This window comes from Odontomachus brunneus, unplaced genomic scaffold, assembly GCF_010583005.1.
Source record: "Odontomachus brunneus isolate Ranch 3 - 2012 unplaced genomic scaffold, Obru_v1 Obru_scaffold_005, whole genome shotgun sequence".
Taxonomy (NCBI): Eukaryota; Metazoa; Arthropoda; class Insecta; order Hymenoptera; family Formicidae; genus Odontomachus; species Odontomachus brunneus.
In genome coordinates, this window is record NW_022639455.1 from 11649 (window position 1) to 83737 (window position 72089).

The following is a 72089-nucleotide window of genomic DNA, read 5'->3' on the forward strand; positions in this document are numbered from 1 at the left end:
ACGCGCGTCCGTGTTCCATTATCGCCTAATTGGATGAAGATGCACATCCCTTTGTCCCTGCCGGACAAGCCACAAGTCCCGAATCCCGGGTCCGCTTATGCGGCGGCGGGCATTAGCGGCGCGATCCCGGGAGGCAACCGCAGGTCGCGTTTAATTGTTTTGCCCCGAGATAATCAGTGTGGCCCGCTGATTGGCCGTTACGATGACTTAAGCTTTCGCGGCGTTTAAGTGCCCCATTGTTGCACGACATCCCCGGTGATGACGCCGGCCGCGAGAGCAAGAGCCGAAGGTGCACCTTAAGTAAGAGTTAATCGCTACCAATCCGTCCGGATGCCAAAGTCTGGTACCCCCGCTTCGACTTTGGGATCGTCGCCGTCATCGCGTCACCTCCTCTGCTCGGATCATCGATACGCGCCTGACAACGTGGCGCTCCTCTGTGTAGAGTCGCGGCGATTTCTCACGATCTAGCCGCGACGAAGAAAGAATTCAAAACTACCAGCACGAATAACGACGGCGGCGACAATGAGCGACAGGTCGGTTCTCCAAAGACATCCGCCGATATCGATACAATGATTCCATTTTCTGGAGATCTAATCGCCCGTAAAATTCGCCCTCGCACAATGGAACGTCGTATTAGACGCGATGGCACGTGTTGTCCGTCCCACAATGAAAATTGATACCAATCGAAATATTAGCGTTCTAGCCTTTTAGTCTTCACTCTTGAGCGCTCCTTGATCCCGTTCCTCATGTGGAAGAAAAACACCGACGTCGAATTCGTGAAAGGATTGCGTCGTTAACGTAGTCGTTGTAATAGGATTGAGAGGATTCCAATAACAAGCGGAGAGGTATATAGACGCGCACGTGAAGGATCGCGCTCGGCCGAAGAAAGGGTGCGCGTTTGGGAATACAGGTTCGTACAGGTATATCGGAAAAGCATCGACGTGAGCATCGTCGGGGCGAGTGGCCTCCTCGAGTCCGCTCTCGAGGGTTCGCACAACTCGCTCAAGGGGGCTTGAGCCGCGGCTTACGTCCAGGCCGAGTTGTTTAAGCGGTTGTACAAATAGAATACAAAGCGCCGTGCAAACAGCCGGCTAAAAGGTTTGAGTTGTAACGCGCTCGAACGCACTTCATGCAGGCAAACAGATATCAGGACTGTCGCCGATCCGCAGGCGTCCGGGACCTCCGTCGCTCTGAGACCGCCATTTTTGGTTGTACCTGCTACCATGAAGCTGCCCTACTCCCACGTCAAGCATGCACCTGCGATAAGGTGCGCGCCCGCGAAGAAGTTCCCCGCCGCGACGTGGTCCCAACGTCGACGACGTCGGCGAGTCCACAATGAGATTTCTTCAGATATTTTCTCTCAGCTTCTGCGACACAAAGTGCAGTTGAATTTTTGCGCATTGAATTCATTTATCGCTACACACACGTGTCACGCACCAGTCTCTCACTTCAAGTTCGTCTTTACTCCAAATTTTATTTAACATGTTTGCGCTACATTTTTTTCATATATCCGCGTATGAACAAACCATTTTACACAACTACATGAAAGCAGATGTAATGTGATCTATGAAGAGAATTCGCCAAATAAACTATGGTGGCGAACATGTCAAGCTAGAAACACAGGATGCACGATTTTATGCTTTTTGATATGCATACTGACTGGTACAGCTCAGATCACTGCATGGATCTTCGATACGTACCATAGCAATTCACGCGATAAACTGAACTGCCGATCAGCATGCATGTAGGAAGGCATGAAATCGTGCATCGTGTGATTCTAGCTAGCTAACGACCGGTTCTGGGCGATCGGACGACACTTGTAATCTGTCATTTCCTAACATTCTTCTATACGCCACGCAGTGTATCTTTTCTTCGCGGGAACCCTCTTAAAAGGCCAGATTCTTAATCTTAAAAGGTTTCCCGAGGGCGGAACATTCTGCAAATGTAGAATAGATACCGTCCAATTTATTTCGTATTTTCTCCGGCTCGTCGGTGGAATTGTCGCGTGACCGGTCATGAGTAACTCCTAGATTCTCAACTAGATAGAGAGCAATCCTCCGGAACGCGCGCTATTGTAACCGCGGTTACTTGAAAAATAACACGGCCACGTCGACGACGGAGAGCGGATCGAAGACAAATCGCTTACGTGGCTGAGGAGTCGAGGATTCCTCGAGTGTTTTTCAATTAATATAAAAGCCCGAAGGGTTCGAACGATCACGCCCAAGGAGGAGGACGAGGAGGAGGAGGGAAAGAGGGTCGAAGGGGAGAAGGAGGCGGAGAGGGCGGTGGAGGGCGAAAGCTGTGATGGGATGAGATTTACCTGCGCGCTTGAGGTGAGCCGAACCGGGCTCTCTTTCTCTCTCGACCGGGGCAGACAGGTAGGTGGATACGGGAACGACGGCACGATCACTAAATTAAGCTGGATTAGCCTAATCTGGCCCCGCGGATCGTTAATTAATGAGGCTATTAGTCAGCGGCGTTGACTATTAATTCCGGCGATAGTCATGCCCCGGCGATACGTTATGGCAATATCGTGTATTTGTCACTATCGTCCGGCTCACAAATTGGTTACAGCGCACCTGGAATGTCGTGCTCCTCTTCGTGTTTGTCCTCTTCTCGTTTTCTCTCTGCCCCCCCCCGCCTCTCTTTCTCTCTCTTTTTTTCTATCAAACCTTCTCTCTCCGGTTTTGCTCGTCTCTCTTTTCCTCTGTTTCTCTTCCTTCTCTCTCTTTCTCTCTCTCTCTCTCTCTCTCTCTCTTCTCTTCCTTCCTCTCACCTCCTCTCGTTTACTATTCGTTCAGACGCTCGCTCTTTGTCTCGCTTTTCTTTTCTTTTTTCTCTTATTCCTCTCTTTTTTTTACATCCTACCAAGTACCTGCCACCGAGTCGTTTGCATAGTGGTGGCGAAGCGTCGATCGTTATCGTCCCTCATCAACGTCGATCCGCTATTAATTTATCGCCGTGTCGCGCTGAAAGTGAACGATGCTCTCTCTCTCTCCCTCTCTCTCTCTCTCTTCCCCTCTCTTTCTCTCTCTCTCTCTCTCTCTCTCTCTCTGAGCGGACCACACTCGGAATACCGGTCGCGCGATAAATTTATGTTCACCGACAATCGTTTAACGGATTATTGATTTCTCGAACGGTATATCCGGAGGCGCTTTCAGTGTCCAACGCCTCCGGACTGCGTGGTGCAACAGAGACAGTGGAAACAGTGGGTACTTTGCACCGCGGCTGTATTGAGCGATTAGAAATTTAAATAAGGATTACCACCGTCCGCTCCGGGTCTCCTTTTATCCATTCATTTATGCAGGCAAGTGTCAACAAAGGAATTCATAAATTTCACTTTGTTCCTTTCGTGTCACGTTGAGTCCCGCGATATGACGTTCGCGAGTGTCCGCAATTAATAGCGCGACGCGTTGCGGAAAAACGCGGAAAAACAGGTCGTTTACCCGGCTCGGCGAATCGCATCAGTTCGTATCGATTGTGCCGTTTATCGCTGCGATCGCGCCGTAGGAAACAGCCGCTGCGGAAAAAGACACATTCCTCCACAAAGCGAGATCGGGGACGATACACTTTGGACCGGGCATTATACCGTGGAAACCGTTTCATTTCCACCTTGTCCGCGCGGGCTCCGGACGAAAAGAATACGATCGAGAGGTCGAAGATCATCCTACGGCTACTTGGAGATCGTCAATGCCCGGATCTCTATAAACGGCTCGAGACGATCGCGCAGCCGACAGCATGACAACATCATATGCCCATTCATGGCCAGGTAGACCCCACAGGGGTTCGACGATGGCCGGCTGTCGTCGGTTTGAAAGTTCAAGAAGAAGGGGAGTCTCCCCTTTGATCCGGATCTTAACTAGCGTGCATCCGGAGCGACGAATATGTGTGGTAAGCGGGGAACGCGCGTATCCCGATACTCGTTCGCTCGCTCTCACCTGTCTATGACAAATTCGGGAGAACGTCGCGGTCGAAAAAAATAGCTCGCCGAGAACGGCGAAAGTAATTGTGGCGGTAACCGCAACGGAAAAGCCACGGAGGATGGCTAATTCGGAATTTCGGCCCGGGATCCTCCTCCATGTCTGTCGGTATGCCGATAGAGACAAGTTTGCGCGAAAACTGCACAGTCATTCCGTAGATTTTTTTCCAGCTCTCACACGGTGACAACTCCGTTTCATTTGTGCAACATACATCCGTGTAACATAGCTGCCTTCATGGGCGGAGATGGGACATTAAGGTGTGTCTTTGTGTCTCACAGTTTTCTTCTTTTTTCTTTTTTAACCAACAATGAACTTAAGCATAGTCGTTTTGCTGGACGCATAATCAGTTATTCTTCGGCAACATTATTTGGATGTCCGGTAGTCTTCTCCGGTAGTTTCTTCTCAGGTGGTTGTTCGGGTGTTCAAAAGCACACGTTGTTATTCTTTTCCCTTTTTATAAGCTTACCGCACGATCTTGTTGCGCGATTAGGCCGATACGCCGGTCACGTTTGGCAGGATTTGACGAATTATTCGCCATTTCTCACCTCACCCTAGACCCTCGGCCGTAGGAAAACCGTCCGCGAGATTTTGTACGTTTGTTCGCGCCCGAAATTACGAGGCGGGAATTATCTTTTGGGAAAGAACGACTACACCTGGGTGGTATTAGCATTACCTTGCATCTTACCTACCGCAATGTCTGCAGATTCGCCACGGTCAGGCACACTCGCAGCGATCATCGAGAATCATTTTTTGTAAACGTCAGTAGCTCCGTTCTGACGTTACATTCCTAAGCATGAACACGAATTCTTTACCGATTTCTTTATAATTAATAGCTTTATTATAGCTTAATTATTAGTCTTGCTTTGACGGTGGCTCCATCCTTTCGCCGCAAAAGACATATTGGGAATAATAGCCCGAAGGAAAAAAACCATTAACTAAAAATTTATAGATGATTTAATAAGTTGGATTTCGGTGTAAGGCATAGTTAGAAAAATCCAGATTTCTCTTCAGTATCCACAACTTTTGAGAAAATCCATTTCTTTAAAAATTACAATGTGTTTTCAGAAAAGCATTCTCTCGTTTCTGTAAAATATACTCAGTAGCATCTTTCATGAGACTGCTGTATATTAAATATAGTATACTTGTAAAATATTACCATGTTTATTGACTTATATTTTGTCTGATGATTAATGCTTAACTGGTCACTTTCGTGCTACTTTAACGCATATCATGCGTTGATATTTATGTTTTTTTTGTTTGTTTTACATGAAATACTATATTGAGGGAAAAATTATCTTAAAATCAACAAATATTTCTTTGATGGATGCCATTAACATATTTATTTAAATCTAAATTCTCTTTATTTAAACCAAATATTGTTTACTTAAATCAGGTAAACAATATTTGATTTAAATAAAGAGAATTTAGATTTATAAATAAATATGTTAAAATGACATCCATCAAAAAAATATTTGTTGATTTTAAGATAAATTTTCCCTCAGTGTACCTATGCGATTTTGATTTTGATTGCGCGCCTCATCGATCGACAATAGCATGCAAGCGTCGTGACGCATAGAGACGCTATAGAGCGGTTTTCTAGAATGCACTGCAGTTAAAAAGTGTCCAATAACTTGGCACACATGTATCTTCAGCGAGATGTTTTACACGACGAAACGATGCTATTGATTTGTGAATTGACGCGCTGAAAAGCCAAAGATTTATGTCGTTTCATCGTGAAGACGTTCTATTCTGCGACTGCTCTGCTTTCTTTATTTTCCTCGCGGGTGGTCAAGTTGGTCACACGGTCAGGAAGGCAAACCGTTGCCTGTGGTATCCGGACGATACCTAATACCGCAGTTACACCTATTTGTTCTTCCAGCCCCACGTAGGTAAGGTATTTCTGATTTGCCACGCGTCTCATCGCAGGTATGTGTGGTCGACGAGCAGATGGCCGCCAACGTGCTCGTTCTTTGCGACTTAGCAGCATTGCGGAATTTTCGTTGTCATTATTATTTTCTTTTTTTTTTTTTGGTTTGTTATTTACCTCACTTTGTGCGTGTCTTCATGACTCGATATTATTTCAGCGGTAGAAAGGTTGCAATTCTTTGTCTCTTTAACGAATTTCATAACGAAAACGTATCCAATAAAGAAATTTAATTTTTATGAACGTAACTAAGTACCAATGCCTGCATATGCACCTAATCCTGGACATTCTTACTTCGTGTCGGAATAATCAAAAAATATAGTTTAGACCTAATTTGATCTTAACCATACTTTTTGATTGTTTTAAACAAAGATAGTAGTACTAACGTGCATATAACATTATCACTGATAATTATGGTAGAATTGACTAAAAAATAGTAATCTTGACCATAATACACATAGTAACTATTTCCTTATATGATTATAATTACAAATACCAAACATTTTTCTCTCAGTAAAAATAGAAATTGGATACCAGATGTGTTCGGAGAATCATTGAGGGAAAAATTTTACAATTTGTTAGTTTATGTCTCTACCTGACTACAAGCGCTCGTCGATTTCAGTAGCGACGTTAACTGAATGAGTCAATTTCGTTTGAATATCCTCCGGAAATGACGTACGAGCCGCAGTGACTCACCGGTTTGACCAAAAATTGCCGAAAAATGAATCAGCCTGTCGTAGAACCGAAACTCGTTCTTATCTCGTCATCGATTCTCGAGCAAGCAGCTTTCCGTCAATCTTAGCGTCATTGCACTCCGCATTTTGATTTATTGACGTGTAGACAGGTCGGGCGATACTGTTGCCATGAAGAGCGCTCACGAGAACTTTTCATCTGTAAATTCAACATCTACGATCACACATTGTGATCGCGTAGATTTGAACCACCCAGGAACAATCCATTAGCGCTCGGCGGGACGCGCTCTTACGCCATCATCAATATTAGGAATTCCCGCCGTGGGTCTTCAACCCCTCGGGAATCCTCCCGATTTCGTGGGGTGAAATCGGGACCCCCGCTATCATTCAAGTCTAAAACGCATATTTCCATTTTACAATCCATACGTTATATTTTTCAGAAAATTACCGACGTGTCAATTTTATTCTAATATGTTTCTTTACGCGGTCAGTAGTCTGTAAACGGCAAGATCTTTCTTTTTTCAAGAGAGATCCATTTCTAGAGTACTTGTAAACAGAAATGAAGGGATAGTCGATAAGTAGCCTGAGGTTAAAATTAACTGACATTAGTGGAACCGGTCGTCGGTCGCACCGGATATAGAAGAACCAAAAGGAGAAAGCAAGGAAGAAGAACGAGAGGAAGAAGAAGAAACAAACTTCGGGAGTGTACGACGCAGGCCATTCTTTCGTAATCCGCCACCCATAGGGGAATCGTAAGCCACTGGTGGCTCACGTAGACCGATTCATCCTCGAATGATCGGAGCTACTAATTAACCGTCAGGATCCGGTTCCTCGCAGCTGGCAGCGGTGGCAGCTCTCCCGTGCGCGACTTCACGTTCGTCCGGAAGAAACTTCGGCGGGAGGTAGGAGACAGACTCCCGCGGGCGGTGAGGACGAAGGAGTAGCGAGGAAGGAGGAGAAAGAGAACAGGAGGGAGAGCAAAAGGACGAAGAAACCCTCTACTCCTCTCGGGGGAAGAAAAGCGAGTAACGTTCGCGATCGGCCAAGAAACCGTGATGCGACACGTAAGTGCGCTCCTCTTGCTAGGGGCAGAAGTGGAGGAACGGGGTGAACAACGACGGGATGGCAAGAGGAGACACAATTCGATGGTCGATTAAGAGATAAAACTGAATCGTCCGAATTTTCTGGTTCTCTTAACCTCATTATTCCTTCCTTCCTTTCTCCTCGCTCTTTTCTCCGGCGCTCCGCTCCGAAGAATCTTCACCCGCCATAAAAACTTGCGCAAATTAACCTTCTAATCGTGTTCGTTTCGGGTATACTTTGACCATATTCAGGATCTAAATAGACCCAATGGTCAGAACTCACTATTTAATTGACATATATATATTTTTTTATATCTTTTATTTTAGCATTATATAAAGTAATTTAGTACAATATATACTGACTTTTTCTAAAATAACTCGAAAAGTCGCGAAATATCACATTTGGATTTAAAATATTACAAAAACTCAGCGAACTTTGAAACTGCTCTGGGTCAAAAAAGCCCCAGAGCACGGCTAGAAGGTTAAAGAGTCGACGCGAGAAGAAAGGAAGAAGAAGTGAAGATAACAGTGTGAGATACACACCGGTTGTTTTCTCCTCTTCTTCCCTACGCGGTTAATTCGGCGAGAGGAATTCTAAAGAGACGCGGGAGGAAAAAAAGGCGAAACGGGGGTAATGGTATTTTTGCATAAAATACGTTACGAATGTGCCGCGCAAGTCTTCGGCGGATAACGAGGATCGATTTCACAAGACGCGCGGATTTCGATTTTCGTCCCGTCGGGAGGGATTCGCGTGTTGTACGTTTGTCACGATTCAATCCTCTAAGATAATCGATTGAGACGTTAGATTATCGGATCCATCGCTCACATCCGTACAAAGGGACGAGGCAAAATTGGATGATCCGAAGGAGCCGGGGACGTCGAAAAGTCGCGTCTCGCGATCGCGCTCTCGACAATCACCGTCTCTCCTGCCGCGCTTCTACGTGGGCGGCGTTGTCCCCGGTCCGTTCGTGAAACGAGAGCTGGCGCGTAGCCGCAAACGCGGGGCCTCTCTCGAGGTCCACGTCCCGATTTGCCTCGCGTGTCGCGTGATTAACGGAACGTTATTAAAACGTATATATCCGCGTGTCCGCGGGGCCACGGGGAAACGTACGGCCGCCCATTAGCCATAGCGAAACCGTGGTGGCTAATTAATCGGAGCAATTAAGACGAGGAGATTCTCCCTCGGTAACCCTTTCGCGCTGTGTCTTCGTCCTCCCTTCCGCCTCTTTCTTCACCCTGGATCTTCTTTCTCTCTCTCTTTCTCTCTCTTTCTCTCTCTCTCTCTCTTTCTTTGTCTCTCTCTTTTCTCTTTCTTCCTTCTCGCACGAACTCGAACATCGTATGGATCCCCGCATGGATCGTGGGTCCGCGACACGATGATCTACGCGCCGTGCATCCATGCCGATTTATTAATGCGAGCCCACGGCATTCGTTACCTTTTCCTTCTTTTTTATCTTCATTTAGACCACCTCGGGGAGGAGAGGGAGGGGCCTGGCTCGATCGGTTCTGTATCGGTCTCGAGTCACGCGGGTCGAACGCTACGTGGTGGTCCGAAAGTATGGATCGGCGGTTATAAATGGAAACACGTTGGTAATTTGCCTCGTAGCCACAAAGAACAGACGCGAGCTGATCTCCGTTGATCGATGATCGGTCGTGGAAATTGTCATCGGTGTCAATCGCTCGATTGAACCCTGATTTCTTCTGCGGTTCGAATAGGATTCGATATTCAACAATAAATTGTGTATTATTTTATAAATATATTTATTATTATATATATATTATATCGCGCTTATGAAAGACGGAGCAAAGAGATCGGAACGCCTTGCTGTCAGTCCATTGAATACGTCGAAATCAATCACGGGGCAGATCGCGTGTCGCGCAGTGACTCGAGTATCTTTAACAAGGTACGGGCAAGAAGCGCGTTACATCGGATCAGCTGCGGGGCATCACCTCGTAAAAGTTTTTTCGCCTGCGAATCGATCGGCGTACGCGACGATACGTCATTTCTTGGCGGATCGGTTCGACGGATCGATCGCACGAATATGCACGTATTAACGCGTCCTGTCACGCGAAGAATGCGTCGAGGTATCTCTGTTCCTTTTTGTCCCGGCCGGCTGTCCCGATCGTCGTCGATCCGAGAGAGGATTCTCTTCGGATTTAACGACCGGTCCCGGAGATTCCTTATTGTTTCATATCGCGCCAGTTTCGTCCCGGACCTCGCGCAGCGGACCTCGGTCACGCGAGGTCGCATAATCGCTGTGAGTCAGGAAGAATAATTATCGAGCACGCCTCGTCACGTTGCACCGTCGACGAGAAATTTCAGGGCTATGGTCGGGTGTAATGATTCCCCGGTAAAACGATACACATCAGGAAAAGAAAACAGAAAAGGAAATTATCCTATGACGTACACCACAAGATTTTCGAGTAACGCGATTGTAGACCGACGCGCGGCTAGTTTCTATTTGAGAGACTTGAGATATCAACCACTTACATATACAATCCGTTTCAAAGAATTGATTATCAGGCCGCGCCATATCTCTATATCTGTATTTGTCGTACGTGCTGTATACTCGTTGCACGTCGTCTTATGCGTCCACTCACGCGGAAGATCCAAACAAACAAATCGTTGATTTATTCGATCAATTAAATATTAAACACAGATAACTCAAGGCAAATCCGTGTCTCATATTACTTCAATTAATTCACTACATCACCTAAATAAATGTAACCTTATCTTTATATGTTGGCCTCTCTCAAGAGGGTTCTTTTAAAATTAAAAGAAAAAATATTACAACACCCAAAAGGAAACTCTAACTGCAAAGTGCTACTTTTTGTAATTCTATATTCTAAATAAGAACTTTTGCCCAAAGAGTATCCTTCTTCTAACAAAAGAAAAAACAGTCGCGGAAATTTCATCAGATATTTTATTTCTAACTTCTTTCTCTTTAAATCATTTCTGCAACTTCGAAAATATTATATAATAATATGCTTGGAATATTTTCTTCTCGATTTTAAAAGAATCCTCTTGAAGCTCTCTAGAGAATTCCGCTGAACATGAGATTATATTTTCTTTGGAGTGATGTATGATATATACTACATCTGTATAAGATAAAACAATTTCTCGATCATCTTTATTCGATAGCCATTCAGTTTCACTACGCTACTGACAATTCTCGTCTGAAGCGACCTGTCTCTCTTCCTCTCCTTTGATCGCGCGTATCGATCACAAACACACACACACACACACGCGCGCGACTCAGCATGCGAATCGGCCGGATATAATAATTAATGATCCGAGTGTGTGAGAAGCAGCGCCGCGGACGATTCCCCGAACAGGTGGCTCGCGATCCTCAACGATTTCGTCTACGCGATGATCCGCACGCATCAGCCGGCGCGCGGGGTCACGCTCGCTGCGTGGGTCCGATCGACCGGGCCCCGGGGACGCATGGGATTAATTAATATTAGTAACACTGGGGGAGGCCGTAATTAATTACCGGGCCGCCGCGGCCATTCGTCTTAATACGTGTGCGCTATGCGGCCCGTGGCATTCGCTCGTTTGTTCAGTTGGGCCAGATAATGATCGCGACCTAATGAAAACATTATGTTCCTCCCGGGCCTCCCCCTCTCCGGCCTCCTCTTGCTCCTCCTGCTGCCTTTCCTCCTCCGCGACCAATCGACCTTCTTTATGCTTCGGGTATACGGCGCGATGAAAGATAAAACGTGCAGATAAGGCGAATCCCCGATATTTCGCTGCGTTAATAACGCTCCGCTTCAAGAGGCTTCAGAGAATCACGTGATCTGAATTATCATAACGCAAACGCAGAATCTCGACCGAGCTGTCGTGACTTAGAGTTTAATGGAAGATCCTTCTAGGATCGATTTGGGTGGTTTCCTAGATTAGAACGTCGAGGCAGTGATGGTTTTGCGATTTTTAATTTGATTTTTTTTATTGAAAATCGAGAGTTCGTCAAACGGTCCATTTTAAATTCTTTCCTTGATATTTCGCCGGAATTGAATATTGAATTAGTCCCTTCCAATAATGAATGACGTTGCATATCGGTTTAACGTAACGCTCAAGCTATTTCATTTTAGTCGCTTCTAATAAGTATAACTTTGGAGCTGTATATTTAAGTTAGATAAAAATCCTATTTTACAGCGCGAGTCCTCTGAAAGTCTTTTCTAAGGCAAAAGTACCAATGCCTGGACACTTTCTGTAATGAGAAATAACTGATTTATTATTCAAACGGTCGACAATGGCCGCATAATTGAGATTAATAGTACGCATTATTACCAGCTTAAAAGCACGGCCCTAATCCAGGAAAGAAAGCAGGATGGAGAAAGAACGAGGGAGGTCTTTAATTGTATTCCTTGCAAGTATCATTCCTCGCAAAATATTTGTTCGATCTTGAGAATAGGAAAACTAGTCGAGACGTGTCGAGCAACACAACATGGCAGGCCTTCGCCGGCGCTTCCCGCGCGATTTTCCTGTTCTCGCTCTTTCTTCTCCGTCCAAAAGTCGCCGTAACGAATCACTTCATGCGCGAACGCCACGAAGTCCGGCGTGCCAGAGAATGAAAGTCCGCCAAAACAACGTTTCGTTGCTCCTTCGCCGTGAAAAGATCGCCAGTCCGGCGCCCGTGATCGTGCCGGTTTTTGCGACATTAGCGCACGCGAGTCGCAGCGCGACAAGCGTGCCGGCCTTGCGTAAAAATAGCCGCGTGTTCGTTATCCACGATCGAAAGGAAATGTCGCATTGAGCGGTCGCGCTTGGACCGACGAGTCGTCGCGCGATGGTCTTCTCGTGTTTGAAAGCTATTTTTTAAAGTTATTTTTTAAACTGCGATGGAATTTTGGATTAGTCGTAAATCACTGCACAGTGTCGGGCGAAATAAATTCACGGCTTCGATCGCGGGTGATTTTTTAATTCCGCGCATCTGCATAGGATGGTGAAAGAGAGTCCTCAGCGATATGGCCGCTAAGAAATGGTGTGCTGTCGCCAACGCCGTCCTTAAGAATCAATCTTAATAGTCACGGCTAGAGATTGCGGTGCGTAGAATCTTAGGAATTACGGAGAATCCTTGAACCAAGAATACACTTAACCTAAATTCGCCTTCAAATGGTCAACACGCCAAAGAGTTTTCTGAAATGTAAGTCGCAACAATCACTTATATCACGTTATATTGATACAATAAGTCATATCCATTTTACAACGGGGAGAATGCTGAAGATAATTTAGGTCTGTCTTAATTAAGTTAGAGCAATTGGCGAAGGATAAGCGAATTCCCGTCAGTATGCGATCGCAAGACTCACGTTTTGCGATCTCGTCTCTCAGGGCCGTATTAACAGTCGTTATTTGAAACTTAGAAATGTTTCATGTGGAAATCTCACTCATATTTTTATTCCAAGTTGGATACTATTTTTTTAGTTGAATTACAACATATATGCGACATTAATACTTGTAATTCGCGATTCAGCTGGGAAACTCTTGTCTAACTCTGAATTCAAATCTGAGTATCTCACTTGAGACGAGTTTCAAAAGTAATAACTATTAATACGAGCCTGAATCTCCCGTTTACATATTATCTTGATCGCCTGGGCAAATCGGCATCCGAATGAGAGCGGCTTACAATGACGCTGCCAAGAGAGAGAGAGAGAGAGAGAGAGAGAGAGAGAGAGAGAGAGAGAGAGAGATCTCGCCTAGTCATCGGCGTCGTCCTTGAGAGCCGATGGTGGAATCGTCAAGTCGACCTTGCGGCGCGTAGAATCTTGGAATGCGGGACCGCGAGAAATCGGTCGTGGGCCGAATGGCGTTCTCTTAATTAAGGGTGTCCCGGAGGAGTGCCCGGGGGTCGTCGCGTCCCTCTCCTTCTTCTCTTTCTCGCTCCCTGCTTCCCTCACACGCCTGTCTCCTTCCTCAATAAGAAATGAGCCTTCTCGGTGGCGGCGGGGTGGGTAGGAGGGTGGGAGCGGGGTGAGAACGGCAGCGCCTATCGTGCAGGCGCCACCGTGCTCACGGTTCCGCTCTCGGCCCCGGCATCGGGAAACAATAATTACCTCTCACGGGTCCTTTGATGTCCCCCGACGTGTTCGCACCCCGCCCTACAGACGTTCTACATGTAGGTGTCCCGGGTGGCCGCAGAAAGTCACGCACACGCGCACGGGAGTGCCGTGGGACAGGTACACCCGGCCCGCCGGTCGATTTCGTGAATGGAAAAATCGGGAATATAACCGCACGGAGACAATAAAATCCCAGGACTGATGGGGCGCGCGACGTGCCGCGCTCAGCCCCTTAACTAACCCGCCCGTGGAATGAGAGATATCGCGTTATCTCACCGGGCGCGTACGCAACGCCGGATAATGAACGGGGGGAGCTTAATGTCGCCACTTTCGGTGGAATTTAATCGCGTCTCACGGATTCGATCTCCGGCGCCGGATGCGCCGACGTGTCGCCTGTAAATCCCGGATAAACGAATTCTCCCCCCTTTACTTATAATTCACTATTGGAAGGATCTGGCTGGAATTTTACGAAAGTGATTCACGCTGATTGAGATCGCTGAGCCTGGATTATCCGAGGACGTAATTTTATGAACTCCTCGGTGCAATCGAATGCCGTATTCTTGATGCGTTTTTGTTCGAAAAATACGCTTTTCTGCGACTCTCAAAAGATTCTGCACACGACGTTCGTATAAGAAAAAACGGAATGAGAAGGACGTACTTCGAATTGAAGCTCCCGCGATCTGTTTTTCAAATATGCGTTTAATAATGTATAGCCGTCTAGAAAGGTCTGATAGAAACTGTTTCGATATAACTAAACGTTTACTAGTTCGAGTCAAAGTCCTAGACATAAAAATGTGCAATACCAAACGCATCTGGTTGTTGGTCGTCGAATATCCTGGGCAAAGTGCGAGAATCGAAAAGTCGAGTAGCAAAGTAATCAGCTTTACCGCGATCTCACGACGTTCTCTGGATTATGGGATCTTTCGCAAAGCTTCCTTCCAAGTAGCGAACGAACGGGCATATTTGGCAGATTATTTTTAGCTGTTTATCTCAACCGAAAATCTTCGATGAACAACGTCCCGGCGGACAATCGGAAAGTCCTTCAAGAATTCAAAGTATAAATATAATGCCACACGAGCCGATTCCCAAGGGATGATTCCTTCAGGGATTATAGGGTTTACATTGATCCTTGTTAACTAACCGAATGTAAATTGACAGCGAAAAGAGGTAAAGGACCGCGGTAAAGCGGGTTTCTCGCTTGTTTCCATAAACTCTCATTCCTAATTCTCATTGTAACGGAAGCTCCCAAATTCTATTTTTTGAAATTCCGCCATTGTGCCGCCGGCACTCAGCAACACTTAGCGCCGGGAACTTTGTGTCAGAATAGTGGCAGGAAACGCTGGCGTGCGCTGAACAATAGGTGGGAAAAATCCCGACAAACTTTCAGCGACGGCGGAAAGGATAATTGTGCTCCTCTCCTTGCTCGACCTGTCGATTATCGTCGTTTTATCATGCGGCAATAATCTCTCCCTTTTCTCTCTATTTTAAGACTTCTGGTCTTAGTGCGCTGCGGAACCCTAAACCGATCACGTCGGGAGCAAGAGAACGCATGCCAAAAATTCTTGCGCGTCGTTTTCAATTAAACAGATGTTTATATGAAAGAACACTTGTGTGTGAAGTACTTGTAAAATGCCTCGGAACTTACATTTTCTTATAATGTTGCCACGTTAATTTTAAAATTATTTATTGACTATTAAAGAAAAGGATTTTCGGGGCATTTTACAAGTAAAACTCCAAGCGTTCTTCATACAAATATCTCTTCATTTAAGAATTGCACGCAAGAATTTCTGGCATGCGTTTTCTCGCTTCTGACGTCACCAATCCAGGGTTCCGTAGCAGTGGAAGTCTTAATAATCACTCGCCAGGAATGCTATTGCACCCCAGGCTGTATTTAATATATTGCCTGTTCATTCGACGTCGATACTTATTGAACGGGTGGGATTGTTTTGAACGGATTGTAACTTAGATGCGAGAAACTGTCTCTCCGCGGGCTGATGAAAGAAGTCCTGCTATCGATATACTTGAGATTTTTGTCTTGGCGCACGAAAGCGCATCTAGGATCCATTCCTGTCCCCCTCGTGGTAGGCGTGGCGCGAGGGTGTCGGCAGATCAGAAAGGAAGAAGTCGGGGGTCGACATTGTTATCAGGCCAGTAGGTAGGCCCACCTATGCGCGCGGCACTATTTATTTGCCGAGATGGAAGAGGCTGGCCAGGCGGAGCGGCGAGTCCACAGCGTGTACAGGAGACAAAATATACGGGGTGGTCCGGCCGAGTTTGCGGCAGGCCGCAACTTCATTTACACCTATTCAGCCTCCCCGGACCCTCCGAGCGCTGCCTTTAGATTTACGAGCAATCTCTCTTTCACTCTTTGCCTTTCTCTCTCTCTCTCTCTTTCTCTCTCTCTCTTTTTCTTCTCTCGCCATTCTCCTCTCGTTCGCTCACGTCCGATCAACGTCCAAAAGTGAGCACGATGGAGGTCGCCTCGCCACATGGCGATATGTGCACGTTTTCCTTTAATTGACCGTTGGTTGCTGTTAGTAGCCGTTAACACTTGGTCAAACCGCGACTTTTGCGCAATGGAAACACTTCGATCCCGTGTTGTTTGCCACAAAACGACCATTCGGACACGGCCTCAGTCCATGGAATCGTGCGGAACGAGCTTTCCGCCGAGGACAATTGCGGTAAAGAACGTAAACTCTCAGTAACCGCGTGACATGATCGGAGGTCAGAGAAATCGGTTGAGGATACTGATGGGTTCATCTCGAGACACTGGAAACCGCAGCCTCGCTCTTGGGTGAGCCTGATCGCTATTATCGCTTTTGCGCCCGCAGTGGTTGCCAGGTGATCATGGTGGCCCCACAACCGGGTTCACCGTAAAATTCGTTACGCTATCCGGGAAGTCGTACGCAACCTTTTAGACGATTTCTGTGAGGGGACGTGAGAGGAATAGGTCGAGAAATGAGAGAAGGAACAGGGGAGCTTCGTAGGAGGGAAAACGCCCGGCACCGCCATTACTGTTTCACAACAGGCCGCGTGGACCTCATCACCTTCGCCGAGGGTCGCCGGGAGGAAGAGAAATTATATCGCTTCTGGATCTTTCTTCTTCTTTATACCTTCGTTAAATCGCCGTGGACTCGCCGGCCGTTGTATATCCTCGTGGCACACATTTTCGCCTAACACGGGTTTCCGAGAAAGAATGATTCCCATTACGACCTTTCATCCGTGATAGGCGAGTTACACATACATACACACGTACCCGTGTGGGTCACGACGAACGCGTATTAATCGTCAAGCGGTCTATTTCAGAAGATAAGACCATTCCGTGCAAATTCATACGACTACACTGAGAGAAAAGTTCACGATCCGATTTAAAATTAACAAGAGGATAATACTTTCCAATCAACTTGGTCGGAAACTTGTTCGACTCCAGAGACGGTCGGATATATTGCTCGAACGGAATATCCGTTTGTTAAGACTTGGACTTCTTTCTTTCAGTGTAGCTATTGCATATTCAATCCTGATTGTGAGTTATATCTGGTGCAACTCAACGTGCAATTGAAACCTTAGATCGAGTCGTGGAATGGGGGTTGCGCGCACAGAATGTTCCAGCACCGTCGTATCCTTCGCTATCGCTCCGAGCTACTGTTTCGATACTTTAGATAGATACCGCGGCTCGGCCACTTGGTCCAGATGCAGTGATAACTCCGAGATTTATCGCCGGTCGTCCGCGAAGTTATCTGCATTAAAAGGAGCCATGTGCTGTTCATGCGGTAGCGAAGCTTGGTTTATCGTCGACAACGCTTTGTTGAGTGCATCTCGTTACAGAGATTATTTTTATATTTCGGCCAATCCAAGAGCGTTGCGCTCGAATGATTGATGACGGAATTAGAAGCGAGACGCGTTTATTGACGATAACAGGTGAAAGTTTATTTCAATTTGATTTATTTTACCAAAGAATTTAATCATTCAACTACAGAATCAGCAATTGCAAATCAGATTTTTCTCTTTGCTCGTATGTGCTAAATATTTAATTCGTGCGTTTGATAGGCGATTTTATTTTGAGTCGTCGTCGCAGTCATCAGAGTTGAACGTAAATAACGTAAACTATATGTGAGATATCATGCATATAGACAATCAATAATCTATAGATGTCGTTTCAATTAATTATAGGAAGTTTACACCTTTATTCAATTTTAGAGTCCTGATGTAAATGTGAACGTTGTTTTCTAAACAAATCCATACACTTCTTTGGTTGTATACTCACTTTTACTCTGAGAAAATAATGTTTGGTATTTGTAACTGATCGCACAGGGAAATAATTACTGTTAATTATATTATTAAGGAAAGCATTTTTTTTATTAAATTCTACCATAATGTAAAGTGTTCTATTATTTTTGTGTTAGAACAACCAAAAAATATGGTTGAGATCACAGACAACTATAATTTTAGTTAGATCAATCATTTTTGCTCTCAGTGATACAGACTTAAATTTTCCGATCTATCATAATGTTACAAAATTTCGTGCAATTTATTATCTTTTTTAATCACTATATTTATAATTTACATTCAGACAATTCAATCATCCTGTCTGTATATTTTAATATAATTTACGATATTCTACACAGTTTACATTATCTACATGAAGGAAGACCGTGTATACATGAGATAGACAATACATAAACAGCCCGCGTAGACGTAATCTTGAAATCTACGGCGCGCCTGGTCGTCGTCGTCGCAGACGAGTAGAGGGATACACCTTCGCGGAGTAAGTGTGGCACTAATATCAGACAGGCAGCGTGCGTTTATCCGGACGCTTCGTTTACCCGACGAGTAAAAGTGGTGCCGTGCGGATTCGTAGAAGCCGCGCGGCGCATAAGCGCGGATTTATGCGTGCGTGCAACATAGAGAGCGGCATTAAGTAATTATCATAAGCGTCGGCTTAAGTACGGTACAGACAGGCTGTCCATCACGCGAGTCCACGTCCTCGCTCTCGGCGATCATACATAGTAACGACTCATTCGTCCGTGACTTACAGGCGAGAACGATTATTTCTGCTTACGCTCGCGCTCGCGCGCTCGCGCGCGGAGGCGTGAAGAAATGCACGACGTCGGACAGACATCGGGGCAACAACATGATCATCATGCGTGTTGTTCGCGGCGATTAGGGTTGCGGACTGGACTCTGAGTGTCTTTTATTTTTGTGTGTATTTCCTGTTTTTTTCTCTCCGTCGCGAGACGTTGATTTCGCAACGAACGCGCGCGCTTTTACGTTTCTCGCCCTCAGCGAGAGAAAGACAGGAGACGGAATAGACTCGTTAACGAGCGTTTATTAGAGGTAATCAACGAGCGAGCGGCAAGTGTGAATTGTGCACGTGATTTGTAAACGCGAAAGTTGCGAAAAAGGAGGAAACACGTCTCGCTCAATGACAATAGTGCAGAATGAGAGGCGGGTAATATGCAGTCGCGCGCGCGCTACGAGCTTCGGGCGAAACGTGCAATCGCGTCTTCCCGGCGATGCTGAGCATTCTGCGCGTAATTGCCTCGGATTTCGCCGGCTAACGATAAACCGCCTCGCCTTCTCCGCGGTAAATAATGCCGCTCCTTTCCTCGTTACGGCGGAAACGTGGAGGAGAAGCGGATTAACATCGGCTGTCTTTAGATCGGTGCGATACTCGCCTTTCAAGCGCGAACATGGAGATCTCCCCGCACATCACGCGTCGCACACAGGCACATAGTTTTAACAGAGAGAGACGAGCGATACGAATTACATAATATATATTATTTTATAAGAGAATTATATAATATTTTATTATATAATACACACAATATTAGATACGGTATATAATATTACAGAATTATATAATGTTTTATTGTATAATATGGGTTAGGTGTCCTCCTGACGCTTTTCCCTCTTTTCTATTTTGAGAGCGTGCAACGCGAGTTTCGCCATCGCTCTCATTTGACGCAACTTCGGCGTAAATCACCGGCAAATATCACGAACGCGATTATCACGTAATCCCCCCGAGCCCCTAAAAAGTTCCCCCGAAAGCACTTTCAGACATACTGCCGAATCGCAAAGTTTCACGAAGTGACAGTTAGGTTGCACAAGAAACGATCTGGTTGCGTCACTTAGCTCCCCCTTTTTTGCCATTCTCGCCTCTTTGCAATCTACTTTTTCAGCGTCGCGCGGCGACACGCAAATCCGGGCTTTCGCGCTTCTTTTTTCTCCGTCAGATCGAATTGGGAAATGTCGGTCTACATCCCGGTTTCTCTCGTGCGTGCCCAAGTTTCGGCGCTCGTTACGGCTAAAGCGAGATCGTCGCGGAAAGTGGTACATACGTCGGAGTAATCACCTCGGACGGCCTCGTCGCCTCGCTGATGATGAACCACCTCAGTGCGCGAATACTCGAGTCTCTCTTTCTCTCTCCTCCCGACACGGCAACGACACGGCAAATATATGGGCTCCGCGCGCCGGTAAAAACGTAATTGAAGTCATTGCGCGAAATTAGTTGTAAGGCGTGCGCGCGCGTCGTTTCGGCTCGATCAATCTCGCCGCTGGCCGCTCTGGCCTCCAGTTTATTTACCGTCTCTCGCTACCAGCCACTCCGCCGCGGAATCTGCCTCATAAGCGACCGCCAAATTACACGTTATTCGGTAAAAGGGGCAGTCGTGTCTGCTACCGGTGATTTACGGCGCGTCTCCGTCGCGTAAATTCATTATTACGAGTGGGAATGCGTGCTCTCGCCGTGCTCACGTCCTCCCCCTCCGCCTCCTCATTCTCTTCCTCTTCCTCTGTCCCTTCTCCTCACAGTCTCGTCGCTTTTATTCTTATCGTTAGTATGTGCGAAAGCGACACGTCCGACAGCGGTCGCCTTCTTTCCCTTTCGAGTTATCGCGCGCAGGTAAATAAATTTGTTGACGCGGATTGATGTGCAAACGTTTAACATTTCTTGTACTCTGTCAACATTTACGGAGGCTTTGAGATGATGTTAGCAGCGATGACGATGATTATTTCTCATGGGGAATTTGTAAAGTCAATTTTACGTTGTGTCGCGCGATAGCTTCAATCAATACTGATAATTGTAATGTTTCCCAACTGACATTTTGGAGGTTCGGCCAGCCGTGGGACTCGACCCATTTCGCATTCATATATATCTGATAGTTTTAAAAACTATATTAAATTCCGGATATTGTTCTCTGCTGCTTTTGTTAAAAAACCAGTGTTAAGGAAACTGCTTGAATTTAGAATTGGAGCTTAAAGTCACGTAGGAGAGCGTACGATTCAAACGTAATTTTCGACAAGAGAAGCATTCTTTATGCAGCGAAAATAATATAGACAAGGGAGAAATTCCCGGCGCGGGGATCCGTCTAGCGGAGTCCTGCAGGACTCGAGGCGAAGGGAAAAAGCCCCGCTGGTGGTTCCATAGCTACGCTGTCCCGCATTCCGCGATGCGTTCCCACACGCACGCGTGTGCACCTCCACCTTTCGATTCACGCACGCATTCCCGACGTAAGAGAGGGCGAGCGACGAGGCGCGCGAGAAAAGGAGGCAACTAAACTCGGAGGTGAGGGAAGAGCTGAATGAAAAAAAAGGGAAGGAAAAGGGAAGAGGGACTGGGCGAACGCGGTGGACAAAGAGGGTGGAAGGGAGATAAAACGGAAGAGAACGGAGAGGAGGAGATGAAGAGTGGGAGACCACGGCAGAGGCTCCTTGCGCGTGAAACGTCGGGGACCCTAGTGGGGGCCTATCGGGCGTAGCCTTGGTAGGATCTGCCCACCGTTTCCCCTTGAGAGCCACGTGCTCGTTTGGCTCTGTCAGAAACTGCCAGGCTTACTTCACGGAGAGACAAGGATGTGCAAACGGGAATGTGATGAAATAGACACAAGTCTTGCTGCGCTAATATAGCCACTGACTGAAGAGACTCTTGTCAGGACGAGCCCTTGGCAAAAACAGATACCTTGTCGATCCCTTGAAATTACATCGGTTAGACAGATTTCGAGATACAGTGCAATCAATAATAATGTCTCGTTAAGCGTTGCAAGGAATTACGCTCATCCTTCTCCCTCTGTTGATCAGTCAACACCTGTCATCAAAAATAATTCGTACTGACAAATTAATATTGCTTCAAAGGCATAAATTTCCCTTCGGCACTTTCAATTTCTTCTTCTCATTAATCTCGTACAACTGTTATTCGGTCGAGAGAAGTTGCTTCGACTTGAAGACGCCTTCTGTGTAGACTTTACAAAAAATAAATAAAAGAAAAGAACAAAGTAAGAAAAGAAAATGGTGAAGATAAGGAAGAAGAAGAGAACGAGGAAGTAGAGAAAGGAGAACCGAAATGAGAGAGAATCATCAACGAACGCCAACGCCGAGCGATGGAAGAGAGCGACGATGACGACGGCGAGGAAGAGAAAGAAGCGGATGACGGGAAAACATCGGGAGGGAAGCGAGCTGAAGAGATGGTACCGCACGTCAGTGGAGGAAGGGCAGGGGCAGAGAGGCTGGGGCCAAGCCGTGAGAGGCGGGGCGAGATTTAATCGGTCTTGGGGGGGTCCACTGGTCCCCACCGCGACAGGGGGGAGGGGAGAACGTTCCGTTCTCTCTCTGAAGAAAGATCGGCTCTTCCGCGGAGGAGCGCGTGCAGTCGCTAGCCGAGGCCTATACTTGCCCGTCGAAGGGTATTGGTGGTTCTCCAGCTCGTTGCACCATACCCCCCAAGCAGCGTGAGGGCAGCGCGAAACGCAACGTACGAACGGAGGAGAGAGCGAAAGAGACAGAGAGAAACTGCCAGAGATCAAAAGAGAGAGAGAGAGAGAGAGAGAGAGAGGGACTGGCGGTTAGGGGGAGAGGGAAAGAAAGAGAGAGAGAACGCGAGTGAAAGAAAGAAACGAGCAGAAGAAAGAGAGGGCGAGAAACAGAAAAGAGTGGATAGAATTTCTCTCCCCTACGTTGCCTTACGTCGTCGTACCCCGACACGAGCACGCGTGCACGCACGCCCGCGGCAGGCACGCATGCACGCGCGCGCGCCACCGTCGTCGTCGCTGCCGCCGCCGCCGCCGCCGCCACCGCCGCCGCCGCAGACGTCCACCATCGAGGACCTCCCTGTCGAGGAAGCAGAGAGTTGGAAAGGACGGTCGACGGACGAACGAAACGGAAGGTGCGGAGCGTGGCGCGCGTACAAGCCACCCTTGATACAGCTTACAGACGAGAAAGCCTGGCAGCTTCGGTGACGTTGCCGAGTGTGCGTGCCTCGGCTTACCCGGTTTTAAACCGTACGACCACACAGCTGGAATATAACGTCCACTTGGAAGAGGTAGCTGGCAGGTATAAAACGCTCTTAAACTCCAGCTTCTGTGAGTGTGGACGGTTGTGTCTATTTCCCACCATTAATCGCTTGCTGACTCGCTAGTCTTCAAAGGGTGACACCCACCCCTCGAGGGTAGTTTGTTGGGGGGGTGAGTTTTCATGGCGGGGATGGATCAGTTTCTCGGCCACAGTCGACGACGGAAGCCTTAAGCGTCGTGGAGTCCTGTCTTGTCGGATCGGCCGATACGTCGACAAGTCGTGCTTTGACGTGCTGCACTCGTCACTCGTTCACGAAGTAGACAGCCGGATCTGCAGGACAGTGCGTGCACAAGTGTTCCGCTGAAGGACGATATACGCCTCTCCCTCTCTTTTTCTTTCTCTATCTATTTCTCTTTCTCCACGCACGATAACGTCTGTCGGCTCCCGACACGCTCCGCCGAACTCCGTGGACTACGGGGTGACGCCGCGGTGATCAGTGACCGTTATCGAAGCACCCCGGAAGGATCGCGCTTAATCCCAGGACGATCTTATCGGGCGATTAGCGCCGGGGTCATGCGCACGACCTCGTGAGTGCGATTCGAAGGATCGAGTTCGCGTCGACGACATCGAGGGATACAGATAGAAAGAGAGAGAAGGAGAGACGGAAAGAAAGAAAGAAAAGACAGGCGCGGGGTACCGCGCGAGATGTTCGGTCAGTGATAGTTGGTGCGCACGGTGCTCCCGATCGGGGATAAAGGACGAGAGAGAAAGGATCTAAGCGGAGGAGGAGGAGGAGGAGGTGGTGGTGGTGGTGGTGGTGGTGGAGGTGGTGGAGGACACTACCGGGATCGAGACACGCGAGACACACGCCGCAGAAGATGAGGCTCTTGGTCGTATTCGCCGCGCTCTCGGTGACGGTGTACGCGCCGCAGGCGGAGATCACCAGGAACAAGAATCGCGGCAGGGGATCCATGTGGTGGTGAGTACCGTGGCGACGACGCCCGGGGAGAGTTTCGCTTTTAATACGAGACGAGGAGAGAGAAGTCGGATATCCGCCCCATCGCAAATGCTTGTAAACACGCCGCGTCGTAAAGCTTTTTTGCATCGCGGATATTACCGCGCGGAGATTCTCGAAATAAATTATGCTTACACCGAGCGTCTTGGTAGACTTGTTGATGAAAAAAATGTTATCGACTAGAGTTGCATAATGCAAGGAAGAGGTCGCAGGGGACCGCGGCAGGCAGGAGGGGTAGACTCTGAGAGAAACGTATTTCTTGTTTGAACATTTTGAACTCTCCCGTGATCCGTTTGATGCGACGTGCAGAGTTGACGTTTCTTGTCCATTACGCGTCTTGAAATAATTTCTTGAAAATTTCTTGAAATAGATGAAATGAAATTGAAATAGATAAAATAGACTTTTCCGCGAAAAGAAGATATGTATCTGTGTCTACGCAACAAGTAGCTTGGTTTATCGCCTTCTCTCTTTTTTTTAGAGGAGACAATCCTTTTATTAACTGGTTGTTTTTTTGTAACTGTCAGTGATCACTACGCTTCCGTCGAAAGTGCGCGCGTCATGTGTACCTAGAAATAGCCTTTGGCAGTCTCGAGACATTTGTCTGACGACAACAAAAAATTTTCGCGCGCGTTCCCCGCTATTAGCGATTCTGAGGAGTTCTTTTCCAGTGACATCATAGCGTTGAATGAACCGAGCGTTAATTAAGATCGCGATTGCGATCGCTGAATCATCGGGAGTAAAAATCACGCCGCAGGGCCCACCCATCAACTCCACGTGGGCCTGCCTCTGTTCCGCGGCGAGTTTACATCGATGTGAAAGCCAAGAGCTTGAACGTTTTTTCGTGTTCTTCATCAATCATGTACTCGGTGATTCTCAAAGAAAGCACATCCACGAAAATTCTTTGTTCAATTGCCCGAGAGAGAAAAATGTCAGGTCGCATCCTCGGGATCTGAGCGATTTACATAGCTGTCAAGTTACTTCACGCAGGTGTGTGACAAAAACGAGGGGGTGGACATTTATCGTGAGGTATTTATCGTCACACCTTCTTTCAAAATAAATTCGACGCTTGAACCAAACATGGACGAACAAGTATCGTGTGGGCTACGATGTGTCTTGAATTTCGTCGCCGCGGAAGTTTTCGTCAGAGCTCATCGCGTATTCATGACTTCCACAGTTTCCTGAAGAGCAAAAGGGAAACGATGGAAATTACACCTCCCCGGCCACTCGTTTTCCATTCCATCTTATAATGACACTTTTCCTCGTCACGTGTTTCCCACGTAACACGTTTCTCCGAGGAGCTTTCACGTTTCACATAAACGCGCGCTATATTCGCGAACGTGTCGCGAGAAGGAGGAAGAGAGGAGGAGAAGAAGGAGAAGGAGAGAAGGAGGACGTCTCGCGGCACTTCTCCCTCCTTCTCGTCTCGACGTCGCGCGTTCGGCGCGGTTTCGGCCCTAATTAAACTGTTACCCACCGCTGAATCGAGTTGACCTTCGCGCGTTAATTAGCCCGCCTCGCACGCATTAACACCTGTCTCGCCCCGGCGTTTATCGCGCTAATCGCGGTAGCGCGCGCGCCGCGCGTGTCGTTATTAATTCATTAATCATAATTCTAACTCCACTCGTTCCGATTCGCGAACGCTCTCTCGCGAATGAGCACGCGCCCGTGCGCGATGCGTGTTAGATAATGACTAACTTCATTAAACCGACGATAAATAACGCGCGATCGAGCGCCCGCGCTCGTATACTATCCTGGCAGATAAGTCTCTCACGGCGAATATCCAGCCGTAACGATAAACCGCCGGCGATAAATCAGCCTGGCTCGCCCGGTTTCCCGAGGACTCGCGAGCGACGCTTCGCCCGGCGATTGTTATTGCAGCTAAATTAATTGAATCGCGACACGACACGACAATTCGCGCGCGTGCCCCGACAATTCCCGAGTCAGCTCGGGCCGCTCAAGCGGTTCGCATTTTCACGATCGTGGAGAGGAAAAGGAGATCGACTCGATTGTCCTCGATCTTGTCCACGATAGTGTGTCGCGCGGGGATGTATCTATCGCTTAAGTGCGTGTGTAGAATCGTTGATGAGTGACACGACCGAAGTAGAGCACGGCGGCGCGTCGCTAAAAATCCACGGGTACCACTGAGCAATCACTCGAAACAACAGTTCAAGAGAGACTCTCCGAGATTCTCGAGAACCCTTTTGAGATAGCCTTTCGGCATCCTCGTAATGGCGTACCGGACATTGGTGCCGTCTGGGTAAATGCAAATAAAAATCTCCTTTGAACTAAAGGAAAGTGAGGAAACAAAAAGTCTCTGAACCGTAAAAAAAAAAAACGTAGAATTCCTTCGCAGAAAAATTCCTCAAAATTGTTTTAATGTAAGTAAAAAAAAGATAACTCTATGATAATATTCTTATTCTTTATTTTAACACGAAGAGAATATCATAGTTTTTTTTAATAATTTTTTTTAGTCTTACTAATGTAGGAATAGACTGTCAATAAGATCTATTTCACTAAATAACATAGTAACTTTCGAGAAATACAGCAAATTTTTTTAACATTTCATAAAATATGAATAGCACATATGAAATAAAAAGATAGCCAATTATTGCAAAATGTCGATGTGTTCCTTGATTATAAAATTTTATAATAATTTTTGCTATGTGAAATTCTCTTTACACTGATAGAAAAAAAATTGTTGAGTCAACTAAAATTATTTTCTGCCTGTATCTTTTGGTTGTCGTAGCAAAAAAATGGTAGTAAGAACATGCATTTGAGGTTATTATCACTAATATTAGTAGAATTTAATAAAAAATTTTTTCTAGGTCATAATTTGTAGTAATTCTATATGCGATTATAGTTGCAAGTAGCAAACACTTTTTTCCCAATGCATGTATAATAATATAAAAATAAATGTGTCCGAACAGCTGTGATCGGAATGCGAGGGGCAGACGAGTCGGTCGCAGAAAAGCGCGGGGAGAGTCGTGCTAGCTGTTATCCGCATCAGATTTGCCGGGGATCGACGGAATCGATCGATCGGTCGACAAGTACAATCGCGACGATCGATAGACTGGCGAGCGCACTCGAACTCTCGAGGACCGACGTGGCGACGGTCTCGACGTGCGTTATCGAGCGCCGTGGGTGGCCACATCTGGCGCTAATGGTGACGATTAATTGCCGGCGAGAGCAATAATTACACCTCGCGGCGACATAAAGCGCGCGGGCTCGCACGAGGACTTCTCGGATTTTTAAGGAGGCGCACGAGCACGGCGAATTATTACTTGTGCCGCGCGAACGCGCGATCGTTAATTAAGCCTCGCGCGTTTTTCCGTCTTCGCGCGAAGGCGCACGCTCGCACTTTGCCTTATAAAATGATATCCGTGCGATTTTATCGGACGCCATTACTTTGCCGTCATGCCGCAGAGTAAGCAATGAGAGAAGGAGAGAGATTTGCATTACAATATTAAGAAAAGTAAGAAGTAAACAAGACATGAGTCTAACGCGGTGTAACGGAGAGTGATCAACCAGCGACGTATTTTCCGCGAAATGTCGATATTGGAGGTCGTGATGCCAATCGCATATTTAGCATGTAATGTGCTCCGGGATATCTGCAGGACACGTTGCACTTCGCGAGAGGAACGCCTGAGAACCTCGCGATTAATCACTCATGTTTCGAGCTTCGAACAAACGTCGCTCCGCGTGTCCGTCGCGATCGTGATATCCCACAACGTTCGTTACGATCTCGTGTCTGTTGTTTTCGTCGCGAACCGGTAGTCTCGGGACCGATTCATCGACGTTGAACGACTCTCGGGAACGAGAATCAGGAGCGAGGTGTACAGCCGTCGTGACAAGCGTGCTCTCCTACGAGAAAGACGAGAAGTCGGTCGACCGAATGAAAAAGACGTCGACGGGCTCGACCGACGCTGCGACATCTCCGTCTGATTCATGGCATCACGACCTGATTCACGACGCTGTCGTTCTGGATATGGACGGACTCATGTTAGAAATGACGTACGTCGGGATCGCTTCGCGGCTCGGACCTGAACGTTGTTGTTGCTGCACGCTTGGAAACGCGGACATTGGTGCGGGCTAAAAGGGAATACAAGGCGAATTCGCATCGTGTGCGTCAATAAAAAAACTCAACAAACCGACTTACAATTAAGATAAAAACGCCAATTCCAGACACGTACTTAATCCTTGACATTCTCATTGTTTTGGTCTTTAATCACAGAACGTTTGAATTAATCAAATATTTGAGGAACGACCTAGGTTGAAGTTCCTTTCAATTGGTATTTATAATTCTGTTCAAGAGTTAACGAGATTTCTGGTCGACTTGAACAGTATTCTGATAACATTGACCGAAATTTTCTGATTCGTTTATATTCCATCAGAAATTTGGTTAATCCAACGTTTCTTCAGTGTACGAATATTTAAAAATTTTTAATATAAAAAATACATATATATTATGTTAAGAGTTTAACTATTCGTATTTAAAGACCAAAACAACAAAAATGTTCAGGATTAGATATGTGTCTGAGCATTGATACTTTTACCTAATCCACTTTTATAATCAACTCCAATTTCTACAGATGTCAAGTCTACAGATTTTAATCAAAGATGCCTGCTTTTCCCGGCATGCCTCGTGTGGAAAATCGTCCGTAATTTTATAATGAATTTTTACTTATATTATCGCACTCTAAATATTTGTCAGACTTTCGATTTGATCGATTTGATTCTTAAATTCGTTACACGCAACATTCGCTCGTCGTCGTCGAATCTAAGAGTAACACGCGCGGAGGGTAAAGTTATCGACGCTGAAATCATAGCGCGAGCTCTTCTAGGATAAATAATGACCTCATCAATTACATCTCGGTATCGAGATACAAAACAAGCGACAGCCTTGTCGTGTGACGAGATCATTCGATCGGCCGATTCTCGACAATCGGCAATTGGAGAGCAACGAAGGATTCATGGGCATTCGGGCTGAAACGTGAATCAATCTATCCCCATAAACATCAGTCAATAGCAGCCGTGAGATTTGATAAACAGTGTCGACCGCTTATTCGCTCTATGAAGTCAACAGTCGCGCGAATTCTCTTCCGGTATGGATCCTTGCGCAATTCCAAAGAAAGGCAAGAAGCGACGTCAACGAATTGGAATAATCGCGACAATTCAATGATATAACAACGTGAGTGAATAATAATTTAAATTACCTTTTTACTGCTGCGAGAACGTCGAAAGGATCGTCCTCCTTTTTTCTTCCTCCACCCTCGCCCCAGCGCTATAAATTATTTTCGTCTCGGCCGTCGTCTGGCGGTAAAGGGTGCGCGAGGGTGAAGGAGACAGAGGAGTCGTGTCCGTGAGGTTTCCAGTCCGACATAAATTGCAAGCAATAGATATATCCTAACCGGTCCGCGGCTTATTTATGGCCATTGCTTATTGAATGCGCGGGTGCATCGTGTACGCACCGGCGACTCCACACGCAACGCCGGCATTACACGTCGCATCGGCCGCGTGCGAGCTCGCGGAGAACTCGCCTGTGACGAATCGTAGCGCCTGTGTTCGTATTCTTCATACACACACACACATACGTAGTTCGCTACTTCTCATCGGTGCTGTTGGATTCCTCGTGTGTGCCGTTGTTTTCTCTGAATTTTGCTCGCGGATACGCAAATTGATTCGCATCAAACGAATCGTCATCCCTTCCTCGTTTCATCACTTTCTAGCAAGGATTAAGTTCCAATCTACAACAGATGTAGTAAAGTTGTAACATTTTGTTCTAAAGGTTATAATTTTTGGCAAAAAGCGTTTCTCACGCTACCTTACGCTCAAAAAAATGATCTTGCAGTCACAACGAAAATTAAGACATAAGATATTAGCTGAGATGGACAAATGATTAGCAAACATTGTGATATCGCATGCGTTGTATATTTAATTAATGCCAATGACAGAGACACATTTTCTGTCTGGATTATTTGCGAAATTTAGCAAGAAAGCCTCCCTGTGACGTCCATTCAGATTAAGACGAATTTTCATAAAAATTATTGGTAGACAAAGAAGACTAACAACGAATGTATAATTTTTACATCTAATTTTGCGAACAGATATTTTTGAAATCCTGCTACTGTAAATCCTACATATCACAGATAATTTTCTAGTAAATATAAAAAAAGAAACAATAAATTTTAACTATGACATCTAGAATTCTACCTAGAATTAGCAAAACCTTTTTTGAGTGAGCTGGAATCGAACAAATTGACTGTTTAAAGTTTAGGGATTACGATTTTAGGCAACAATAGGAAGCGCTTTTAGCTAAAAATTACATGACAGTTTCGGGCTTAGAGTTCTTAGAACGGTTGAAAGCTTACTACATCTATTGTGGATCGAGAGTAATCGCCGCGTTCCTGACACGATAATCCAACAAAGCCAGTATCAGGGAACAATCTTCCGTCTCCTTTTACCGAGCCACGTGTGTCCGCCACCTCGTGCTGCTCGCGCGAGTTTGTTTAGCCCGCTCAGAGTGTCAACGAGAGATCTCGGTGGCGGTCGGCTGACAGCGATTTCGCGTTTGTGGCCGCCCCGCGGCCCGGTTTCTGTCAGAGCTCTCCTCGATCTGCGCCCGGGACCGCGGAGCGTCGACGGAGTCGCGGCGACACTGATTACCTGTTTATTATGCTGGGCGACGACTGATCCGATCCCAGCGCGCGCGAGCTATTTTAAATAAGGGTCGCGCGAGCGTGCGCCGCGATCCCTCTCTCTCGTTAAAGAAGAATAAATATCCAGCGCGTTCGACGCTTTTTCACGCGGAGCAAATCGGCCGCGGACGTTTACGACCCTGTTTGGGCTCCGGCAAGTTCCTCTTTCGCGGTTCCCCATCTCTCTCTCTCTCTCTCTCCCCCTCCCTCCCTCTCTCCCTCCCTCCCTCCCTCCTCTCTATTCTTCCTCTCTTTCTCATGTCGTATCGACGTTTTACGGCGTTACGTGCTTGCGTCGCGTTTCAAAGTCGCTGCTGATGTCGTTTTATTTTCTAGAATTGCAGCTCTGCCGTTCGTTTGAAGATGACGAAGGATTGCGTGACGTAAAATGTGTTGCGCGTTAACAATCACTTCCGCGCTTTCGTTGGACGAGAATATAGAGTTTGAATCGAGACATTAAAATTCCAGAAATGTATATATGAGAAATAATATAAAAAAACGCGAATAATGCACCTGCGTTCGCTTAGAATCATCCTTAGACGTGAATCGCGAATAGTCCCGCGACTTTTCTGTCGGAGATTCGAGCGGGTTACGACGCGTTTCTTACTGCCCTTGATCAGTATGCATTTTGCGCGGTCCTGCGTTTCTTCGAGGACCGCGCATCCTTCTTCCCACGAAGGGCACACCGTGAGCGCATTTAAACGTTTTTCTGCGCGATGCTCGATCGATCGGGACGCGAATTCTTTCGCAGGCCGGACTCACGCGCGGCAGCTTGATTTATATACATACAGGGTGTATCGGAAGTCGAGAACTCTTCCTCCAAATCACAGATACAACAAGCTTCAAGCAACTGATCCAAGAATCTTGGTGCGAGTAACATTCATAATTTCCTAATCGAAAGTAATCGAAAGCAGATGATAAAGTCTTGCATTTTATTTTATTCTAAGTGGTCCTTGCCGCTAGAAAATTTAGATTGAGATTTTAATAAAATACTCAAAGCTGCAAATTTAAGGTCACGGTAAACGATCAGTTCAATCGGTTTCCACAGAAATTGCCTATTGAAGAATCTATAACGAGCACGCGCGGACACCCTATATACACAATATATACACACGACGAGCTACCGTTGATCGAAACTGCTGAACCAGTTTCGTCTTTCGTGCTAATCCACCTTCGTCGCTCCTCGTTCTCTCGCTCTCGCGCTCCCCTGCTCCCTCTCGAAAGCGCGCCTTTTTGCGCGCGAAATCGGCGTTTCGCGGTGACGAGCGTCGTTTAAATCGCACGCTCAAGCACCCACGGGTTAGCATACAACGCATTTGAGGCCGAGCAGATTCTGCGAAATTCCGTAATTTGATCTTGAATCTAATTCGAAGGCATCATTTTCGTAAGCAGTGTGACGATTCTCCTGCTCCGAAATATACAGGAAAGAGGTCCGAGAAACATAAGAGAAAATCGCGGATCGATCAGAAAAAATCGCAGAGAACGAGCGCAGCTCGCACCAAGTATGAAATGAAGCTCCACTTAATAAATTGGAAATGACTTCCCCGCGGATCGATCACCTGTCGCGCGCTGTGCCTCGCGCGGATGGGACAAACGCAATCGCGGCGGATGACGCGGCGCATTATATCGTAAGATAGAATTGCCGCGTAATTAAAATTTATTCGCGCGATATATCGGCCCCGATGCGTGTTGTGTTACGACGGCCATGTAATACGCGACACGCACGATAACGACGCGCTCGCCGCGCTCGCCGAAACCGGCACACAGAGGAGCTCATTAAGGGAATTTACTGGCGATCGCGTTGCATTAAAGCTCGACCGCAGCCGGGGCTAGCTTGACCGCCGAGCCGAACGAACGTGGCTGCATATTTTATAATTGATAATTTCGCGAAAGCGCGCATACTATGTGCGCTTTAACGCCCGTGTCGAGGATATACGATCGGGATTACCTACCCTCGGACGGCGTGCATGCACTGCGAGCAGCGCCGCGCCAAGATCGCGGGACTAATTTTACTCGGAGGCTCTTCATTAACACGATCCCTGTTTGAAAACATGTCCTTAAACGCGCTGACGCGTCTGGCGCGATCGACTATCGCGAAAACTCGTCGAGGACTATCCTCTTGAACGTCGGTCGACGTTTTCGAGCCTATTTTGTTGCCTTATCTATTGCGAGTATCCCGTCCTGGAGTCGACCTCCGGAGTCGTCCCAAATGGAATACAGGCTTATGTACCTGTAAGCTAAAATCATCCTTGTCTTGATTCTATTAAGAGAATCTTAATCTGTCCTTACAGGTATATTTTGTCAAGGGAGAATTCTCTTAGTGACAGAACAAAAAAATCTATAATTTATCCTTTGCAAACATTCCTTGTCTGTTTATCCAATTCTCCTTTTGTCCTCCACAGGTGTCCGTTTTATTGTGGGCTGTTCGCTATATTACGTAGACCTATAATCCTTTTAGAGGTGCACTGTTAATCCCTTTACCGCAAGTTTTATTGCCGACGCATAATGCAAGACGACAACATTCTTTCGCTTTCAGGGGCATAGCTAAAGCCGGCGAGCCCAACAATTTTTTGCCAATGTCATCGGCCGCCTTACACTTGGAGCCTTCGCTTTACGGGACTCTCAGGAGAAAACAGAGGCGCCTAGCTAGAGAAAATCCAGGGGTGCTGTTGGCAGTGGCTAGGGGCGCGAATCAAGCCATCGTCGAGTGTCAACACCAGTTTCGCAATCGACGATGGAATTGCTCGACGAAGAATTTCCTCAGAGGGAAGAATCTCTTTGGCAAGATCGTTGATAGGGGTAAGTGTGCTAATCGGCCGAATTGGAGGATCGCCATTCGGCGAGCAATAATGATGACGGTCTCTGCAATTTACTCACGTATTATGAGTCGATCAATATCGAATTAAATTCGACAAGCGAATTCTACCTTAATGTTATCTGCGTAAAGAAACTTGTATGTTCGTTAAAATGGGGGAATGGCTACGAGAGAGGTCGCTATCATAAGAAAAAAGTCGGAAATTGTGTGACTGAGGGGTTGATTTTCTTGTTCGAAACACAAATTGGAAAAACAGGGGCTCTTTTCGGTTATCCTCGTATCTAAGATTTGATGATAAAAATTACAAACGACCATAAAATATTTGTTCTACGCTCAAAAGGTCGACTATTGTCTCGTAATCTCCTCCGATAACCGGTATGCCCGGATAACCGGATAGATTTAGTGGAGACGAGTTTCAGCAGGGAAAACGAGAGAGAGAGAGAGAGAGAAAGAGATGGAACGAGCAGAAGAGATAGAGAAAAAAAAGAAAGAGGGAGGGTCGATTATAGCCGTTAATATATCGCGAGTGACAAATCTGTCAATTTGCTTGAGCCAACACGAGCTCGATACGTCTCGCAACACTTGGTAGATTAAGTAATATGGCCGTCATCTCTCGTCATCGCAATGCGTCATCGCGATAATCGCCGAGCGCGAACGACACCTTCGAGATAAGCCGCGGATTCTCGACGGGTGTAGAGCCAATTTAAAAACGACATCATTGGTCTCTTATCTGGCCGAAAAGCATGTCGCTCCGAGTGGATTATATTTCTCATAACGTTTCTTCGTTTCTCTCTTTATCTTTTAATTAAATACTGCCATCAGTATACGGTTAAACACAAATTTGAAAAATTTGCTTGTCGAACTTATGAACTTGAATAAGATATGTCATTAAACGAAATGTGCGTGCGTGCGAGAGAGAAAAAGGAAAAGAGAATTATATGAATTGTTTAAAAATTAGACCAAACAAATATCAATTCTAAGTGAAATCAGTTACCAATGAAATAACGAAGGAAAAATATTACATAATTCACACAAATTATTCCGAACGAGTACGGCGATTCACTGTGTAAATTTATTTAACAAACCCTTAGCTGTAACGCGAATATACAAAATGTCTGACAATTTGTTATGCAGCTACGTTGCACTCATCAGGTAAAACTCATTAAACTGAACACAAATCTTCTTCTATCATTTCACAAACAACTACATAAAATTTTGAATTATTAATGAAAGAATATTAGTGAGTGATCACGCGCAATACGGCAGATAAATCGTGATGGCAACGTCTGCCATCGTCTGTTTTGTACATTATATCAAACAGAACAAAAAAGTCCTCTACTCTTTTGTAAATTACCACGTAGATATTTAGCTATTAATTAAAGAAGATAGGTGTATGATTGTCCGCAATAACTGATAATTTCCTAATCTTCTTCGTTTAATAATTCGAAATTTTACAATTGTTGCGAAATGTATGATTGTTTGCGAAAATTTTCTGGTCCCCTTTTTATATTACAATCTGTTCCATTAATGAACATTCAACAATATATTTATGGTATTTATTTGTCTTGGTAGGTGTTTAGTAAAGCCACACTTTCATTTATATGATCTTGTTAAGATCGATTTAATTTGCGAAATGTCTGTGTTAGTTTGCGAAATGGCAGCGGAATTTTGTGTCCAGTTTGACGAGTTCTCTTTCTACACACCCCTTGCACAACGAATCGCGCAATATAAAATCGATGATACGTGCAACAAATGATCACACGTCTGCTGAACATATAGATATTGTTCCGTCATCATTCGAGATCGTGCTAGGCTAGACGACATCCGCGGTGTTCATGGCGAGGCGCATTAACACCTCGTTCTCGAGTGCGAGCGATCGCATAGATCGAGTGCACGAGGGCGCGAAGGCTCGAAGTCGTCGTGGGGTTAGAAGGGCCGGAGAGCGCGACGACGGCGCGCGGATGGACGGACGAGCGACCAGGGGACCGGGGGGTCTTAGGGGGCGTGCCCTTCGTCCGAAGGCCCCGGGCACGTGCCCTCACCGGCCAGATGTATGTTTTGCAACCTGATAATGGACCTTCTCGTACCAGTTCTGGCTCCCCTGCGGCTCTTTTAGATCTCGTCGAGGCGATTGTAAGCCGAGCTTTTTCGCTCGAGCCGCTCCCACCCCATTATGTCGAATGTCCCCATATGGCCACTTAGTAAAACTAAAAGAAGTACACGCAGCGCGCAAAGAAGAGAAAGAGTAGGGCTAGGTAGGTGGGGGGAAAGGGGTAAAACGTGCGAGGAAGAGAGAGAGAGAAAAGAATGAGCGCATTATTTTCATCAGACTGTAACGCGTACGCTTCGACGCCCAGAGACATGTTTCGTTGTTAACGTAAAGCAACACGAGACGCTCGTTGAACGCGGAGGGGAATTCCGCTCCGATCGCCGGTACGACGATGCTCCCCGAGATGTGCACCGGGTATCTAGTTGCAAATAGATTCATGTCGTCCGCGCTAATGTTCATCCCTCTGTGACTCTTGTTTCCGACCTGGGCATTAGTCGTGAATTTTTTCGCGCAGACTCACCTGTCAGTCATGTAATTTTCTTCCGTAGTATGAAATTCGTGAAAAGTGATTTGACAGTGAACTAGACGTGAATCTTCTCCTCCAATTTAAACTCGTGAAAAACGAACCATATATTTTCAAGATTAGTTTTTTCACTTGTCACGAGAGTTCAGAGCTAGAGAAGAAAGATTGAACCCTTCGGCCACCGATCCGCGTTCACTTTCTATCGGCGAGTCCGATCCATTCGTGCCGATGATTAACACGTTGACCGTCACGTTGTAATTAACATTGGTCGTATATACGGCCGCATATAAAGGCGGACTGATAATTGAATTACTAACGATACCGCGAATAAATGTGATTCGAGACGCGCGTGAGTCCTTTACCTCGTTCCGTCGGCTTTTTATTGGCCGTAAAGCCCAATTTTTAGATACAATTAATTATACCTTATACGTGGCTTAATGAGGTGGTATCATAGTGCCGACCGTCACCGGTTGTGGCCACCGTGACATTCGACGTGTTAACTGTACCTACGTGGGAACACGCCTGTAGTCTTCGTGTTTGAGGATGTTCACTGAGAGTTATCACACACGGTGCCTCTCTTACAGGATCTTGCCAAGTATTACGCGAAATTTTCGTGCGCGCGTGCGTCTCGAATACCTTGCGGTCGGTTGATCGATCGTCGATCGGTCAGCGGGTTTCCGCGAAATTCTCCGCGAAAACGCATCGATGCGCGCTTTAATGTATGCGCGTAATGTTCCATGCAACGCGCCTAAGGACTCGTCTACAATGCGCGGAGTGAACTCGGTGTAAGTTGAAGTAGGAAATAAATGTAACTCATCTCGCGCGCCCTCCTATACTCCTTTAAAGTGTTTCTCTTCAGTAAGAGAGACACTTCCGGTGTGAGGGAGCTGGAGTGTAGACGTAAGCGAGATAGGTCACTTTTACTTCTTATTCCAACGCACACCAAGCTCGCTCCGCGTATTGTATACGAGCCTTAACACGTGAGCGTCCGCGTACTCGCGGTGCACGCCGCGGGTATCGCGCAACGGGTATCCCGCCTTACGCAGCTCTCGCGCGTTATTACTATACTTTGTGGCCGTTAAGGAGTAAACACGCGGCGGCGGCCGTTAGAAATTCCGCAAATCCGAACGGGTGTCGCGCGGCGTTTATATGACACCTGGCGAGACGAAAAAGAGCGAGATCGTGACGGCGGTATCCATAACGCCTTGACGTGTTAATCAAGCTCGCCGAGAAAGCCAAGCGCGGATAATAACGCCGTCGGCAGCGAGTATCCGTTTTTGCATTCGCGGCAGCTCCGAGAGGCTACCACGACGACGACGACGACGACGATGCAGCATAGCGTCGCGCTATCGAGCCTCGCCGGCAAGTTATTGCAGACGAATTGTCTGCGATAAATTACGAGTCGCGCGACTCGAAGATCGATCGTAATGTTGCTCTCTCGCGCGCCGGAATTATCAAGTAACCGTTGGATATCAATTTTGCACGAGTGGGTAGCTTCCTCTTGCGATTATATTCCGCGCCGTGAAGAGGACACCTAACGGTGCACCAAACATATATTAGAGGACATTTAATTATATACGTCAGAAAGCGACGGTTTCCTCCTTGCCATGTCCAACTATATATGTGTGAGATACGTTATACTTTCCTACGCACGTTTCTACACACAGAAAAATACATTCGAGTGAATGTTGTTTGCTTCGAGTATTTTATAAGTTTGTATATCTAATCTATCGTAATTTTATCATAAGCATCAATATTTGTTCTGAATATAGTCAGAATTCTTAGCATTTCAGTTGAGAATATTGAGCTGCAACAAAAATTCAATTCATTCTTCTACGCTGAGTTAAGCCAACTTCTTTTCTTCGGCAGTTTTATGATATTCTTGCGAGGGAAATAAATTTTTTCTATTAGGTGCATATATGATAATGAGAGAGATTTTTTCAAATTCGTGATGAGTGTATTTCAAAATTTTAATTAAGAAAATACCTCTTTATTAAAGATAACCGTTACTTAAGCGGAACTAAGCAAATTGAGTAATCGCTTTTCCTCGCAGCAGAATGACATGATTTTCTATGTATGTGTGTGTGACTGAACCTCATAACCTGAGTTCGAGTCGAACTTGGACTCAAATTAAGATTTAATCATCGTTGGTAGAGACGGCCATTAAACACGCAATTAGCGCCCGCGAGAGAAATGATCGATTACTTCCTGCATCGGCCATCCGCGCAAGGCTCTCGGAGACTCCCGTTTCGTCGATCGTCACGATGGATTCGGATTTATTCACGTGGACCTCGCCCTTCCCCCGTCTTCCTTGATAATCCGCGGTGTCTCGCTCGCAACCACCGGACGACGACGAGGCCCTCGACCTTTCACCTTTCTGTCCTCGTCGTCGTGTGAGCGTGGACCAGTTTCCTCCGCTCTTCTCGTCGCCGCTCTCGTCTCGCTATCTTCTTTGTCCCCGTATGGATCCGCGAGATTTCATCTCCGCCGAGCACACGGGGGAAACGTAGATCGCAATCGACCGAGCGCTCTTCATACTCGTCGTATTACTCGTCGTCGTATTCGCGGATAAAGAGATCAGAGGGGCTTCGGATGAAGGAGAGAGAGAGAGAGAGAAGTGAAAGAAGAAGAAAAAAGAAATTCGTTCGTCTAACGGTCTAAACGGCCGTTTCCGGATTACACGTAGAGCCGGCGACGCACTCTCTCGATCGTAGCATCGAAAACTGTCGGCGGCCGTACCGGAAATATAAATCGTAAAAGTAACTCGGTAATATATGGATTTTCGAACGGGCCAACAAACACACGCAACCGGACACAGCCACAGCACATGGAACACGCGGACGCGCGTTCGCACTGGTTTCACACTGTGACACTGACACGACACACCCGTTCGCAGAGCACGCATATTAATTGTGCCAAAAGCACAAAATCATGCAAATTCATGCGTCAGGCCGTAAGATTTTGAGTGTTAGTTTGTATAAATATATCGGGACACGCTAATTCGATCTACGGACATTGCGTTCTTTTCGGGGGCTTTCGCAAAAAGGAGAGAGAGGAGGGAGGGGTACGCATACTCACCATATGGATTTCTCTTTCTCTCTCTCTTAATGCCTCGGCGTTTCCGCACGGGCGTATTATTAAGTGCAGAACAAGTTATCAATCCACGCTGTGAATTGCTAATCGCGACTTCGCCCGTGAGAAAGACGGTCTTAATGTATTCGCATGGCCGGGCATTCGCTTCGCGGGCTCCGTCGCGCGCGCTCGCTCGCCCGATGATTCGATAAAAATATACGACGCTGTCAATTAATATGTATAACGAACCGAGACTTTTGTCGACAGGTCGAGACACCGCAAGCTTGACATACGACATTTAAATTTAAATGTCGCGAGTGACGGTTGCGTATGCAAAGCAAGACTCGGCGTTCGATTCGGCGTTTCGGCCGGATTCGCGGGCCCGGCTTTCCCGGCTTTCGCGGGCCGCACGACGGATACTTTTGGCTGCGTTTGTACTCGATATTATAGCTGGTAGTGAGTGCGTTCGCGGTCTGTAATCATTTCGCCGCCGAGAGCCACCTACCGCATTGGTGTACCCTCACCGTCTCGCTCCTTCGCTTGGGTCTCTCCCCTTTCTCTCGCGCCTTTCTCTCGTGCCTCCTGCATCCTCCTGCATCTTCCTCCACCTTCCCGTCGTCGTCGGCGCGCACACCGTGGCTCGGCAAGAGCGAGCCCCACCAGCCTAATTGCTCGGTAAACTGCGAATCTCGCGAGAGCCCGGTGCGTCGGGCGCATCGCAACACTGTCTCTTCCTCTGCCAGATTGCATCCGACGAATCGCATCCGAAATCATTTGGGCTGTGAAGAGAAGAAGAAGACGGAGAAAGAAGGAAAGAAAAAAACAAGAGAGAAAAGGAAGAACCGGTGCGTCGTGTCGGTGACGGATCGCGTGCGCCCGGCTATAAGTTAATTCAATTCGACATTCGGCGAGATGAAAGTGGAAGTGATTGAGAAATGTAGATTGTCGCCGGTCTCTCTCCGTTTCGCGCCTCAAAAGCGAAGGAAGAACGTGTCAAGTGATTTTCATATATCAATTCAGCCAAGTAACATGAACTGCTTTAATGTGAAATGCAAATAACGGGCCATGATACACGCACGCGTTAATGAGTTATAGAGTACGGATTCGACATGTTGTCGGCGCGGTAATAGAATTTGTAACGTGAGAATAGCTCAGACACGATCGCACAACACACACGTCCACCCTCGCGCGCGTACACGTACACACGCACAAACACACACATAGTATGCAAATAATCATCTTTCTCTGGCTATCCCGCCAATGAGGCGACCAATCAACGAAAGAAGTCCAAAATTAGTTACGGGTTCGCACCCTATCCCGCGAAATGACTCTGCAGCTCTTCGCGGTTTGCATTTCATCTTCATGATTCAGTTATAACTGAAGTTCCAACAGAAGGCAAAATGCGGGCCGTTGAAAGGAGCGCGCGGGGCCGCAAAGAGGCCTCCGCGGAGAACGAAGCACAGATCCGTAACAAATTTCGGGTCTTCTCCGCCGACTGATTGCATTATGCACATTACATTATAGTGTACGCCGACGTCGGAGCTCGATGCTTTATTTGGCGACAGATCAACGGAACAGCGCGCGGTCCTAGTCGATTTTTCGTTGGCCTGTGACACCGCCCTCTCTTTGTCTCTCTAATCTTATCTTCATCGAGCCCGCAGTTTTCGCGCACGTTGCAAATGTTTTCGTTCGCGCAACGCTAAATCGACGTAATCGGGCCGTTTGCAGGATAAATTCAATCAATACCTGTCCGGTGCGCGCGGCGCAGGACGCGTCTTATATGGCGACAACGGGCGCTTTTTGTCGCGGCGTTACGCCGCCATAAATCGCGGCCTATGATGGGCTACATGTGTCGACGGCACGCCACGGTTTCTTGCGAAAACGTGAGCCGCGACCCAATGGGGTCTTCGTGATTTTTACATCTTGTTTGTTTCCACGGTGCCCCTCCCCTCTCTCTCTCTCTCTCTTTCTCTCTTCCACCCGCGTCCCCCGTCGCTCCGACCTCAGCGAGGCCGCTCTCGTTCCCGCGGGCCTATATGGCGCTCCATGTGTTATTTCGCGGTCTTCGAGTTCCTCGGGACTGTTCTGCCTGTTCTCGGCTTACCTTCGCCTTTCTTATCTTCGGGCCTCGCCGAGCCACCGCCGTCGCGATCACTCATATCGGAATACCTGCCGTGGCCGCTTATCGAGAGACAAGTATCGTCAACAAGTACATCAAATACGAAAAAATGGTCTCACTCGACAGTTTAACTGCCTGACAAATCCTGCGGTATTTTTATGATTCGGATAATTTTCTTTCTTGGACGTCTCTGCGATCTCTCGAAGATACCTGTCTTTCCAAAGTCGCTATTTATCTCTTTTATTTGTAAAACAATTTTATTAATTTCTACTAATTTGTCGAAAAATTGGTAACACATATTTGATTGACGATAAGACCTTTTAATTTTTTCGCGCGTCTAAATTAACTCTCCGCGTGCATTGTTAGGTCGGTGAGACCCGAAGGGAATATTCGTACGTTCGTCAACTTTCGTCAAGTCTCCGAGAAAATTCCACAATAGCGCAAATCTGTTTGGAAATTTTGATTTTATTGCGCTGCTATATTCATAGTTTTCCATATCTCTGGAACAAAAGGTGTCCAAGAATATTGATTGTCAATAATAGTTAAAGTTAAGATTTGAAATTTACCCGAATCTGATTGGTCTAAAAAAATATGATTACACGCGGAGAATTAAATGACGCTTTCGTAACGCGTGAGAACGCGCGAAGGGAAACGATACGCGTCTCCCGGGTCGGCATTTTTCCTCACATCGACGCCGCGCGGCTTGCAATTTCCGGCCGAATACATAGGCGGTAAATCTTACCTCTCTGCTCATCGTAACGTCCGTAATGAATCATTGTAAGCGACTTTACGTCGAGCCTATCACTCGAAATCACGGGCCGTCATCTGATGGCCCGACGGCTGTATTACGTCAACAACGTCTGCATAAATCATCGCGTCGTCGATATCGTTCGGGGACCACCGTCGTCAGCCCATCGTTTTAGATTCCACGCGTAGGTGGTTGTGCTACAACTCGTGCCCATACCGCGCTGACAGGGAACTCGGGTCGCGACAGTAGCAATAATTCCTAACGATTTTATCTCCGTGGAATTTCAGCCGAGACGCAAATGTCTCTCGTAAATATGCGCGACGATGTCGCTTAGGACAATCTCGAGAATGACGCTGGGAGATTGTGGATATTTGCTCTATGTGTTTCATCGAGCCTCTGGATCGCAACACGTCCGCCTCGCAGACCCCGTAAATTAATCGTCTTAATCGCGAGAGATGAAGAACATCGGTGCAGAAGTGTGCTACGATCGTAACTGGAGACGTTCACGAATAGACGTGCACTAGATGTCATACGTCTTAAAAATTATTATTATTACAAAAACACGACTTATTCGCGGTACATTATATCCAAATTGATTTATGTTTGACTTCAATCATTTCATTGAGAAAAAATTATTTTTATCGCGCGAGATTTTCTTCGATTGCTCCTTAAATCAGACTTTTCTCTTTCCTAACTGCGATCTCGTACCATTTTTTTAAGTTTTTCAATTTCTTTAGTTAAAAAATTCATAGAAAAGTGTCGATGTAAAAATCTTTGACCTGACTAAAATTATTTTTGACTTCAGCCATATTTTTTGGCTATTTTACTACGAAAATGCTAGTAGTGACATGCAAATAAGATAATGCTAGTAGTGACATGCAAATAAGATTATCATCACTAACATCATAGTAGAATTTAATTTAAAAAATATGGTTTTCTTAACCATAATTTATAATAATTATTTCTCTATGTGTAATTATTTCTCTATATAGTTACAAGATATTTCTTTCTCAGTGCAATAAATATATAAACACGACCCCAACATGCTTCTTGTGCCAAATAAGCCCCTAATATTAGCTTGTTCCGATTAGCCATATCAACGAACATTGTTCGGTTTACTTAATTTTCTGTTGAGAAAGCCTCGAGAGATATACATTCCGCGCATACACATATTCCTGAGCCCGAAACGCTCCGAATCTGTCACCGCCCTTGACACTCCGCCGCAAGTCTCGAGCACGACGAAGAAATTTTCATCGACATGTGTGCGCGTGTGTTTACTCTGTGGCCACGCTCTGGCTGCACCTTCTTCAACTACGCTCTCTCTTTCTTTCTGTCCTTCTTGTATTATTTGAACGAGTCGATAAAGCCGCCGTCGAACTATTTATCGTACGCTGAACAAGAGCGAGGAACGGCACGTCGAGGGCAAATAATCGCGCGCGTTGCCAGGATTAACGGAGTCGCGCTTTTTTTCTCTGCCTTCGTGAACTTTCCGCTCGATATACCTCCCTCGTTCTCCGAGGAAACCCCGTTCCTTCGGTTTCCTCCCTGCGCGCCGTTTTATCCTCCCGCGCATGCCGATAACGTGTCGCGGTCTTCACGCGTCACGTCGAAACGAGACCGCGAGACTCGCTTATCTCGCCAGCGGGAGAGTCCGATTGTTTGAAAGTCGTAAAACCCCGTCTGGAAGAAAAGAATCGAACGGGTAGGATTCCACGAATTACGAAATCCTGCACGAGAGGCAATGAGCGTTCATCAAGGAGGCCGTTCGCCGCGCGCGGATGATTGAACTCGCTCGCCGAGGGCCACGTGGGGCAACGCGTGATTCAGCGAGGTGTGCACGGCATCACGAGACACGCTACACCTTTGCTTGTCCAACAGAATTAAGACGGAACGGGGAAAACACGTGGAGATTTTGCCGGAAACGCGTTCGCCGGAAAATGTCCGTCTCTTACAACAGTCTGCCTTTCGCGCACTTTTCATCTCGTCCGACCAGTTGACGACTGTCTCGTTTGGTTTCGCGCCACCTCGCGCGCGTATATTGTCAAACGGAAGGACACCCTGTCGTTCTCGTTAATCTTTCGGGCTGACGACGTCTCGTACGGGGGGACAATGTGACCGCGGTGTAACCTACTCTGTCACGGTAGTCCTGGATTATGACAAATAATATCTGGAACAGATCGAATTTAGGATGAGAGGGGAGATGCAGAGAGAAGGATCCACCGTGATAATGGGGTGTAACGACGTAAATCTTCTGAGTGCTGCGAGAACCCTCTTTCGTTTGTGCAGCTTGTGTGCCCCTCGCGTTCGTTCTCTCGCTTCCGCCCAGCGCGAGATTAGGAAAAATCGTCCTGCTCCAGCCGTCCTCTGCTCTCTCACCTTTCCTCCCTTTCCCTTTCTTCCGTGATCTCGCACAGTCTTGATTCAGCTATTCTTTCTCTCGCCATGCTCGGTCGCGGTTCACTACCGTGAAGGAGGAAACACGCAACGGGATGCCATCGTCGTGACGATGGAAGAGACTTGTGACGAATTTTTTGGCCTCATAGCCGAGCTCGATTCGTCGCGGATGATCAAGCCGGTCGTCGTTGTCGGCCGAGCCAGCCACCCCTCGCACGAGGTTGAATCGTTTAACGTCTTATTCTCGCTCGATTTGACGGATTCCTCTTCATCTTGGTGTGCGTCAATCGAAATTCCTCTCGCTGACTTTTCCCTGATCGGCCACTTTATTCGAAAAAATGTTTTGCTAGTCCAGATAGAATTCTAAATGTTACAGTTGAAATTTATCACTATTTTTTTGTATCTACTAGAAGTTACAGCAACAGTGTTGTAGCAATATCTGCTAGTAAATGTGAGAAGTAGGGATGGGCAAAAAGAATCGATGTTTAGAAAACATCGATGTTCGCTTATTGAGGATAGTATTACATGTAGAGAAAATATTAGGGTCTTTAGAAATTCTCTATCCGGCAGCCAATCGGTGCACGACTTTCTACATGTAATATCATCCTCAATGAGCGAACATCGATTTTTTTTTCCTATTCCTAATGAGAAGAACATATACGATGTCGCAGTGTTTGTTAGGTATTTATTCGTCTTAGTAAATTTCTCGTATCTAGACAATTTTCTCCATGACTGCAAAACTATTTTTCCTAGAGAATTTAAGAAGTTTAGATCCAAGGACTTCGGAATTAGTGGAATCAGCCGCGAATACGCATATTAAATTTGTTTATATATCAAATACAAATATATAATTCCTACTAACTTATGCTGGACAGATTATATAATTATTAATTTACGGAGAATGTGTTGTTTAAAATAATTTAGTCATTATCCATTTAGTCATCTGTTCCAAAGAGAACTCTCGAGGGCGAATTGCGGTTGAACTGGGGACAGGAGACGCTTAAAAGTGAGGAAAACTTGAAACTCGTCTCGAAAAGATGCAGCAGATATGATATCTCTCTCGCTAATGGGACCATGTAACATTGTCTTGACACGGTGCGAGCTCGCAATTTACGAAATCGCCTCGTCCGCTCTTCCCTTCGTGATATCTTCACCGGCACAAAAGGAGCCGGCAGGCACCTGCGTCTTATGCAGATAAGGTCGAGGTGCTTCGGGTCAGCCCACTCAGGGTTAAGGTCACGTACCGTCTCCCGCCTGTCTCTCTTCCTCCCTCTGCCGTTCTCCTCGTCGCTCCCGCGATCCTCGCCACTCCCGTTCTCCCTCGCCACCTTCCACCTGCGAGGACCTCTCGCGCGCAGGTAGTCTCCTGCGGAGGATTGAGACGTTGCCTGACGTCACCACTCACCTCCCACGCGACTAACCACCGTGAAAGTTTTGTCTGCGCTGCCGGCGAGAGCATAGCAATATTGATATCTGTATTCCCTTTCAGTCGAGAAAAATAAATTCCATGAAAGTCCGCGACTGCCGAAAAATGTTCCGATCGCAATTGTGATCGAAGGAAAGAGGAATCATCTTCGAGCGTTCGCAAAAGACGCTAAGTGAAATTTAAAGTTGATAATATAATCATTGCGCGGCAAAGAAATGATACGCGTAGCTATTAGTGAAACGACATTTAGAGACCCGTACGTGTTCCCGTTGGTTGCGTCTGGTCCGAGGAAGGATTCCAGCACGGCGCGCGTCATAAATTTCCCGTGATTTCCTTGCAGGATGCCGAGAGACCGCCTTCATCTACGCCATCACGAGCGCGGCTGTGACTCACAGCATCGCGAGGGCATGTAGCGAGGGCAGCATACAGTCGTGTTCTTGCGACTATACTCACCAATCACGCATATCATCCTCCGCCATTCGGGACTGGGAATGGGGTGGTTGCTCGGACAACATCGGGTACGGCTTCAAGTTCTCTCGCGAATTCGTCGATACCGGCGAGCGCGGTCGGAATCTCCGCGAGAAGATGAATCTGCACAACAATGAGGCCGGTAGAGCGGTAAGCGCGTTTTTCTCCTTGATTTTTATGCCTGTCCACACGTAAAGGAACAAAACGTTACTTTCTCTCAAGAGAGTGATTTGTTTCTTATTTATTTATATTCTATTCATTTTTATTCTTACATAGTTTTACATATCTTTATTTTCACTTCTACATCACTACCGTTTTATCATAATTTACTTTTAATATTTCATTTCAATTTACTTTCTACTTATTGTGGCGTAAAGTCACCTTAAAGGATAACTTTTATGGAAAAAAATTGCTCAATTAACATCGCGATTCGTAAACTTATCAAAGTGACTGTCAAAGTACGAAACCGATCGATCGAACAAAGCATCCAAATAAGCTCTGCAATATGAAGCGGAGACAAAGATCTCCCGAGGATCTCACCCGAGAAGAGAAAAATACCGGGTTCCGTCTGTTGTTCGTTATAGCACGTGTCCTCGGAGATGCGGCAGGAGTGCAAGTGTCACGGCATGTCGGGCTCGTGCACAGTTAAGACCTGCTGGATGCGGTTGCCGAACTTCCGTGTGGTTGGCGACAACCTGAAGGACCGTTTCGACGGTGCCTCTCGGGTTATGGTCAGCAACTCGGACCGCACGCGCGGCAACAGCAACACCATCATCAGCAACTCCGCCAGCAACTCGGTGCACAGCCATCGCGAGGGTCCGCCGCGCCGTCATCGCTACAACTTCCAGCTCAAGCCGTATAATCCGGAGCACAAGCCGCCTGGACTGAAGGATCTGGTCTATCTGGAGCCGTCGCCGCCGTTCTGTGAGAAGAACCCGAAACTCGGCATCCTGGGCACTCATGGGCGGGTCTGCAATGACACCAGCATCGGCGTGGACGGCTGCGACCTCATGTGCTGTGGCAGGGGCTACAAGACGCAGGAGTTAATGGCGTTCGAGAGGTGCGCTTGCACCTTCCACTGGTGCTGCGAGGTCAAGTGCCAAGTGTGCAGGACGAAAAAAATAGTACACACATGTCTGTAGAGGATCTCGCGCTCGGTTGGTCTCGCGAGCTTCGCAGGTGACGTGAAGTTACGAAAGGAACTGAGCTATTTTGGACTCGTGCTTTCTTTGAGAGAGAGAAAGATCTCTCCGACAGTGTAACGACACGCGGTCCCTGCTCTACGGGACGGGATCACATCCTCATTTCAGAATCGAAAGACGCTGGCAGTCTCTCTCTCTCTCTCTCTCTCTATCTATCTCTCTCTCTCTTCTTGCGCTCGCGCGAACGACCGACGGTCTCGACTGACGCGAGAGGATCCTCTACCGCGCGACTCTACCGCCGGACGTAGCCGAGAAGTCGTCCCGGAGACCCGTGCGGGAGCGCGCGTGGCCTCGCCTCGTCTCTCCAGTATTACGCGAAACGTACGAAGACAAGAGAGAAATCACGTATATTTATTACGTTGCACGTACTAAAGACTGAGACGGTGGGAGAAACGTTCGCGCGATCGTGTAGCGTTCTAAGACTTTCTTTTAAGGCAAACCGGAAAATCCGTCGGGCGCGTGGAAACGTTGTAGATACGACCGGCTCGCGGGCGACCCCGTTCACCGACGAGGATCCGACTGGTCCGTCGTCATCGGCACCCGTCAAGCACCCGACGCAGCTGTGACACGTACGTGTAGTAAAAGACGATAATTTGAGGCTACTACCGTTCGCCGGTCGCCATTCATTGAGTGTATTCGGCGAATCTGTTATAAACCCGCCCAAGTAATACTCAAGTACGATTCGTCGGAACTGAAAAGGTACATATACATCGTTCACGTTGTTGCTCGGTAATTAGACGTCCGAATTTTTTCGTCGTCTTCCTTTTGTTTTGAGAGGCTATCGATGAAACTGTCGTTAAAACAAATCGACGAGGTCTCCGATTATTTCATTTCTACTGCATGCGAGGCGTTCGTTCTAGGTAATGTTTAATGGATTCGCGACGCGAGCATCGTGATCTGGCATCGTGGTCTCGTAATCGTTATTTATTCTAAAAGATCCCATTTTTCAGCGCTTTGGGCGCCTGTTCTCCTGAGAAAACGGGCGCAATCCCCGACTCAGATCGCGTGCTTGTACATACATAGATGATAGTTATATATTTTGCAGCTACGCGAGCCGATCGGCGATTCCACAGTTTATCCTAAAAGTGTCTGTTGTAAATAACTGTCGACCCTTCACGCGACGGTAATGACGCCCGGGGGCACCGCGAGCGTGGTAAATTATTTTTATATCCTTCTCATAACTCTCTCTCTCTTTCTCTCTCTCTCTCTCTCTCTCTCTCTCTCTCTCTCTCTCTCTCTCTTTTGCCCTTTCCTCCCTTTCCTCATTTCTCCGCTTCTCGTAATTGCGACGAGAAGCACGCGGACGTAAAGAAAGAAAAGAAGAAGAAATATCTTTTGCAAGTGCTGTAGGTCCTGCTCCTTGGACGAGAGGACGGTGATTCTAGGATTGTGCATAATAGATGTATTAATTATTGCTCGTAATTTATGCAAATAAACATATAAGAGAATTAAATAAACGGCACGAGAAATTGAGTTCCTAGTGGTGGTATATTACTCTTGTGCCTCCTGTGTCACGCTAAGAGAAAGTCGCAAGGATGATTACACTTAATAAAGGTAATGGACAACTTTTATGCCGTGCAGCGGCATTAAATATTTATAAACATTAATAACGCATGAAACAACATCTTATACCTGATATCGGACATTTAATAGCAATATGCAAATGAGACAACGCTAATAAGTATTTCTGCCAGGTAAAAAATCAAATGAGAAATCGACGGCTCGTCGATCGCGGCAGGTCTCTCGACGGCTTCACCGCATCCTGTCACCGCGCGCTCCGTTCTGCTGCGCGGCGGAGCAGAGGAGAAACCGAGTCGCGACGGGCATTCGGAGGAGCGACAAGTTGACTCGCTCACGAGATCGAGAGAAAGAGAGAGACACCAAGGACGCATTCTCGCAGAGACGTGGTCTCCACCAGGAGCGTTCCTCGATCGCGGATCTCCGCGACGAGATCTACGAGCTAACTCGCGATCCTCGGCCCTACCTCGACGTGCGCGAGCGCGCGCGCGCTGTGTCTCTCGCGGGACTATTCAATATTTTCCCATTACACGATGCGCGCCGCCGTCGACGTACTCCCGCGAAATATAGCCAACTGGTTCCCCAGCTGGACGACTTCATAACTCCTGCGCCGAGTGAATGTCGTGGGAGGCCCATGCCCCGAGGAGGACTGGTTCGGTTCTCCTCCTCCACTCCTTCCTCCTCCTCCTCCTCCGCCGCCTCCTCCTCTTCTTCTTCCTCCAAACCTCCTCTCGCCCTTCCACCTTTTTCTCATCGCGTTCTTTCTTCCTGCATCTCTGCCTTCTTCCACCGTTTCAACGTCCAGCGAATGTTGCACGTGATGATAACGAACGCAGGAATCCCGCAGGAATCTCCGCGCGCGGGATAAAAGGACCCTGACCGCATACGAACAGGCATCCGCGCTAATGGTACCAACACTCCACCGCCGACCTACCGGCTTTCTTTCCCCACCCTCTCTCCCTCCTTTCACCTTTTTTTCCGCGCTCCTTCCCCGATCTTCCTTCTGCCGCTGTTGTTGCTGCTGGTGCTGCTGCTGTTGCTGCTTCCTCCTTCTGCCGAGTTTCTACCGACGGACCACCGTCGTTCTTTCATTTTCCCGCCGTGTCCGCAGATGAGAGATATTTCTCTCAAGTTTGTAAGCGCGTTTATAAATACTTGAGTATCGGTCGATGTTAATGGTTGTCATTTGTGCGCTTTCTTCAATTCACTTTCGTTAGCTTTATTGTTATTGATTATTGTTGGCGGGAAAGGACGGTCAAAGGGACAGTAGAGTTATTGAGTGAATTTATAGACAAGAGATTTTATTTTTGCCTTTATAAAGGATGTAATTTGTAGGTTATACAATAATGATTTGCTCGAAGGGAATGTATCAGATCATGATGCAGCAAATTGCACCAGCTTGATCAACGAAGTTATAATTTTACATCGAATATATTTCCTAATTATGCTTATACATCGGGTAGAGAATGATAGGTATTCTTTTTTTTTTGTTGACGTGAAACAATATCATGAGATTTTGATATCATCATCATTATAGTGTGATATTTGCGAACAATTTGAGAATGAATTGGCCAAGAAGTTTGAATTGCTCTCTCTATTATTGCGCAAGCTCAATCAACTTCCGCCATCGAAATCTCGATCATCCGCCAAAGTGGCGATCCACTCCCGGCGACGCCTCGGCTCGGAGGGATGGTTTACCGTGATAGTAAAACAAATTCTTGTCACGAGAGAGAGAGAGAGAGAGAGAGAGAGAGAGAGAGAGAGAGAAAGAGAGAAAGAGAGACTGCCAACGTTCCGGCAGACAAGAATCTCGGGCAGTCGGACCACTTCTCACGGCGGCCCCTTTGATCTTACCTGACCCACCCACCCCCTCGGTCCCCCACCTCGGCCAACAGACACCAGCAGCCCTTCTCTCCTCCGCCCTCCAGTGAGTTCGGGTTTTTACCCCGACATCGGGGCATCGGGCAGCCGACGACCAACCCTCCTCCTCCGTCTCTCCTCCTCCTCTTCCTTTTCCTTCTTCGCCTCATTCCCCTTGAATCTCCTTGCATTCTCAAAAAGCGTCCTGGAGGCGACCGAGGTGGGTTCATTCAGTTTTACTATTATTACGCATACCGTCACGCGTGCGGCTCGTTTCAACGCCGGAGAATGCAATCCTGGAGCCCGATGCGACTCCGCGCCTAGTAGAGGCGTCGGCTTAATGGAGTCCCCTCGAATGTGCGAGAGACTGATAGAACGAATAAATACGTGTCATTAAAGGGTCCATCGGTCCTTTCCAAGATTTACCTGTCGCGAATGCGGAAAGCAGCGCCTGTCAGTTTTCGCGGAGTCCTCATCGCTCGAGATCAAGATGGCTGCGCTCGCATTAATTTATCGCAATGTTGCGACGAGTAAATCCGATCAATTTATCGATTCTGTCCCCGTTAATGCGAAAACGCCGGCGGCTCTGGCTAATTAGAAATAAAGCGCGCCACCGACAGCGCGATCGACACTTTCTATTGGCGCTCCTTTCGTCGCTCCTTATCGCGTCCTTTGAATCTTTCGCATGGTTCCTCCGTCGGACGAAGTGGAGAGCGATCCCTGTCTACGGTGCTGCGATCTGATACAGGCGACGAAAACATTTAGAGGTTATAAGAGCCCCTGGAACGATAAAATCGGGGCAGCCAGGCGGGCGGAACGACACGCGGCGTGTCGTGCACGAACACACGCGCGTGGCATCCTGATGGGCTTCTCTTCGCCGGCCAGTCCGCACGCGGAGGCGCTCGATTGTCATCCCCGCGCGGTGCATTTCGTATTCCTGAAGCGCAGGTCGGATACGAGCGCTGATATACGCGGAGGCTGCCCGTATCGCTTGCGAGAAGCCGAAAAGAGTCACCGCACTCCTTGTCATTTCTTCCGATTTGCAGTATCGCGGACAGCGTGTAAGCTCAAGTTACTCTAATTACTCGGTTAATCACTTAGAAGCAACGTAGGCCACTTCAACTGAGAAATGCCCTACTTATTTAAATTGAAGCTTAAGTTACATTTAAATTTAAGTTGAAGTTTACTCACTTAAATTCAAGTTGAAATTTTAATTTTAATTAATGTTTAAGTTGAAGTTTAATTCAAGTAAGAGTCAAATTCACGAGAAAACATATCGGGGAAAAAATATAATATCAACGAAGAAATCGAAGGAGAATTCCCGATGATGATTAGAAAGTTTGTTCTTCAATCCAAAAAATTCCTCCACCTCATCCTCGAACGATTTCCGATAAAGAAAGAAAAGACGCACGCGTCGTCCACGTAAATCTACTAATTTATCTTTTTTGCGATCCAGCCAAAGATGGCCCATCCTATTCGTCGTCGTTGTCGTCCACACCGTAGTCGGGATGTAGCCCGCAGGAATGGCTGGAATCCTTTCCGGCTGAACCTGGAGCTCCCCGTCGTCGTCGTCGTCGTCGTCGTCGTCGTTGTAGTGGCTATCCGTGGGAAAGAATATCGGCTGATGTTCGGGACCACACCGTCGAATTATCGGTGTTTTGGCATGTTTAAGGCCCCAACATAGCGCACCCCCTATCCCTCCCGGCTGCCTTCGACTGGACTCGCTCCCTCGGCCTCCTCGCTGCTGTCCTCTTCGCGAAACCAGCAAGGAGAATCTCCGGCGGAATCCGCGTCCCCAACTGTGGGAACGAAATCGCGGTACGGCCATGGCTTGTGGAACAAACGTGTACCAACGTGTCGGTCGACACCCGGATTCCTTTCGTATCCTCCGGCTTTCCCTTTCCATGCAACTTCCGAGAGAGTCCTTCTTCCTTCCCTCCTCCTCTTTCTCCCAGTCGCCTTCCTGATCGATTCTTATCTTCAGATAGTCTTCTCATGCGACGTTCGACGAAATTATTAGCGAGTTTTGGCGAATATTCGGGAGCGGAGGAATAGCTTCTAATTGGCTCGACAGAATTTAAGTTTCCTCGTTGATTCGCGGGAAGAGGAAAAAGAGAGAGGAGCATTTCTCGCGTGGCCGTCCCGAAGAGGCGACAGTCTCGGTGCGTAAGAAACCGGGCTCCCTCTTTGCTCTCTCATCCGTGACGGTCGTAGTGAGTAAGTAAGTCATTGAAGAAGCCGAGGAGCGGATCGGACCACCCTGGGCGATCTCGAGCGATAATCCAGCGGGCACCACCGAGTAGATTTACGTATCGCGTTCGCCACGGGTCCCGGGAGCGATGCGCATTCGTGGATCCTACGAGAGCTTCATTACTTTTTTCTGGATCGGCGCACGATGAATGACTTAATTCCCCGAAGATAGAGACGGACAGTCGCGACGGTCGATATCAGCGACGACGGCGGCGGCGGCGGCGACGGGGAGACGGGCGAGCCGGAGGAAGGCGAGGAAGAAGAGGGTTTCAGGGCGCGTAATACGTGTCCGGCGGTCGCGTTCGCCTTTGCAAGATCGAGAAGCGGAGATGACGCCGTGAGTGGCGTGGCGAATCACTGAGGCACCGCCCGGGAAAATCAACAATTGGACTCCCCTTAATTTGAAAAACACACACAGCGTTCTGCTCCGTTCTCCGCTCGGGCCTGTCCTTACTGACTTTTTCTGGAGACTCCTTCCTCCTCCTCCTCTTCTTCTTCTTCTCCTTCGTCTTCGCGGCTCTCGCGACACTTGTCCCTCGAACTCGCGTCGATTCCCAGGCGGCAGCGCGAAGGCGACGACGGACAAGATCGAAACCGGCACGACTTCGAGGGGTTTGAGACTCCGATAAAAAGCAATCTCCATGTCCAACGCGTGTTTTATTCATATTAACAGTGTTGTAGAACGAAGAGGAATTATGTATTTTCATGTGTCATTTTGAAAAATCGTGCGGCTTTTCGAACGAGCGGATACCAGGCGAGTTTCGGCAATGAAATCGCCCATCTATTTTGAGACGCATACGAAAACATATACTTAAGATCTCCAAGGTGGTTATAATGGCGACCTCTTGGGAGACGCGAGACTCGTTGAGAACCGTCACGACGTCGCGTCGTCACGTGTGAGACCGCAGCGCCGATCTGAAGCTACGCCATCACCTCCCTTTGATAGCGTAATTACCGACTTTTATTAGCCTACGAATTATGTCTTTCAGAAATTACATCGTTCGCCATGATTTTATTAGCAAGCCCCATCGACACGGGCTATTACGCGTAATGAGCGACTCGGGATTGATTTTCGCGCGCGACTTCGCCTTCGAAAATTAGTCCCTCCGAAATTATAACGGTCACCAGGCCTCGCAACCACGGCGGACCGCGACGAGAGGATGGAGGGCTGGGGGGAGGGCGTTACAGATATATACCTGTGGTGGAAACGACGTATCCTTTTATTTGAGAAACGCTGGTGGAGAAGGAAGGAGAGGACGACGTCGTTATTAATGTCGAACAAAAACACCGAAATACATCACCAAGGCGCCGGCGGCCACCTAAGTAGCCGAGGGGTGATGGCGGAGGGAGCAAGGGCAGGCGGCGGAGGGATACGATGAGCCGATACACCGACACCAGAACCAGGAGGATAATTAATGGTTTTACGATATTGGAAATGTCTCGCGTTCACTCTCGAGCAGAATCTATCGGAAGCGTCAAAACAAAGACGCTCGCCGTCGCTGATGGTGGGCCGCGTCGTGATTCGTCGATATCCGACTTTTTCTGCGCGATTTCGCCTACGTGCTCTTTCTCTCCCTCTCCCTCTCTCTCTCTCTCTCTCTCTCTCTCTCTTCCTCCCCCGTTTCTCTCTCTCTCTCTTTCTCTCGCGGATTATCGATTCGCTCCGCATCCGTAGTGTTTACTCTGCGCAGAGTGCGCTCACTTTCGAGCCGTCGGTCACGGCGATCGGTTGACGCGAGGACAACAGCGCGTTACACTTGGAACGAGTATAAAATCGCGCGAAAGTACGAACTCGGAGGCTCGGAAGAGTGTGGGAGGATGGAGGAGTGAAGGGGGGGCTCGGTAACGTCTTGCGTTCTCGTCTGTTCGTCACGTCCGATTGTCGTTTCGACGAGACGACGCTTCGAACGTGACGTTTATCGCCGCTAATGACGCGATTTACATTTCAAATTTCCGCCCTTCCGAAGAAGATTTCCCCTCTCTCTCTCTCTCTCTCTCTCACTCGAGACGATAAATAAAGCGCTCCTCAACAGTGGCGGGTCCGCCGCCAAGTGTAAATGCTAATAGAGGCGATCATTACGCGACCTAATAAGGCGACTCCACTTGTCGGGCTCTGACGGGCACTCACGCACATAAATTACTGTCCGCGAGGAAATTACACGTACCGTGAGATACCGTAATCCGCACTCGTGGACCTAACGATTTCCGAAAGACCGCGGGGCCTCGCGGGCGCTTGCAGCTTGGACCACCTGGATATCCGAGGACTCCATTTATTCTTCCGACCGACGTCGCGCGGAAGAGGTTGAGGAGGACGAGAGGGGGCCGGGAGAGGTAGGTAGAAAAGGTCGATTCCAGGTAAATTAGCATACTCGAATCGCGGTAGCCTCACCGCGCGGCGGAGACTCCTCCGGTTCTCACTTCCGCTCGCCCGTTCCCTGTGATCTCCCGCTCTACGGCACCGCTAATAAATCGTTCGTTCGTTCGTTCGTTCGTTCTCTCCACGGCTCGAGATCTCGGGCGTTTCGATGGCTCACGACGGTATCCGTCCGATCGTTCCAACAGGTGGCCACGGCTGACGCGCGCGCGCTGCCGCAACGTGGTCGCGCGCATTAGAAGACGAGATTCAGCGCGGTGGACGACGAAAAATTACGGAGCGCGGCTGCATTACGCGGCATGAGTAGCAACTCTCACCAGGAAGCCATCGGCTCGTAGGAACACCCATATCGCCGTTGCTGCACCGTTGCTGCATCGTTGCTGGCCTCCCCTTGCCCCCTCTCCCTCCCCGCACTCCTCTATCGCGCGTTCTCTTTCTCGCTCTCCCTCGCTTTCTCCCTTTATGCTCCGGGCCAGAGATTACGCCCGTAATTAATGTACGCGGGCTGACGCCCTTGGTGCCTGGGAATTCTGGGTGCGTCCGCTCCAAGAGATACCCCGGTATCGCTCGAGCGGAAAGCGAGACGAGGACTAAGCGAGAGAAAAGAAAAAGGAGTAGGGAGGGAGAGAGAAGGAGTTTACTGCCGATTTCACCGGGAATACACAGAGAGTCAATGATTTAGACTTATTTAGTAAAATACGGCTCTTTACAGGCAGCCAAGCGCATTACGCCACGTTGCGACGCCCGCAGCCTCGCCGTCCTTGGAGTCTCCTCGTCGTCGTCGTCGTCATCGTCTATCCGATACTATCGGATCGGCGCGGCCAACGGAAATGGAGATAAGTAACGGGTAACGGCACGCGGTCTATTCGCAATTATTGTTATCACTTTTACGCGCGCCACGACGACGATGATGACGACGACGACGACGACGACGTGAACGTGAGCGTTTATCCGTAATGAGTGGCTGCGTTTCGCAACGTCATTTGTACGGGGGATTGTAATCGTTTCGTGTGAATGTGTGTGTGACTGGACGCGCGCAATTAAGTGTATCGACGATGTAACGAGCAACGCGCCATGATTGTATTTCGCGACATGTTATTGACTGTCGCACGAAAAAAGAGATTTCGTCGGATTAAGCAGATATCCGGTGAAATATAAACGGACCAATAATTCGGGCTAAGAAGTTACCAGAATGCTATGCTCAAGTTGACAAGACCAGAAATCTTGTCTGGTTAGATCAGAATCTTGTTAAGTTGAACAGAACAGAATTCTGTGTTTAACTCACTTGTCAACCGGAATTTTGATTCGTTCATGTTTCATCGGATATTTGGTCAATCCGACCGAATTTCTCTCTCCGTGTGTGTTGCTATTTTTATTCCCCACCGGGACGGGGGTCATTCGCGATCGTTGACTCGCTCCGCTCGCTTTCTTTTTTATTTTGATCTCCCAGCGTTTATTGCGAATACGGTAATGTCCTCGTGTCCGTATTTCGACGTTAGATCCCGATGACGCGCAAAAGACGGAGACGTTGGGAGTCATCACGATACACTTTCGGAAGCACGCTCTCAATGCGAACGAGTAACCCGTTGCTCCCGCGGAGGAACGCTAAAGGATAATCGATCCCTTTATCCCCGAACGAGATCGACCAGTCATTCTCTATACACGAGCGACTCGTTCGGGAAGAATCGGGCCTCACGTGTGGCGATCGCCGGATCACCGTGAAGATCGGAGGAGAATCCTACGAATCCTCGCGGCATTCAGCGGAGGACGATGACACGTCGAGATTGATGATTACATTTATACTAGTAACTATGTTTGACGGAGCTATTAAAGGATTTTTATAGCCGTGAGATTTACGAAAGTCGCGTTGTTTGTACATCTCGGCACTTTGCGTGTGTTCGGTATTTTTGACTTCCGAGATTAAACAATTGTAGAATCTGTAGATTCACATTTAGATTCTTGTAGATCCATATTGTACGAGAGATTTATATTACTGACAGAATTTTGTAACGAGACCACGTATCTTGAAATCTCAAGATCAAAAGAACATGTCGCAACAAATACACATATATGAGAAAAGAGAAGAAGAAAAGAAATGAATAAGAAATACGAGACAAATGAGGTAATTGTCAAGGAACTTTTCGCAAAATCTTCTGTCTCTTTCAAACAATGTGACTTCTTTGTCAGTTTTGCAAGTATGAGCTTACTTTTGCACGTATGAGCGAGAGGAGAACGAACGTTATCGATAACGAAGGAGTGCAAGACGCGAACGCGAGACGCGGCAGGCGGCGAGATGCGAGAACCAAGAAGACGACGGGCCAAGAAGCGAGATGGAGAAGGAAGGTGAGAAGAAGGAGCGCGAGACAGGGCGAAGCTTAACGGCCCGGTCGGACGGACCCACCGCCGTGTTCCGCGAGGCTCGTAATTACGCGGCAAGGCCGCCGCGAAAGAGAGGCGTCAAAATCGCCCTACGGTCCTCTCTCTCCCTCTCTCCCAACCCTCGCGCCTCTCTCGCACGGTCTCGCGTGATCCTCCGGCCCGGCGGCTATTATCGAAATTGATATTTTATTGATGGCCCGCACCATAATCCACGGGCCCTTTATTGAGTTATTTCCCGATAATTACGAATCAATAACGATAATTTAACGGTGTCCGAACGTTAGGGCTCGCCATCTCTCTCTCTCTCCCTCTCTCTCTCTCTCTCTCTCTCTTTCTTTTTCTCCTTTCTCACCTTTCCGCTCTTTTCTCCTCGTTCGTCTTCTTTTCCCGCCTACCCTCGCTGTCTAGTCGTCGTCACTCGTCGGCTTTTTGTTCCGTCTGCTCTCGGCATTGCGCGCGTCACGTAAACACGTATCTCGAAACTTCTTGGGCGGTTATTCTGATGGTCTCGCCTTAATCTCACCAAGTTTTCCATCTTGAATGTACGTAATATCTTCAATTATAAAAGGAATTCCTAAACAGGATCGACAGGCTGAAGTCGTTCTTCTGCTGAACAAGTCTCGCGAAGAAGTGTTCGCGAAACGTCGGAAACAAATCCATGAAGGGCCCAATCCGGAAGTCAGATCAAACATTTTCTCACATCGCCGAAGTCTAAAATATCGCGTTCTTCAATCGTAAATTAACAATCATTTGCCAGTTTGTCGTGAAAGAAATGGCGAATATCGACAGTTTCGCGCGGAACATCTCCTCGTGAACTAAACATTCTCTATTTTTACGTTAAACTTTTTACTTTAAACGATCATGAAGGACTCGCCGGCAGTGTTTGATAATGCGAGATGTCGCTGAGAATCAACCGTGAAATTTTCGGACGGTGTTCCACAGCCGCGGGCCGACGACACGGAACGACGTATCGATGAGGAAACCGCCGCGTCGAGAAACCGCAGGTGCTTCCTTCGTGTCTCTAGCCGGCCGATAGGAAATGTTTATTATAGCAGCCGGGTGGAAACGCCCTCTGGGGCGCGCTGGTGCTCATAAACGGACCCGTTTTACGATCTCCCGATGGTTTTTCACTGCACTTTTTGCGCCCGGCCGGCTCTCGCGGGTGGGTATCCGTGCGAGGGGTGGGGGAGGGGGAGAGGGACGGGTGGAGAGGAGAAAGCCCACGATGGAACACCTACCGCGATAATTACGTGACATTTTGTTTTGCGACCGCAAAGGATTTTTTCCTCGCCTCCGTTCCGGCCTCGTGGCGGGCCCGATTGGTCCTTCTTCTCCACGAACCTAGCCTCAGGTCGAGCCGTTTCGCGTCCGACGAAGAGCCGTGCCGGCGTGGACGAGGGCGTGAATGCAAATGAATTTACAGTGCCGGGATCGTAGCGAGAAGAATTTACGAACGGCGAGCTGCAATTAGCATGCTAACGGGACTCGCCGAAACAGCTGGGAGTTAATTCAACGGGATTAAGCGAGCTCAATGAGGAGCTGGAAGAATGGGGAACCGCGCGAGAGAGTTTATCAGCCGATATCGCGTCGTAACTTTTAGATATTAAATTACGCGGGTAAGATACTTAAGATACGGTCATTTTCGCAGCCGAAAGGGAGTCTGTCGAAGTTATAAGCCGAAATGTCCCAATACATGCGAATACACGAGTATCTGGAATATCATTCGCGTGATACGATTTTTAATTGCAGATTAGCACCATCCGAACTGAATTTCAATTGAATATTGAATACTCGGACGCCCCGTCTTTTTATTCGCTCATACGATTTGTTGCATTCGTTTTATGAACAAAAGTTATTTTCATTTCGCAAAGTTGTGCATCGCACACTTGCAAAAAGCTTCATTCCAATTACTAACACATCACCTGACTTCATTTATTCATCGCGCAGAATATTAGTGCAAAATTTCGACATGCTCAAAGATTTACTCGAAGATCTGCTCTTCAAACAGACTCTTCCCTGTCTCGATTACAATATTTTTTCGACACTTTCATGAAATTCAGAGAAAAGTATCTATTTTTTTGGAAGGAAATATTTTCTGATTTCCATTGTTTTGTCGGTGAATTCCTGCCACTCTCACATCATATGCTCGCCCGGAATGTACACGAGAGGGTTGACTTCGTAAAAAGCCATAGTCACAGGTGAGTCGCGTGTACAACGTCGCGTTACCGGCGATCGGCTATATTGACGGACAGTTTAACAGTGTTTAAAAGCCGTTTTCCCGGGCAGTCGAGCGTGTCCCGCACGCTCAACGGAGAAACATCAACAGCGAAGACGACGACGACGACGACGACAGTAACAACGACAAGAGCAACGGCGACCGCCGGCCGGCGACACCGATGCTAATTGCCGCGGCTAACTAACCGCTCACTTAGCACGCATCGCCGATACGTCAGTGTGTTCGATGATGCGTGCAGCGAAACGCATTCTACGCGTTTCACGTCCGGGGACGACGAGAAGGAAAACAACACGTGCCTCGCGCGATTTTCAAGCGCAACGTCATCGTAGAGGCAGAAATGCTTCGCGCACGTCTCTCATTGACACGTCCTGATTTTCGTCGTTTAGCACTGTGACACAAAAGAAATGTAGATACAACAATCGCTTTTCTCGTCGCAATCTCTTTCGCAGAAGAATACGCGTCTCTTGCGACTTACGTCGGTGATCAAGAGGAAGAGCTAAACGTCACCAAACGCAATTTTCGTTTAATTCGAACAGTCCAGAGTAAACACCGATTATCGGTAACGTAACATCAATGTTATAATTTCCCACTCAACAACGCAAATGCAATTTAACGTGCGTGTTACGTAACACAGTTACATTGTTGAAGTTGACAAAAGAGATTATCCCCATACTAAGAGAATTTATCCGATAAAAATTTAATCGGATATTTCCGATTAAAGTCCGATAAAAATATAAAAATTGATCGATATTTAATTGGAAATATCCATTTGATAATTTCCTATCGCGTAGTTTCTCTCAATATGGGATAGTTTCATCTGTTTCTTTCTCTTTTTTCAGGGCACGAATTCAAAATCTCCGAGCTTTTTTCCGAGCGGTGTCGAAGAGAGCGGAGAAGCTCGATCCGATATGGTCGCGTCGATCGGCTCCTTCGTCGTCTCGCAGGATGAGTCGGAGCATTCGCCGCGTTGCGTTCACGTGACGTCCGGCCGATCGCTCTCGGGCTCGCGATCGACGGTAACGAGAGCGCCGTAGTAGGCGTCCTCGCGTGGGGCATCCGAAGGATGCCGGGCCCTAATGAAGCCGTTTTGGTGAACAGGCCCACCATCGGCCGGCCGGTGGCGGAGGGAGAGGGAGAGATCGAGCCCTTATCGGCGGGACTCCATCTGAGATCGACGTTTAGACTCGCGATCGGCTATCGATCCTCCGCCTCGATGGAACTTGGACGTAATTCACGATCCCCCATCGTTCCTTACTCTCTCCCTGTGTCTCCTGTCGCTTTCTTTCTGCTCTTCCCCCTCCTCCCTTTCTCTTTCTCTGTCTCTATCGTGCACAGAGACCGAACGCGATCGGTCACCTCCTCGATTGAGACGCTCGTTGGAGACGAGCTGGTCTGCGCACCCCCGCGGATCGCACGCACGACGATGAACGGACGCGATAGCGGTTGTCCGGGATCGTCATTAAGCATTTACCAGCCGCGACGTCCCCCTTTCCCACGTCATGACGATGCGGCGCGATAGTGGCGGGTGGTAATGGACGTTGATACGAGAATAATTACAACGGGCACTTTCATATGCGACGGATGCGCGCGGACAATGCCGCGGCTCGATGACGATCTCTTTGCTTTCTCGTGCGTCTTGACGTCGGCCGTTAATTGGAGTTTTATACGGTTCCTCCTTAAGAGGCGGAGGACTCCGTCGCGAAGATTGCGGATAATTGCGTAAGATACCGAAGTGACGCGACATGTAACGCTTAATAGTTACACACGGAAGAAACGGTCGGCCCACACATAAGTCTGACTGTATTAGCCAGATTCAATAGTGAAATATAGAACAGCTAATTATATGATTACTGCAAGCACAGAGTAATTGCTGAGTTACTGTGACGACATCTACTTGCTTCAACTAGAGTGTACATGGTGAATGTTTCCAACTGATTTCAGATTACCACAATCAGATCACGCGTAACTACATTGATGTAGTTAACGTATCAAAATAATTGAGTCGTATCAACCACGTTGCTATCACACAAAGATAAGGCTAACTGCTCACAACTAAATATTTCCAGTTATATACATCGTATCTTCTTCCTTGTGTATCAATAGCTCGAAGTAAATAATAAGTGCGAGTGAAAGGGACGTGATTTTGGACGAGATACGAAGTATCCTCCTTCTCTCGTAACGTTTGCAATTATAGAAAATGCTGCATTATTAGAATTAATGTTAATACCTGGGGCTTCATGTATAGATTGTCATAGCGAATATTAAATAATATTCAGAGGGAGACAGCACATGAATAGCTCCCTTGGATAAACGAAGTCACTATCGAAAGTGGTTAGCGCGACCAGCGAAATTTGCGTCGTACACCTCGCGCACCTTTTCATCCCTCATCCGGGGGATGGGCCGGAGAACAGCGACAGTCGCCGTGCAGGCGAGACAGCTCAATCCCGCGGAATGCGATATTAATTAGCCCCTTTGATCCCGGTTCCTTAAACGGTCGTTCACGAGAAAGCCGACGCGGAGGGGCGCGGCATGTCCCTGCACTTGTCCCGTCGTCCTCTCGCTCATGTCGCGCGTCCACCCACGACGCTCGCGATATGGATGCGAGCATTTAGCCGGGCGGGACGCGACGTCGGGAAGGTCCTGAATCACCGTGCTGCGCCTCGGAATGGTCGCGTCGCCATTACACGCACGGACAGTAACATAATGTAACGTACGCGCACACGGTCACCCACCACCACCCACGTGGCGGGACCGTCCCGCCGTGTGGCTGGAACCGCGGACGAAAGTCGATCGTGGAGCGACCGTAAATCCTCGCACGGCCGACGTAACTCCTTGCGCTCGCGGACGCGTTGTTAATTAATGAGCGTCCCGAGGAACCGTCCGAAAAACCCGCGCGCATCCTTTCTGTCATGTTTATCGAACGTACGCGGCTTATCTCGTCCGTTCATTGCCGAGGATCAGTCACCTCTCGAAATTGCTTTCCGTGCGCTCCCAATTTGTCGACGCGCATCCATACTCATGAATTTCGACATTATTGGTTTAATTTTGGAGTTTTTTTTTTTGTTTCCTCGATTATGTTGCATTTAGTGGGAACAAACTGTTCTTTAGCCGAGTACAATCAATATTTTTCAGATTAAACAGAGTTTTTTCTGTTAAATATCGACTTCTGCGACTTCATCGCGAATTTTCTGGGAAATTTAAATTTACAAGTGCAATATTATATAATTGTGTTTAATACGGTCTTATATATACGGCGGATGTGAAGGCTCGAATTTCATAACTGATTGTCTCGTAAAGAGATGACTTGTAGAAGCCATTTTAGATTTAAGGAACTCTATCTAGATGTAACTTCAGGTTAGAGAAAGCGAAAGCGGAAGAAGTTCGACGCGTGTAAACGGCGAAAGGGTATTTCTGTGTAATTGGCGTTAATTAAGCACGCAGACCGACGGGTATCGGACGTACGTGCGATGACATACGATAATACCGATGATTCATGATATTTCTCTAAAAATTCGACGAGCTGATTATTTACAGCCGGACCGATTGAGTCGAGACTCGGAATCCCGGGATATTTATTACGAAGTCATGAGATGTACCGCGCTTCAAGCGATCAAGATGTTAATCCGGTAACGAATCGTCGGCGTGCTTCATCAATTACAAAGGTAGGAAATCATCGAGTAGATTTAATCATCGAGATGTTTACGATAACTTAGAGACGTAGAAAGTAAATTCAGCTTGGCCGCGTAATTTGACCGGAAAGCGATCTAAATCGAATCGAACGACGTGCAGTTTATCGACATTTAGATGTTCCGTGATATTTTGGCACCGCGACATAAGCGCGAAACTCGCGTTCTCAATTTCATATCCGTGTGCGGTATCTTATCTGATTTTGACGCACAATTTTCCTTTCCGTAAATTGTGAATCGTGCCAAGCTTGTTTCGAAAATAAGCTCGATCTTCGTGACGTTAGGAGCGGAAGCTACGCGTGCACAACGCGAGAATATCTAACATACCCACCTTCCCAAAACGAAGTGTGCACGTGAGCCTCTTCGTGGAGAAATGAAGTCGTCGAGGTAGCGGCGCACGAGCGCGAAGAAATGACATAATTCCCTCGGGACACACGGCGAAGCGTGCGCGAACAGTATGCGAAAGAAAGGCGTTGGGTGAAGGAAGAGAGAACGGCGGGAGGACGGATGAGAAAACGAAGGAGAAGAAGAACAAGAAGAAGAGGAAACGAGAGAGAGCCTAGAGGCCCTGCGTTCGACATAGGTATAGGTAGGTAGTGAGGCCCCGATAGCTCTCTTTATCTCGTGCTCTCATCGTTCCGTCGTCGCCCCTCCTTAATTCACAGCCAGCCCGAGCCATAACTCGCGTTTTACCTCGCGGTGTTTATGTACTTTTAATAATGCCTGATACCTCCTCTCTCTCTCTTTCTCTCTGCGCGTCTCCGTCTCATCTCCTTCTTTCCTCGTTGTCCCTCTCGCCCTCGCTTCTCGCGGAGAAGCCTCGATGCTCGCTCCCCCGCACCGCCACCCTCGCCGACGCACCCCCCGGCTCTGGTGCATCGTACGTCCCGCTGCGCGTCGATGTGTGGTCGTAATGCGCGCCACGGCCCGGACCGAGAAACTTTGGGCCCGCAGACGGCCCAAGAATCGACACTGTTTCGCGCTCACGGCGTTTCTTTCCGCGACGTACCTCTCTCGCATTTGTATTCCTCACCTGACGGCTGACTTCAAGAACATGGCATCCACCGAGTAAAACCGCCGTGACGACGACACGTGCTCGTGTGAGACGGAATGTTGAACATTGACAATTATCTCGCGGTATATAAATTTGTTTTAACTTATCGTAGGATTCCAGGATAAGTCGGGACAATGATTTGAACACGCCGGGAAAAAATCCAAACGGATGTAACCCATGTTCCTGATTTTTTAAATTTTACACTTTGCTTTGTCTTTCGCGTTGCAGGATTTATGGTAATTTAAAAGAGAGAGAGAGAGAGAGAGAAAAAGCACGCGGGTCGAGTCGATTAAAATCCCGCCATGGCATTCGCGATTTCATGACGAAAGAAGCAGCAATAGTTTTGCTGTCGTGACGAATTCTCTCCGCCCACGTTCCCACTTCTCTCGTGCGTTCCCGCGGGCGACCCCGTCCCTCCTCCCGCGCCCTCTTCCCAGCACATGTTAACAGGACTTTAAAGTTTTATTAATAAGGATAAATCAGAGAGAGGGGCGCCCTGCGGATGAAGTTGTCGGTGCCGCGCGGTCCGGCGCGTATAATCTGGCATCGGGTACACGAGAGGGGTCAAGGGGGCCGCGACACGAGGGCGCGGGCAGGAAGGGGGCACGAAACATGTCGGTTTACGACCATTGCCCACAATGTCGTGCGCGCTCGCAACGTGCAGCGCATAAAGATATTTATCGTCCTGCCTCGCGTACGCGCCTGAGACGCGCCGCGCCACGTCGGCTCGACTCGCTCACGGTCGCTTCTTTCTTAAACACCCCTTACACTGTGTACACCTCTCGCGCGGTGTCTCAAAGACCGTATATATATTGCGCATCAATCGTTGCTTTCGAAATAGTTCCCGAACTGTGAGAACGATTAGAGCCGAAGGAGTCCGGATAGTTTACAACTTAGCGATCTGAGAGGAGGAATCTCTCTCTCCTTCGAGTACCTTCGAGTCGATCGGATTCTAATACACTTTATTTTCGATAGAACTTTACTTTAAGATAGTTGATGAAATTTAACTAATTGAGATAACACGACGTTCGGATGTATCAATTACCAAAAAAGCCCGTGCACACCGACTCGATTAAATTCCAAAATAGAGAGAAATTCGTATAATTCGAACATATGTAGCGATAAGCACAAAGTGCGTACTAAGTAATGAGGTATCACGAAGCATATCACAGTATAATATTAACATTGTAATACGGCACGACCGGACCGCGAAGGCAAATGTAGTCGCGGAGGATCCGGTTCGGGTCAAGCTCCAAGTTGGCTCCAAGGTAAATTCGTAGACTCTATGAATATATTTAACCCTTCGCTGTCGAAGACTCGTTAGAATGACTCGAATTACGGCCGCGAAGGGTTAATTCATCTCAATGCGCTCGCATCGCATGTGTATATTCAAATTCAAATTCTGATAATTCTGAAACGGCTATATTATTTTCTGCTCTAGGATTGCATTCCAAAACATCTTTTTCGAGGAAAATATTACTCTTAAATCTATAATTCATGTTATATACACTATAAATTTAAAAGCTAAAATTTTCCTCGGGAAGGACGTTTTAGAATGCAACCTAGATGGAGCAAAGATTGCTCGCTTTGGAGCCCAAAATGCATTGGTGAGTATCATCGACGAATCTGACTAGATCTGTTGTTGGATCTGAACGTCAAACGATGAGTGTAAATGTCCACACTGCATAATCGCAAGTCGCATCAATTTCCAACAGACAGAACGGACAGACAGTGGTCTAAGGAAAGAAGTAAACCTGCGCGCTCGAACTCGTTATTACGCGTTACAACCTGTATACTCTTGTACAGAGATGAACATCTACTTTTCTATGATAGTTTTACAACGCCCGAACTCGAAAATAACAACAAAGGGGATTAACGATTTCAGTCGGTCCCGTTCAAGCGAAGAACCATAAAATCCAACAGCAAATAAGCAAAAAATTCCACGAAACAGTCTTCAGGATATATTCCCAATCATACAAATGCATGTGATGACTCAAAGGTGCACCAGACCGTTCTGAAAGATCGCCATACTTGTGCTAAAAGAAAAAAAATAAGAGAAAAAAGAGGAAAGAGGAAGGGAAAAAAGCAAAGGGTTTCAACTTCATCGGTGACGGTTGCACGTATGTCATCTTCGAGTCAGGTTCATGGCTGCGCCACGAAATCTCGCTAATTATCTACGGGAAGGGTTGCTCTCGAGAGACGCCCAGGTAGGCCGAGAGGCGCGACGCTGCCTCGTCACAAAGTGCGTGTACCGAAGCCGCTCGACTTTTACTTTACATAGTCGCATATTCCGCGGATATTGGGGGCCCTAATTAACGATTCCCGGATGGAGTGTGTAAGCTCGATGTGTACTCCGACCGGTCCGAGTAAAATGGAAAATCCTCGCCGGCGCGACGCGCGTCGGGTCCAATTAGCGTAACATACGCGGGATACGCATAGCGCGGCACATTAACGTTCGCGGAACCTGTTGCGTCGCGCCGGCTCTCCGCTGCTCGCCAAGAGAACGTTAACGTCGCGTCTAACAACGATCTTTCGGCTATTAGAGCTTGACCATTAAGCGACCGCAGCCTCCTTCGCGTTCCCGCGGGCCTGACGCGGAACGGACGTGGCTCAAAGACTTCGCGTTGCGCGACGACTTAACACGACGTGCGAAGATAAGGGCCGACCGACGTGGAAGCGTGACGGTTAAATATCGCCGAGTTAAAATCAATTTGCAAAGCGCGTAATCTAATGGCGAGTCGTGGGACGAGCGACTGGCTCGGCGCGATCGCGAGCTCTGTTTGTTTCTTCTAAGCCGAGACACAGCCGAGATATCGGAGTTTCTCGAGTCGGACTTAGGACATCGTGTCCGCCATTTGTAGTGAGTGAGTGAGTGAAAGAGAAGCTGCAGCGTGCTACGTCATTTCAGTCTTAGAGCTTCTCCTTCACGCCCCCATTAAAGTTCCTCTCTCACTGCCCACTCATCGCGTCACCCCTAAAAATAGTGGACAAGGTGCAGACCAATCAGTAATCATTATGCTTTATCCCAACTCTAACTAGAGATCCAACTCTAGTCGAGATCGATGTCCTGTATAGGTCTGTATCGCGAATGCATCGTGATATATGTGCATAATTATTGAAATATATATGTTTATAGATTAGACGCGTTAGAAGAATATGGTAATCGATCGCTGCACTTCCGAGAACTCAAAGTCGGTCGCGCCGTTCACGTGAGGTATTCGACTGCAGGTGCACCCGCACGGCTCTAACATTAAGATCGCTGCTCACCTTCGCATAACGATCTCTCTTTCTCTCTCTCTCTTTCTTTCTCGCTCTCACGAGTGCCATACCGCTAAAGTGGCAATTCAGAATGCGGCATTCCCGATCCGTAATCCGCGAGGATTTTTACGATAAAGTACGTGAAATTATGCGGTTCGCAATTGCGGCTCTCCTTGAGCGAAACGCGCTGAAAAATGTCGCTGTCTCGGCATAAGGATTTGTCGGCTTCGCATTAGCGACACACTCCGTGATCGCACGTATCGCTATCGTTAATTTTATACTTTCACTAGTCTAAATACTTCGCTCTCACACTCTTGCCTCAGAATAGACATTCCGATAAATCTTTTGTCCTTTGTTTTTTAATGAAACTAGAAACAGCTCAAGGACTTGTTCACTTGAAGGATAATTTTCAAAATGGATATAAATTGGGTGCGTTCGGGGAGCACGCTACCAATGCTATCGCGTTTTTTTATTTTTTCTGTTCCTTAGATATACAAGGATAGAATGATACGATAGGGTTGAATTGCGCTAATAGCGAGCTCCGCGAACGCACCCCTTGAGAATGATTGTAATGCAGAGGGAAGTACGCAAATTTCGAACTTTGAAAGTTTATGTGATAGAAACGTGGAATGACGTCGCTTCGAGTCTCTTATACGCGATAATTCGAACAATACAATACGCGTTATCAATCGTGCCTTGCGTCTCCGTAGTCGCGAGTGCACTGTCCTGCAACGAGAATTAATCTAATCCGTCTGGGGAACGCGGAAGATCGCCTCGAGGAAGCGTTAAGTGTTCCTAAACGCTGCTCTAACGAGCGCAAATTGCTGTTTGCGCAGCGCTTCGGCGTGGCGTTGCTGCATACGAAACACGAGAGCGACTCGTACTGCGCGTATAACCATCCTGGCAAGTTTTTCGTAATTAATATTCTCATAACTAATTAATATTCTCCCACGCCTCTCTCTCTCATAATTAATATTTATCATAATTTCATAATTTAATCACTTTTTCAAGAAGGTTCGAAATATTTTGAAACGCCAATCGTCGTGATTTCTCGGCCACTGAATGTGATGGTGTCACGTTATTTAACACGTGTATGTTTGATTGAATTATGTCTACAGGAGTGTCAAGTGACTAACCAGGAGTCAAGGCACTGGATTGGAAAGTCGGGAGGATGCAAGGATGAGACGCCAACGATACATAATATATTTCCAGATGCGCTAATCATTTATTATTTGGGATGTTTTCGATTTTAATGAACGAACTTTTCCACGACAGTGAGTTTTGAACGAAATTTATCTGAGCTCAGTAATCGGAACTTGGCAATCAGGTTTTAAAATTAAATTACTTATTTGAATAAAGATTTATTCGCGATACAATTAGCTCGTATCTTTTGCATTATTTGGCAGAGACGCGTTTCTTCAGCAGAGATTACACTGAGAGAAAAATGTATGATATTTGGAACTATAATGGCATAGTAAAAATATTATAGTTAGGAATATAATTTTTATAGTAAATGTTACCATAATATTTGTAATATTTACAATATAAGTATAGTATAACTGACCCGTGTAAAATTTTTACCAAGAATTATAATTATTTGAAATAAAAAATATGGTAAGGTGGCAAATATTGAATGGTAAGAGAAATTAACTATTTTATATAGTCAATACAATTGGAATATTTGGCAAATATAGGTACATGTAACTATATTCCCAAAAGGTGCTTTACCATATATATAGAGTAATAAGATGGTGACTATAAATCTGTGTTCATTCTACTATATCTTCATGTTTAGATGAACTATAAATATATGTTTGAGGCCAAAACGAACTATAAAATATAGTGAGATTATAGTTATTCCAACTATTTTTTTCTCTCAGTGTATCCAAACCTGATCGTGCATTTTCTCTTTCAATTATTAGTAGTGCGAAAAAGGGAGAGAGAAAAACGTGCGCGCGTTGCCGCTTAATTTGCAAGGTCCTTTCGTCGAGAAACCTTATCGTACAGTAAACGAAAATTACTCCTTTCCTCCTTTCTCTCTTCTCCCCCACCCCTCTCTTATTCGCTGATTATCCGGCCGAGATAGAGAAAGTGAGAAGCGGGTGAAGGAAGAAGCGCGAGCAGATAATTACGCAAGACCGCGGCGTATATCGGTGGCGGCGACATTCCGAGAAGCTGAGGGAACCGTAAAGATTTCAATGACCTGCTCCACCTACCGACCGCCGTGGTCGGCGGTGGTGTGTGCGCCGCGGTACCGCGTTGCCGTCGTCCTTCGGAGGTGTGCTCCTGGCACTCCTCGGCGGCGGACGAAGAAGAGGAGGCGCGGCAGGCGCGAAAGAGAGGAAAGACACGCGGAGGATATCGGAAGATCATTCTCGAGGGGGGTAGGACGGGAGAAGGAGGAGTGAAAAAAATGAAGAAACCGAGCGTCCTCTGTGAGGACACCGTAATATCGCTCCGCGATGGACGCTGTCGAACGACGGAGGATACGAGCGCGGGCAAGGGGATCGACGGGGTGCAAGGCCTCCGCCGTCCCCGTCGCGAGGGAAGAGGCCCCGCGCGTCGCGCCCGGTGGCCCGCGCGTCCAGTAGAAACGGCGCAGCGCGGCTTAAGCGCCCGTGGAATTATCCTCCTGTAAACACCTACCTAATTAAGATTGGAACATTTTAACGTCCCGCTCGGGGACCCCAATAAACCGCCTAACGTACGGCCAGTTTGTTAGGCGCTTATGGGATCGTTTAATTAATATTGGCGTCGGAGCAGCGCGCCCGGCTCGGAACGGCCGACGACCACCTCCGGCGCCTCCTCTCGGTGTCTCGCCCTCGTGCACTCTCTCTCCCTGTCTCTCTGTTCTGTTTCTCTCTCTCCCTGTCTCTCTGTTCTGTTTCTCTCTCTCTCTTTCTCTCTCTCTCTTTCTCTCTCTGTCAGCTGCATGTGTAATTCGCCGTGTACGCGAGCGGCTGTCGCGACTGGTTTGCTCGCGCGTGTGGTATGCGTATGCCGTCTTTAGCGGCGGTCGTCCGCACTCCTCTCGTCGACTCCTCCGGGTATATTAGTCCCGGAGCTGGTGGTCATTCGTTGCATCGCGGCGACGACGAGTCCGCTCGACGGTACCCTCATCACCGCAACCCCTCCCGAGTGTATTCTGTTCGCCGGATGCGTCACCTAATCAATCGCGACGGTGCACTAAGAAAAAGTGTCTGGTACTTGTAACTATATAATCACATAGGGAAATAATCACTATAAATTATAGTTAAGATTTTTGCTATTAAATTCTTACTGTAATGTTACATACTGATGTGCATATTACTAATACGTCTTTTTCGTCTTGGAGCAATCAAAAATATGATAGAGAACAAAAGTAACTGATTTTAATTGGATCAACCATTTTTTTCTCTCAGTGTACTCTGGACGCATGTTGGCATTCAGCGTGGCCATTCAATGTTAATTTCGAGTTCTTCACGTGAACGTGAACGTCACGTATAACATTTTTTCAGCATGGGTATCAGAAATATGTTCGAAATATGGTCGAAATATGATCCACAATGCAGAATTTTCATTAACTCTTAAAAATTTTCAAAAACACATCCGCTCATTTATTCTCTCACTCATAAAAGCACTGTCGTGTTCTTTAGTTTACCTAGGCGAAGTGAAAGCTCTGATGATAATAATCTTTTTCGTCGACGTGAGTAAAATTGACGGGAAAAGAGAGACGTTTCTTCTGTCCGCCGTCGTGTTGTGCATCCGATGTACAACCCGGGTATTCGCGGAGAACGCGACGAAGATTGTCCAGGACGCGAGACGCGCGAGGAGGGCGTGCAACAAACGGGCGCTCGTTGCCGCGGAAATTTATCATCGACTTCCACGGAGACGCGAAGCGGGCGAGTCCTCGCACATTAAGCGAACGCGGGAGGGTTGCGAGGACGC

General features: G+C 47.4%; 1 protein-coding gene across 1 annotated transcript; it reads left to right on the top strand.

Annotated features, from left to right (window-relative positions):
• The first annotated feature begins 23857 nt into the window (after positions 1 to 23857).
• On the top strand, positions 23858 to 49020 carry LOC116849192 (protein Wnt-1). Its single transcript, XM_032826116.1, has 4 exons — positions 23858 to 23999; positions 33267 to 33529; positions 46218 to 46495; positions 46930 to 49020. The coding sequence occupies exons 1-4, from the start codon at positions 23899 to 23901 to the stop codon at positions 47485 to 47487; spliced, it is 1200 nt and encodes a 399-aa protein (XP_032682007.1). The 5' UTR covers positions 23858 to 23898; the 3' UTR covers positions 47488 to 49020.
• Positions 49021 to 72089: the final 23069 nt, after the last annotated feature.

Coding starts and splice junctions, on each gene's coding strand:
- LOC116849192 (XM_032826116.1), top strand. CDS start 23,899: ATGAGGCTCTTGGTCGTATTCGCCGCGCTCTCGGTGACGGTGTACGCG. Junction 33,530..46,217: donor TGGCAAGATCGTTGATAGGG/GTAAGTGTGCTA, acceptor ATTTCCTTGCAG/GATGCCGAGAGACCGCCTTC. Junction 46,496..46,929: donor ACAATGAGGCCGGTAGAGCG/GTAAGCGCGTTT, acceptor TGTTCGTTATAG/CACGTGTCCTCGGAGATGCG.